This window comes from Primulina tabacum, chromosome 3 (assembly GCF_025594145.1).
Source record: "Primulina tabacum isolate GXHZ01 chromosome 3, ASM2559414v2, whole genome shotgun sequence".
Lineage (NCBI taxonomy): Eukaryota > Viridiplantae > Streptophyta > Magnoliopsida > Lamiales > Gesneriaceae > Primulina > Primulina tabacum.
In genome coordinates this window covers 47,551,253-47,623,341 of record NC_134552.1, presented here as the reverse complement: position 1 = coordinate 47,623,341, position 72,089 = coordinate 47,551,253, and the positions used below count along the sequence as shown (strand labels likewise).

The window sequence follows — 72,089 nt, the reverse complement described above, 5'->3', positions numbered from 1 at the left end:
TTCAGTCGAGAAGTCTGCTGATCAACTGAGCAATGATGCTATGTCATTGTTAATCAAAAAGTTTGGAAGGTTTATGAGGAAAAATCAAGGGAACTTCCAAAAGCATTATCAGAGAAACAATTCTAAAGAGGAATCAAATGCTTGCTACAACTGTGGCAAACCCGGTCACTTCATTGCTGACTGTCCCAAACCCAAGAAGGACAGTTAAGGCTCGACTGAAAGAAAGAAGAAGTCATATGAGCACAAAAGGAAATCCAAGAATGATAAGAAGTCTTTCAGGAAGAAGCATGAGGTGCTCTTAGCTGAAGAAATTAAATTTAAATGGGCAAAAACTGACAGCGAGGAGTCAGAGTCAGAAACCTCATGCAGTTCCAGTGATAGTGAAGAGGAAGTGAAGTGTCTAATGGCTGATGATACAGAAGTGGAGTCAAGCAGTCAACAGGTATTTGACTTTAGCTCAACTGATTTCACTAGAGATGAACTTATTTCAACTCTTCACGACATGGTTAATGAGTACCACAAGCTCGCCTTATCTTTTGAAAAGGCTGGAGCAAAGCAAACTGATCCCATAGACAATAAAACTAAAACTGATGAATCAGTTGATGTGTTGAGTCTAAAAAGGGAGATTGCTGAGCTCAATGCTGAAAGAAGCTGGAATCAATCAATGATTAAGAAGTTGATGCTTGAGAATTCAAAGCAAACTGAGCTTATTCAGGCTTAGAACAAATCATCTGTTGCATTAAATGAAATGCAGAACTCACAGAAATCAGTTACTGATAAAACTAGTTTAGGGTTCAACAACCAAGATGAAATGTCTTCCAATGATACTCGACCAAAACTGAATATGGATAAAGGGAAATACATTCACTTTGTCAAATCAGTTGTGGTACAAGAACAAACTGAGCCAAGTAAACTGGTTGAACAGCCTATTGAAAGTACGAACAAGGCTAGAAGATATGGTATTGGTTATAGCCCAAAATTTTTAAATGACTCACGCAGTCAGTCGTCAAAAAGATTCAGCAGGAATTATTCAAATGGCTACTCCAATTACTATAACAACAAGCCAGTTCAGAAAAGATATCGGCTGAACAATCAGTTGAACAAAGCTAAATCATATGTTGTCTCATCTGCACACTACACACCAAGCACACACAAATCGAGAAAGACCATCTGGAATACAGCAACTGGACAGTCAGTCAGACTAATCCAAGTCTGGATTCCTGAAGGACTAATCAGTTTAGGACCCAAATAGGAATTGGTACCAAAATTATATCTTGTGTGTGATTGCAGGTAATAGGTACAAGAAAGGAATCAATCTGGTACTTGGATAGTGGATGCTCACGACACATGACGGGAGACGCAAACTTGTTATCTCAATTGATCAAGTACACTGGACCAAACATCAGTTTCGGAGATAATTCCAAAGGTAAAACTATGGATAAGGGTAAGCTTATCTATGGTAACTTTATCATTAATGATTTCTTATTAGTTGAGAATCTCAAGTATAATCTGATTAGCATTATGCGATAATGGATTCTCAGTTCAATTTGACAAACATTCTTGTTCAGTCAGTGACTCAACTGATGAGGTCATCCTAACTGGCAAACAGTGTGGAAACACTTACAAAGTCAGTTGGAATGATCAACCTTATGCACCAGTATGTTTTATTGCTTCAAAATTTTCTAAAAACTGGTTGTGGCATAAGAGATTAAACCACCTGAACTTTAAATCTATTGCATATCTGAGTAATCACGATCTTGTCACTGGTTTGCCCAAAATGGATTTGACTAAAGATAAAATTTGTTCAGCATGTCAGTTTGGTAAACAAGTAAAATCTTCTTTTAAAAACAAGAGCCGTAAATCTTCTTCCCGATGCTTAGAGCTGTTACATATGGATCTATTTGATCCAATACCAGCCATGAGCTTAGGGGAAATGAAATACACCTTGGTGGTTGTGGATGATTTTTCAAGATTTACTTGGGTTATTTTTCTCAAATCTAAAGACCAAACTACTGCACAACTGATCAAGCTTTTCAAAAGACTATTAAATGAGAAATCAGTTGGAATTGATAGAATCAGATCCGATCGAGGAACTGAATTCATCAATCAAATTCTTTCAATTTTTTTAGAAAATGCTGGAATTAAGCATGAGCTCTCAGCAACGAGAACTACTCAGCAAAATGGTGTAGCTGAGAGGAGAAACCGGACCCTAAAAGAAGCTGCTAGAACAATGCTTGCTGATTCTGGTATTTCTCAATGGTTTTGGGCAGAAGCAGTAAACAATGCTTGTTATACTAAGAACAGATCCATGATTAATAAGAATCATTTGAAAACACCTTATGAGATCTGGCATGGACGAAAAAGTGTGGTTTTTTACTTCAAAATATTCGGCTGCAGATGTTTTATTCTTGACAATGGCAAAAGTCATTTAAAAGTCTTTGATGCTAAATCTGCAGAGTGAATATTTCCGGGATATTCTTCAGTCAGCAAAGCTTATAGAGTTTTTAACAAGAGCACACTAAATGTTGAAGAGTCTATACATGTTGTTTTGATGAAACTGTACTAACTGATAAGCCAACTGATCCAGTTGAGCTAGTTGATCGATTTACAGATATCAGTTTGGAGGATGATCATGAAGAAGAAAATCATATCAATCAAAACATCCTTCAAACACCTGAACCTGAAATTGTGGATAAATCAGTTGAACAAGAAGTAGTTCCTGAAAGTCAGTTGGTAGAGCAAACAAATGATATTCAGTTACCAACTGAAACTGCTCCAACTGAAACTGAAAACATTCAGTTGCCTACAGAAATAGTAGCTGATACAGAAGCAACAAACGCTGAACTCATATGGAAGAAATCACATCCTCCAGAATTGGTGATAGGTAATCCATCTGACCCGATAAGAACAAGAAATCAAATGTTCAATTTATTTATTCATTCAGCTTTCGTATCGCAATTGGAACCGAAGAAAACTGTTGAAGCTCTTGCTGATCCAAACTGGACAAATGCAATGCAAGAGGAGCTGAATCAGTTTACCCATAACAATGTCTGGAACATAGTTCCAAGACGAGTTTCAAAAACTGTTATAGGTACAAAATGGGTGTACAGGAATAAACTGAACGAAGATGGTTCAGTTGTGCGCAATAAGGCGAGACTGGTAGCACAAGGATACAGGAAAGAAGAAGGAATTGACTATGATGAAACATATGCACCAGTTGCAAGACTTGAAGCTATCAGAATATTCCTTGCCTATGCATCATTCAAGAATTTCAAAGTCTACCAGATGGACGTAAAGAGCGCATTCCTAAATGGTCAGTTGCAAGAAGAAGTCTATGTTGAACAACCTCCAGGTTTCATCAATCATCATTTTCCTGATCATGTCTATCATTTGAACAAAGCCTTATATGGTCTTAAACAAGCTCCAAGAGCTTGGTATGAAACTCTTTCAAAATTTCTAACTGATCAAGATTTTTCTGTTGGATCAGTTGATAAGACATTGTTCAAATTTTCAAAGAATGATCACATTTTACTCATTCAAATTTATGTTGATGACATTAAATTATGCGAGAAATTTGCTAAGTTGATGCATGATAAATTTGAAATGAGCATGATGAGTGAACTGACATTTTTTCTTGAACTACAAGTGAAGCAACTGTAGACAGGCATTTTTATCAGTCAGACTAAATACACGAAGAAGTTGCTGAAAAAATTTGACATGGAATCATGTTCAGCTGCAAGTACTCTCATGAGTTCATCAGTCAAACTAGACACTGATCAAGGGGGAATATCAGTTGAGGCGACACTTTACAGAGGTTTAATAGGTTCATTATTGTACCTAATTGCTAGTCGTCCTGATATTGTATTTGCTGTCTGTATGTGTGCTAGATTTCAAGCAAACCCTAAGAAATCACATTTTTCAGCTGCCAAACGTATTTTAAAATATCTAAAAGGCACTCAAAATGTTGGGTTATGGTATTCTAAAGACTCCTCTGTCAATCTAGTTGGATATTCAGATGCAGATTATGCAGGATGTAAGCTTGATCGTAAAAGTACAAGTGGATCATGTCAGTTTCTAGGAGACAGACTGATCTCTTGGTTCAGTAAGAAGCAGACATCCATTGCTACTTCCACAACTGAAGCAGAATATCTTGCTGCTGGGAGTTATTGTGCTCAACTGCTCTGGATTCAGCAACAACTGAAAGACTATGGAGTTATTGCCAAAGAATCGCCCATATTTTGTGACAATACAAGCACGATTGCTATTACCTACAACCCAGTTCTTCACTCAAGGACCAAGCACATAGATGTCAGGCATCACTTTATCAGAGATCATGCCTTGAAGAAGGACATAAGACTGGAATATGTCTCAACTGAACAACAAGCAGCTGACATCTTCACCAAACCATTGTCCGAGACTAAGTTTTCTCACTTTCGCAATATATTTGGATTAATTGATTTATCCTGATAAGTTTTACTGCTAATATATAAGTTGTTAATTAATTTGTGTCATATCAGTTTTTAATTTTTAATTGATGTCAGCTTGTCAGTTTATTATTTGTCAGCTATTATGTTCAGTTCGTGATTTACTTATCAAATGATGAGATTAACTCTTGCAGGAAGATAAAAGACAAAGATAAACTAGATAAACATTTTATTCATTTAAAAGTAATAAGCACGGAGTACAGTGAAATATTCTTCCTCAACAGCGGACCTCCACTTGGCCAACCAACCGGTTAAAACTCCGGTGGAAGTCTTAAGGAAGCTATCTGATTCAGCAATTTTTTCTAGGATCTTCCTTTCTTTCTGGAACATTAGTAGGTAGACACCTTCATCTGCGAAGATGTCCACATCATCAGCAATGTGCAAGCGCTGCCGATATTTCTTCATTTTTGTCACCAGTTTGGGGGTCGGTAGCCATTCCACACTCCTGGAGGAACTGAAGTTCTTGAAGCTCTTCCCAGTATCGGAGAATCTTGTGGAAGACCTCATCTTCCATAGCAGTCTTTCTTTTCTCCAGAGCTGAATTCATAAATGCTTCGGCCATATCAGGAGTCTTCGAGCTACTTGCACCTGACATTATAGCTTTTGTAATAATTATTTGCTAATATGATTGAGACTAACCAAACTATTCTCATTTATAGCCCAGGGTCAAGGAAGCTGAAAGGACGAAATCATTACGGCAGACGATTAACCTACTAAGCATCAGGGAGGGGCGCTCGAGGCTACTGTCTGGTGCGAGGCTTAATGCGCGCGGTCGGGGGCTGGTTAGGTCTGGGTACTGGGCGTGGTCCAGGGATGGTTAGGGTCAGGTGGGCTCGGTGGTGGCTCGGCTGGAAGGGTCCTAGTTCTCTAGGAGTCTTGGGCAAAAAGGGGTTCACGCGCAGATTTCTCTGTGGCTCGGTTGCAGGGTTTGTGAGCTAGCCAGGGCTAGGTTCAGGGGCTTGGGCTTGGCCAGGAGGGTTCCTAGATGGGTTGGCTAGGGTTTGGCTTGAGGTGGATCGGGTGTGGCTCGAGTAAATCGGGAGATGGCTCGGGTTGATCGGTTAAGGGTCAATTTTGAAAATTAAAGAACTAAAATTGAATCAATGGGTCCACGGGTGTGGCTCATGACTTGGAAGGGATAGAATAAATAATAAAAATGTTATTTTAAAATTTGTGATCAAAATAATGAGTTTTGGAATTATCCGGGATTTAATCACCGCACGAAACGTTAATTAAAGAATTAATTGAAACGCCTAGTTTTAAGCTTCATAAATTGTGGAAAATTATATTTAAGCTTAAATAATCATTTAGAATAACCGCATGTCTTTAAAAGTTAAAAAAAGATAAAATCGAGAATTTTTACGTCCAGAGGCAAAACGGTAATTTTACACCTAGAAAAATACGAAAACGATTGACAGCGTTCCGAAGGATCATAATGCTTATAAAATAATATTTTATGTTTTATAATGATGATTTTGATAATAATATGTTTTTTTATGATTTTTGGAAATATTGTGCAATTTATATTGTTTAAAATGATATTTTTGAAAAGTTGTATTATTTTATGATTTTTAAAGAAAAGAAAAAATATTTTTGAGGGATGTTAATTGACTGTGTCAAAAGATTTGATATATGATTTTGTGATGATGACGTGAGGGCCAAGGCCCTAGAGGGAACCCATATACAGGCCAAGGCCCAGAGGGACCTCGTGTATAGGAAAAAGCCTCAGAGAGACCCCGACGATCGTATTTTCACGGTGGAGCCTGGTGCACACCCCCATGGACCATGTGGAGTTGAACACTGATCAGTCGGCCAAATGATTAAAGCTAGTCACTTTCAAGGATCAAACTTCACCCACAATGTTATATAATTGAAATCTTATGATTAAAATGATTTTATGATATATGATTCATGATGATGATTAAAGCTATTTTTAAAATGATTTATTTATGCTAAATTTATTTATGCTTAACGTTATTTTAAAATGATTTTAAAATTTATGATTAATTATGCTAAAATGATTTTAAATGGTTTATTTATGTTCAAAAGATATTTTAAATAAAAAAATGATTTTAATGCATGTGAATGTATATTTATTATTTGCTATCCATGTTTAGAATGTGTTGAGTCTTTAGACTCACTAGGTTTGTATGATGAGGTTTGGATGATTTATGGGAGGTGCCGACGCTAAAGTGGATCGACTGCAGCAGTACACACCCGAGAACCTTTATGTTTCCGCACTAGCTAGATAGATTAAATATTTTAAGGATTTATGTTAATGATTTTTATTAGAGATATTTTTATGCTTAATGTTATTGTTAGCCGATCTTTTAAAGGTCGATTTAGGAATTTTGGTTAGTCGTTGATTTAGGATTTTATTTTATGCACTTGAGATTTCATATGTTAAGTTTATTTATTTGGTATTTTTGAGTTATGATTTATGCTTTAATATATATATATATATAAATCGAGGTCGTTTTAGTTTGTATCAGAGTCAGGTTTTCTCCAAAGGGTTGTGTACTGTCACTTCGAGAAACTCAAGAAGTCACGCCTCAAATATGTGAGTTTTTACTACTTTACATTTATATGCTTAAGATTCTTTAAAATACATTTATGATGCATGATATAAATGTTATTTGCATGATGCATGAAAAATGATTAAATACATGTTGGGTAGTGGAATTGATTGAAGAAATTAGATGATAATAGGGTGCATGCACTAGTTGAGCCGGAATTAGGAGTCAACTTTGGGAAATTTTTGGGTTAGAATTGCAATTGTCAAGATTTTGAGGACCTGAATCGAATAATAAGATTTAAGATAGAGGTTAACTTTGAGGTGGATAAAGAAATCTAAGCTTTGCAATCGTCAAGTCGAGGAAAATTTTGAGGATGAAATTCTATTTAAGGGGGAGAGAATTGCAACGTCCGAAAAATCAGTACTCGTAAACCGCATGCATGCAAAATTATTTTAGTTGATTAATTGTTTTATTTAATTGGTTTAAATGCTTGCATGATATTTATTATATGATTTAATGTATGATTGCATGATTAAATGATAATGTCACATGATTTCATGAAATAAAGGATTTTACCCGAATATTCGATAATAGACAGGGAAAAGGAGACCGGGGACGACCAAGACAAGAATATGTATTTTTATTTAAATAATGGCAAGACTTCCTAATAAGATTTAAAAATGATTTAATTTTTCTAAAAATGCTGGAGTTCGAATTTATTTTACAAGTCGAGCTCGATTTTTTCCCGGGAAGTCGGTTTTGGGCAAACAATGAGTTTTAAAAGATCAAAAATATTATTTTATCGAAAATAATTTTATAAACTTTTATTATTTAATTGATTCAGTCGGGCAAAGGATAAAAGCTAGTCACTTTCAAGGATCAAACTTCACCTAAAATGATATATGATTGAAAGCTTATGATTAAAATGATTTTATGATATATGATTCATGATGATGATTAAAGCTATTTTTAAAATGATTTATTTATGTTCAAAGCTTAATTTAAATGATTTTTAAAGGATTTATTTATGGTTAACGTTATTTTAAAATGATTTTATGATTTAATTATGCTAAAATGATTTTAAATGGTTTATTTATGTTCAAAAGATATTTTAAATAAAAATATGATTTAGTGCATGCGAATGTATATGTATTATTTGCTATCCATGTTTAGAACGTGTTAAGTCTTTAGACTCACTAGATTTGTATGATGCATGTTTGGATGATTTATGGGAGGTGCTGACGCTTGAGTGGATCGAGTGCAGCAGTACACACCCGAGGGCCTTAATGTTTCCGCACTAGCTAGATAGATTAAAATTTTAAGGATTTATGTTAATGATTTGTTAGACTCAAAATTAGTAGGAATAGCAATTACCAGAAGACAATGCAAAGCAGAAGCTATCGTTTCGCTTAAAAGCAGTACTTTAGCTTAGAAAAACAGAAGCAATATTAAGCAGAACTTGGCTTCACTAGAACAGTCCTTAACGACCTTTACTCGATTGCTTCAATCTTAAATGTTACCGTTACTTTATCAAGTATGAATATTAAATGCTTCATTAAATGATGAACAAAGTAATTTAATACAAATTACCTATTTTGGTATGAAACAAGACTGATTGTTTTGTAGTCTTTTTGCAAGAACCTTTTTAAGCATTAAAGCTGTTTCTATCACACGTCAAAGAAGCCGTTCTAATTATAGACGTTGGATTCAAGTTATCTATATATATGGATCAAACCCATTTAGAGAACAACGCTGATCATTTTATCAAGAAACATATTATTTATCCAACGTTACTTTGAGCAACTGTGAACCAATCGTTATTTTCCAAGCTCAATTTACAGAAAAGCAGTACACGCTTCATATCTTACATCTGATCTTTGGAGATCATTTTGTACTGCTGTTTCTTCACCTCTTCAAGCAAAACACTTTACGGTAATTTTCGAAGAAGAGTTTGTAATCTGGAAAAGAGTTTTTTCCAGAACCTTGTTGTATTGAATTATATTGTGTTGAGTTACTAAGAGTTTCAGTAGGCAAAAGATAAGTCCTGCTGAAGTGGGTATGTACAAGTGAGTACTTTAAAATCCAAAGTCTTTTAGTGATACCTTCTGGAAACAAAAGAAGGGGAGACGTAGAAGATTTTATCTTCGAACTTCCAGAAACAACTACTCTTCTACTGTCTACTGTTATTACTGTTTTTCACCTTACTCCATCGGATCGTTTCCGCACTTATATTTGTGATCTGCTGGATTTAAGCTTGAACAAGAACATTTACAATCTATAACAAGATTCTAGCACCCTTTGCAAAAACTATCGTCAAAGGAAAAAGTTTATTCACCCCCCTCTAAACTCTACATCGATCCCCAACAAGTGGTATCAGAGCAGATTTCTCTTGTTCTGAAAAATTTACAACAGTTATGGCACATTTTAGCAAGGTTCCCATGTTTTCAAAAGAAGACTTTGATGACTGGAAGATCCGGATGCAAGCTCACCTTGCAGCTCAAGATGATGACATGTGGTATGTCATCACAGATGTTCCATTAAAGATTTTAAAGTCTAATACAGCTATTGCTGTTACTGATGGTGCACCGCAAATGGTTGAAAAACCAAGAAGCGAATGGACTGGCGAAGATAAGAAGAAAGCCAATCTTGATAATGTTGCGAAGGACATTCTTTACAAAACCCTCGACAAAAATACCTTCAGCAAAATCAAGATGTGCTCTACCGCGAAAGAAATTTGAGAAAAGTTCATTCAAATATGTGAAGAAAATGAGCAGACGAAGGAAAATAAACTGTCTGTAGCAATGCAGAAGTTTGAAAATCTGAAAATGAAAGCTGGAGAAACTCTGAATGAGTTTGATGAACGGTTCAGCAGCCTGGTTAATGAACTAGCAGCTCTGGGTAAAGAGCATGGAAACAGAGAAATAGCACTCAAGGTGATGAGAGCTTTACCCAGGGAATGGCACGTCAAAACAATGGCTATGAAAGTTTCTAAAGATCTAAACAAATTGGAGCTACATGACTTGTTCGCTGACTTAAAGGCCTATGAGTTCGAACTGGAAGTAAGAAGTGGAGAAGAGCCCTCAACAAATCTGCCAACCAAGGCTCTTACTGCTATTGCTGCTACTACTTCTACTGCTACTGCTGCTGTAGTTGTTCCACAAGCAGTACCTGCTACCATCATTGAGAGCACTTCTGAAAAGACTGCTGAAAAGATCAGCAATGATGTTATGTCTCTCTTTGTGAAAAAGTTCACCAGGTTCATGAAAAAGAGTCACCGAGCTTACCAAAGCCCTAATCGGAACTTCAAGAAGGATTCACCACCTCGTGACATGGCGTGCTTTAACTGTGGAAAGATCGGTCACTTTATTGCTGATTGTCCAAAGCCCAAGAAGGATGACCAGAAGAAAAAGAATACAAGAGAATGACAAGAAATTCAGAAGAGACTGCAAAGCGATGATTGCTGAGGAAAGCAAGTCTAAATGGGCGGACTCTAGCTCTGAGTCTTCTGACTCAAAAAGTCATTCCAACGAAAGTGATGCAGAAGAGATCAAATGTCTCATGGCAGATATTGAACCAACCTCGACATCTGGAGAGGTACTAGACTTTGACTCTGACGAATTTACACGAACTGATTTAATTAAAGCACTGCATGACATGGTGGGAGAGTACTCGAGACTTTCTCAATCATTCGAGGAAGTTAAGATTGAAAATCTAAACTTAAAGGATCAAGTCAGGAAGTTCACTTGTTTACAAGAGAACATCTGCAATGATTTAAAGGTTGAGATGAGTAAGTTGAGAACTGAGAATGAAAGAGTAAATGCAGATTACCATACAATGAGATCTGAAAATCAGAACCTGTCTATTCTGGTAAATGCATGGAATAAGTCGTCTGTTTCTTTAGAGAAGATGCAAGAATTGCAGAAGCAATCCGGTGACAGAAGTGGTCTCAGATTCAGCAATAATGAAAGCACTTCTGAAACTAGTACCAAGCCAGAACTGGATAAAGAAAAGGGAAATTCATTTACTTTGTCAAATCCAGTGTGGTATATGAACCTGAAGTACCAACTGTTCGAGTTGAAAGGAATGCAAATAATATGAACAGAAGAAAGCATTATGATCTGGGTTATGTTGAACCTAAGAAGAGAGTTCACCAGAGTGCTGGATCCAGTAGAAGATTCAACTCAGGAGGACAACCCTCTATGAAGGTTAAAAACTACCAGTACTATAATTCTAGACCTGTTCAGAAGAGATACAGGCCAGACAACACAAACAGAAGGGAAGAACAACATTCCAAAATGCATATTGTTAGAAATAACAGACCTTCTGTTGCACACACCGCTTTGGATACCCAAAGTACAAGGTCACCAAGAATTGTACAAATGTGGGTCCCTAAAGGACTGATAAGGCTTGGACCCAAATAGATTTCGGTACCAGATACTAAAATTTGTGTTTGTAGGAACAACAGAAGAAAATCAAAATCAGCAGCTCCACATGGTATCTGGACAGTGGATGCTCCAGACACATGACTTGACAGAAAAATCTACTATCAGAAGTAATGAGTTGTACTGGACCAAAGATAACTTTTGGGGCAACTCAAAAGGTAAAACCGTGGGTAAGGGTAAGATTATCCATGGTAACATAACTATTAATGATGTACTACTGGTTGATAATCTCTGTTATAATTTGATTAGCATTAGTCAACTGTGTGATAATGGTTATTCTGTAGCTTTTCAGAAGCACACATGCACCGTTAAAGATTCTGTTGAGTCTACTATATTAACTGGAAAGAGAGAAGGCAACACCTACAAAGTTTCATGGAACTTAGATCATGCTGCTGTTCCTACATGTTCAGTTGCCTCTCTTACTGATAAGCATTAGCTCTGGCACAAGAGATTGAATCACCTGAATTTCAAGTCAATCAACAATCTCAAGAAGCAGAATTTAGTTGATGGTTTGCCTGATATTAACTTCGTTAAGAATCATGTTTGTTCTGCATGTCAACTTGGCAAGCAGGTGAGATCTAGCTTCAAGAACAAAGGTAGTAAATCAACTTCAAGGTGTTTGGAATTATTGCATATGGACTTGTTTGGTCCAATCCCTATCATGAGCTTAGGGGGAATGAAGTATACATTTGTTGTTGTTGATGACTTTTCTAGATTTACATGGGTAATATTTCTTACTGGAGAAGATCAAACCAGTAGCCTCCTGATCAAGCTTCTGAAAAAGATTCAAAATGAAAAATCAGAAGTGATCGGGGTACTGAGTTTACTAACAAGATTCTTGAGTTGTACTTAGATGAACAAGGTATTCATCATGAATATTCAGCTGCCAGAACGCCTCAACATAATGGAGTGGCTGAGAGGAGAAACAGAACTCTTAAGGAAGCTGCTAGAACAATGCTAGCAGATGCAGACATCTCTCAGCGCTTCTGGGCAGAAGCAATCAACACAGCATGCTACACACAAAACAGAACCATGATAAACAAAAGGCACAATCAGACTCCATACAAAATATGGAAAGGGAGTAAGCCTAATGTATCTTAATTTTCATGTATTTGGTTGTAGATGTTTTGTGCACAACAATGGTAAAAACTATTTGTCTGCATTTAACTAGAAATCAGATGCTGGATTAATTCTTGGTTATTCAACAGTAAGCAAATCTTTTAGAATTTTCAACAATAGAACTCTTAATGTTGAAGAATCTATTCATGTTGTCTTTGATGAAGATAGAAGTGCTCTTGGAATTTTTAACGTGTCAAATCTAAGTAATATGTTAGACATGATTCATCTAGAACTGGATAGTGAAGATGATGCAGAACCTAGTGTTAAAGATGCTCAAAATCCAGAACCATACATTCCTCTGGTAGAACCAATTGTTCAGACACAAGATTTTCCAGAACCAGAAGTGAACATTCCAAAACCGGCTACTGCTCCAGCTGAGCCTATTTCGAATACATCAAACCAGGAAGAAATATCTTTAAACCCTTTTGTTTGAAGAAAATCCCATCCTCCATCCTTGGTTATTGGTAATCATGCAACTCCATTAAGAACTAGAAGGCAAATGATTAATGAATATATGCATGCTGCCTTTATCTCCTAGGATGAACCAAAGAAAATTGAAGAAGCTCTTCTGAATCCTAGTTGGATCGAAGCTATGCAAGAAGAGCTGAATCAATTTAAGAGAAATGAAGTTTGGTTTCTTGTACCCAGACCATCTCATCAAGCCGTAATTGGAACTCGATGGGTATTCAGAAACAAACTAAATGAAGAAGGCACTGTGGTCAGAAATAAAGCAAGACTGATGGCCCAAGGTTTTAGACAAGAAGAAGGAATAGACTATGATGAAACCTTTGCATCAGTAGCAAGGCTTGAAGCTATTAGAATATTTTTGGTCTTTGCTGCTTTTAAGAATATCAAAGTTTATCAGATGGACGTGAAAAGCACAATCCTAAATGGTCTACTGCAAGAAGAGGTCTACGTTGAACAACCTCCATGTTTTTTCGACCATTTCTTACCTCATCATGTATTTAAATTACACAAAGCCCTGTATGGTTTAAAACAGGCACCTAGAGCATGGTACGACACCCTCTCACAATTCCTTGTTGATCATGATTTTACAATTGGACACAGTAGATAAGACTCTATTTACCTTAGTTAAGAATTAAGCACATTTTTTTAGTACATATTTATGTTGATGACATTATTTTTGGGTCAACTAACCACAAACTGTGTGCAGAGTTTGCTAAATTGATGCAGGATCAGTTTGAAATGAGCATGATGGGAGAATTAACATTCTTCCTAGGACTGCAGATCAAGCAATTTGATACTGGAATTTTCATAAATCAAGCTAAGTATACCAAGGAGCTACTGAAAAAGTTTGGCATGGAAGCATGCTCTGCTGCTTCCACTCCAATGAGCTCATCTACTAAACTTGATAATGATGATAGTGGAATTCCAGTAGAGGTAACTCAGTATCGTGATCTTATTGGTTCTCTGTTATATCTTACTGCCAGTAGACCTGATATTATGTTTGTTGTTTGCATTTGTGCAAGATTTCAATCTAACCCTAAGCAGTCACATTATATTGCTGCTAAACCTATTCTGAAGTACTTAAAGGGAACTCAAAATGTCGGCTTATGGTATCCCAATGATTCACCTTTCAATCTTATTGGATATTCAGATGCTGATTATGCAGGTTGCAAACTAGACAGAAAAAGCACAAGTGGTTTTTGTCAATTCCTTGGTGATAGGCTGATCTCTTGGTTTAGTAAAAAGCAGAATTCCATAGCTACGTCTACTGCAGAAACAGAATACCTTGCTGCTGGAAGCTGCTGCTCTCAAATACTATGGATGCAACAACAACTTAAAGACTATGGAGTTCAAGCCTCTGAATCACCTATCTTCTGTGACAATACCAGTGTCATTGCAATTACGCAAAATCCAGTACTTCATTCCAGAACGAAGCACATCGACATTAGACATCATTTTATTAGAGATCATGTACAGAAGAAGGACATTCATTTGGAATACGTTTCTACTGATTTACAGGCAGCAAACATCTTTACAAAACCTCTGCCTGAGAATAAGTTTTCTTATTTTCGTAACATACTCGGTTTAATTGATTTAACTTGATTATTTTGGTAAATATTATCAGTTATATGTTATTCGACTAACATTGATTCACTTGCAGAAGAGTAAAGAGACGACTTATGACAACTACTGTTATTTCATTTAGAATGTAATCGAAACCAGGTCACACAATCTAATTCATCTCTTACAGAATCTTGCCACTCAGAAATCCAGTTATTGAACTCATGACTCCTAATCCTTTTAAAGGACTCTGCACTGGAAATCTTTTCTAGCTGATGTCATTCCTTCCAGAGCATCACATGAAGCAGAACTCTATCAGTAGCAAGCTCAGAAACATGATCAACTTCAAACTCCCGTTTGTACTTCATTGCTGTTGCTCTTTGTGCTGCAGTAGAAGTCAAACCATTTTGTTGTATATTATGAAGATCTTGCACTTTGAACCATGAAGACATGACCTTTATCCAGATATATTCCTCAATGGTTTTCTTCAAAGCTTCCAAATGATGAAGTGTTTCTTGTGTTACCAAGAAATGAGTACTGCTACAGGCATCCGAATTACTTGAGTCCGACATATCAAATTGTTGTTTCTTTAACATCTGTTGTTATCTTATTTATAGACATGTTACATTTAATGCTGGAGAAGTTGAAGAGTCTCAAGTCAACCGAAACGTCTTCTGATTTATTCAGACTGAGTTTTTCTTATCCCTTATTTATTTACGCAATCAATAAAAGCAGTAGATAAACAAAGACATGACAAAATGAGATTTTTCATTCATAAAACCAGAATCATTACAAAACGTTTATCTACTACATTTGTTGATATCAGCAGGTGGAAGTACTTCGGTGCAAAGTACTTCAGCATGAACCTAACTAAGGACTGCTGGGAACCTCTCTCTTTGAATGATTGTGGTTGTGGAAGAAGTGATTCCACAGCCTAGTCCTAATAATTTTGTAACAATCTTACTGATTGTTCATATTATAAACTGAGGATTTTCTTCCAAGTCTTCATATCTTGAAAAAGGATGTCTTCAAACATCTTCTTACGAGACGCTGAAAATTACCTCTGGAACTCCTCTGCTGATTCAGACTCTGGAGAAGACTCCGAGAGATTACTTATTTTACCCATTTGATTTGATAAAAGTATAAATGACTTAGTTTGTGAACTTGCAGGCACTTATATAGAGTCTTAGAAAGCTGAAGAGACGGCTATCTGACTACACGAATACCTAGAATCATCTGTCTTTCCCTCAGATTTCGTATCTTCGCAGTTTATTAGTTGCATTAATTAAGGGGGAACAATATCGTTTTCAGACTGTTATTTTCTTGCTTTGTCAGAAGCAGAAAGGATGTTTGTCTTTTCGATAAAACAATCTGTCTACTAGGTTTTCATTAAAGTGCTGGAAATATTTCAGTTCTTTGTAATTTCCAGTAGATATTATCATAAAACGACAGTATCTCCTTCTGGCTATTTTCAGAAACCAATTGGACAGCCCGCTCTTTTCATCTCTTTTCAAAGTTTTAAAATCATTAGTCACTCTGACACCATCTGTTTAACTTTTCAAATACTCTACCGCAAATATATTGACACGTGTCCTTGTGTTTCACTGACGGCTGTACATTTTTTGAATATTAACCACTTCTCTCATTTCTTTTCATTTTTTTTACACTTCCAGACTTTTGCCTACTAGCTACTGATTTCTTTTGCTCACTTCTCTTACAGATCTTACTTCTAATTTATCTTGTTTACAGAAATGGCCGGAGCTTATACTTTGAACGCTTATCAAGTTAACTTTGCTTCCGTCCTAACTGTAAAGAATGAACATCTTGTCAAGATGTTTCAAGCTGTTAAGAAATCTGGTCTCAGAAAATTTTTGGAAGCACTTGCAGTCATTTACAAAATTGCTCTTTTGGATTTCTATACCAAGGCAACTGTACAAGAAGGAAAAATCATCTATTCTCAAGGAAACACATCTATTTCCATCGACGGTGCATTATTGGGATCTATTTCTTTCTGCCTTGTTCTGGTTTCTCTGAACTTTCTAGCATTTCTAAGGAGGAAATATCTACTGCCCTTCTTAATTTCTCAGCTTCAGGAGAGGAAAACTCTCTCCATCATGTTTCAAGAAGCTTTTGAAGATGGAATTTCAAGTGCTCGCTGACATTATCGCAAAAGCACTGTTGGTGAAAGCAAGAACGTTTGATCAGCTAACCAAAGAAAAAGTTCAGGTAATGATTGTCATCACTTCGGGGCATAAGTGGACTGGAGTCGATTTCCTTTCAAAATCATGACGGATATGATTGTTCGGAAGAGTTCTGGTTTTGCTGTTCAGATCAGCACAATGATCAAGGATGCTGGTTTTTCCTTTACTACTGAGTAGGATGCTTTTTACGTCACTATGGCTGATGCTGACAATGTGCTCGCCTTAATGCCATAGCCATCCGTTGCTGAGTTTAATTCCTTGAAAAAGGAGGTTGGAGATGCATAAACTGAGGCTCAAGAACCTCAGAAGAAAATAAAGAGAAAAAGAGTGGTTCTCTCCACTGATTCTGACAAAACGGTATCTGGGGAGTCTGCTGCTCCTACCAAAGTATCTCTACCAGCAACCCCTAGCAAGAATAAAGCTCGCACTGTTGTTCGCATCAAGAAAACAGTTGCAATCACTGATGTAGACACTGTCCCCTTGAGACAAGTGTTTCCAGAAGCCACCTCTTCTATGCCAGAATCAATCCCTGCTTCTAAACCAGCACTTACTTCTACTGCAACCACTTCATCTACTGCCCCAGTCTTCAGATCAACTTCTGTAATTGTCATTCGGGAGTCCTCCGCTGGGTCTTCTGCTTTTAGACCACTGATGCCTATATCATCCTCTGATAAAGGCAAAGGAAAACTCGTTGAAGAACCACAATCTCATGGGCACCAAATCATCTGTTTTAACTGGTGTGGATCTTCATATCGAGGAAATGGAGAGAGCTGCCTATGAAGGCATGACATTCTTCGACGAATAATAAGGTTCGGGTTTTTCATCCTCTCTCCTATTTCAGGACAAAAGTAACTTTTGGAAGATTGATGAAATACGAGGAAAAAGTTTTTGATCTTGCCAAGACTCAAAATGTAATTGAAGCTATGAGACGCCGAAGCTTCATTCTTGAGCAGCTTAAACGACAGAAGCTGGAATCTGTGTTGAAGACTCTTCAGTCAAATTTTGATGCATTGATTCCCACTGCTGCTCAAGATCAGAATGTGATCTTCATTCTAACTGCCCATTTGAAAATGATGAATGAGCAACTTCTTGCTCAGGAACAGACATTTGAAGACTCTCTACAGTATTAGTAGATTTCGTTCCGATCTTTATCAGACTAAGCCAGTTGAGGAACGGATTACGGCTTCACAAAAACCTAAGATCTCCAGTACTCCTACATCACCTACGCGACCTACTCAATCTTCGTCTCTTATTTCTGTTCGAGAATTGGCTTCGGTGGACGAAGTCATTGAATCCATTGTTATTTTTGCCTCCGCTACACCAGAAGCAGTTCAGGCTGAAAATGTGGTCCCACCAGCAGTCCAACCAACAGTTCAAACAGCAGATCAACCCTTGGCATATTCAGATGCATCTCGATCTCCATCATTGCCAAATCTAGAGATCTTCTCTACTGAACATCGAGTGGAAATGGAAGCTATTTTGAATGATCCATCTTCATCCATTCCAGACTCTGAACAACTGGAAGCCTTGGAAGCTACCAAACCACAAGAAATTGCAGCACCTGGATCATCTACTGCTGCTGAAGGAACCTCTTCTGAATAGCTCGTTGCAATTGCAACTGCTTCTACCGAATTTGTCCCTTCTACTGCTCTGGTTGTTCATCCTATTGACTCACCCTCTCAAATTGCTCATACTCTGCATCTTGCTGATATCAAAGAAAGAATGCTCGCCAGAAGCCCATCTCCAGAAGAAGAGCAATTCAATCTTGAGTTTGAGTTTGACACACTCAGATGGAGTGTTGAAAGAATCTCAGAGATCGTCAAGCAGTTATCTCATGAACATGCTGGTGAGGTCTATGCCACCACAAATTTCAGAGAACAAGTCACGAAGTATGTCATCAACACTGCAGAATCATTGGCAAAACTTGAGGTTGGATCCAACCTTTTCAGAACTAATATCCTGAAAAGCCACGCTGATCTCGTGCTTGGTCAATCTGATGTTCTTTCTAGAATCTATTCTCATGACGAGTCTCTTCTATAATGCCCGAGATTTTATTCTGTTAATCTGAGATTATTGATTATGAATTGATGTAATTATAGAAGGACCACTCCAAGACCAAATTTGGTATAGCGTGTGATATTGAGTTGTGCGAGGACAGAAGGTCTCACGCATAAGCGGGACATGAGCCGCGCATATGCGCGAGCATGGCAGAAGACCTCGCGCATATGCGCGAGAAGAGGGCGCGCATATGCGCGAGTATGTGCAATGAAGAAGTGCCGAGACAGTAGGTCTCGCGCATATGCGCGGGGATAGGGCGTGCATATGCGCAAGCTGATGAATACAGAATGCCGAGACTCGCGCATATGCGCCATTGAGGGTCGCGCATATGCGCGAGACGTGCAGCACAAAGAATAAGCCACTTGTCCTTTTCCAAGCAAGTGTATATGTAAATCTTCATTGCTCATTCAGATTCAGCAAGAAAACCGAAAACCCTAGGAGAGTTCTTGAGTTTCTTTCTTAGATTTAAGAAAGTTGATTTTGTGAGATCCGACCGTATGATTTTCGATCCGAGTTGAGTTCCGTGCTCCTCTAGACAAGAGCTTCAAGAATATGTAAGTTTTATTACTTTTCAGCATGGTTTGAAAATATGATATTGAAGGAATCATGATAGGACTGATGTTATCTGTTCCCGAGATTCTTGTAATCGTATAATCGAAATCAGATTAAAGAACGAATACCGTATGAAATTGTTATCATTTTCGGATTGAATTTGATTGAGATTATACCGATTTGAAAATATCAGATTGAGTGTGTTATCGATTATGAGTTATGATTTGTATGTGTTGATATTGTATTGCTGGGTATATCGAGATTGTGCTGTTATGCCGTCGAAACAAAATTAGATTGAGTTCTGATTATATCTAGTATTGGTTGGGTTGTTTATTGATATTGTACTCCTCAATAATGTCATTGCCAGATTGAGTGTTGACAGATTCGAATTCAAGACTTCGACGTCGTCAGATCTACAAGAGAAAGGTATAAATCAATGTTAAACCGGGAAGATACGACTCGAGTTAGATTCGACTTGAGTTTCCCAAAACCACAAACTTATTTGTTATTGCTTTTATATCTTTGTATTCTTTGAATGGTTATGCTTATTCTATTGATTTATAGAAAAGCAGAGAATAGAAGATAGATATCGAGAAAGAGTCTTGGGCAGATGCGCCTAGTCTTTTGCTGAGGTGCCAAGTCATTGGACATTTGGTTTATATCGATGTTGCTTAGGAGTAGATCGACTCCTATTGTAGAGATTCGATATGATATACCGAAGTCCGGGAACCGGGATCCCTAGATAAGAGTCGAGTCAGAGATTAAGAGTATCGAGTTTGATTTACAGTTTTATATTGATTTATGTTTCACAGATTGTGATACATGTTAGTTGATAACTGTTATATGCTTTTGTATATGATTTTATATGAAATGCATGTATGCATTATTTATACTGGGAATATATTTCTCACCGGAGTTATCCGGCTGTTGTTGTGTTTGTATGTGTGCATGACAACAGGTGGGACAGGATCAGGGTCGAAAAGAGGATGAGAGATCAAGATTAAAGTGGAGATCCGGACTTTGAAGTAGATTTGATTTTCAACACTTGATGTAGTTGTTGAACAATAGTTGGTTATGAATGTATCTTGTATAAGACTTGTACTTTGGATCATATTGTAGATATTTAACTTGATCTTGTGATATGAATGAGATGAGCCCTATTTTATTATAGACTTTGTACACTGGTTTATATAGTATTCAACATTTAAAAAAAATTATGACCTAATTTCATTAATTGATCCTAATATTGATTAAGAAGATGAGTTAGTGTCCGGGTCCCCATAACAGGTGGTATCAGAGCAGTAGGTTCCATTAGACTGACTTAGAAGAGAGTGAGCGGGGTAGATTGAGTTTTCTTTCCTTGCTCTTGTGATGACAACATGTTTTACTGCTTTAATACATGTTTACTTGATTATCTGATTTGATTGGAAACGTGTATTACTGAAGAATGAATCAGAACCGATTCTTGATCAGCAGTAAGATGATCAGAGGAGGACTGCAACAGATTTGTTATATGTGGTTGCTAACCATTTTGATAATTAGATATGCCTCCTCGAAGAATTCCAGAACAGGGTCGTAACTCTACTAATCCGATGGATGTTACAGCGACACCCATGGAAACACTGCTGAAGAGATTTCAGTCGTTCAAACCACTGACTCTGAAGGGCACTGAGACTTCTGTTGACTGTGAGAGTTGGCTTGATGACATTGAGATGTTGTTTGATTCCCTGGATTACACAAATGAAAGAAGAGTCAGACTGATTCGGCATCAATTGCATGACGTTGCGAAGAATTGGTGGCTCACGACTAAGAGATCGTTGGAGCATCGAGGTACAGTTATTACTTGGAAGATCTTTAAGACTGAGTTTTATCAACGATTCTTCCCAGTATCGTACAAGAAGGACAAAGGTGTAGAATTTGCTAATATGAGACATGGTCAGTTGAATATTGAAGAATATGTGTCCAAGTTCTCTACTTTGTTACGATTTGCTCCGCATGTTGCTGAGAATGATGAAGATGTTGCTGATCAGCTCATCAATGGATTGAATCCCGAGATCTTTACACTGGTAAATGCTGGGAGATCAAATAATTTTGCTGATGCCCTGAACAGAGCCAAAGGAGCAGAAGCGGGTTTGATTAGACAGAAGGGAGCTTCGTATGTCGCTCCAGCACCGAAACAGCCACAACCTTCAGTTCCATTCCACCAACCCCCTTCCAGATTTGACAGTGGTGGTAGCAGCAGTGGGAAGAAAGATCATTTGAAAGCCCGAGGAAAACAGTTCAAGAATTCTGGTAGTAGTTCATCTAGCTCCAGTGGTTCACGACAGAGCCAGAGTTATACCGGGGTCTATTGAAGAACTTGTGGAGGGAGACATCCCACAGAGCAATGCCAAGGAGTGTTTGGTAGTTGCAACATCTGCAGACAGTAGGATTACTTTTCCAGAGTCTGTCCACAGCGAGGTTCTCAACGATCCCAGGGAGCAAAATCATCTGGATCAGTGGCTCAGACTTATAGATGATCATCAACTGTTCACTCTTTCCCCACCACCTACTACTCAGTCACAGCCGAGGCCAAGAGGAAGCCAGACTTTTAGCCAGCCTCCGAGATAGCAGGCCAGAGTATTTGCATTGACTGAAGAATAGGCACATGAAGCACCTGATGATGTTGTTGCAGGTAACTGTTCTCTTTGTGGTTACTCTGCTTATGTATTTATTGATACGGGTGCATCCCATACGTTTATTTCTGAGCGAATTGCATTGATGCATGATTTTCCTATTGAGTCATTATCTGTTGTAGTATCTGTCTCTTCACCTTTGGGGAAAGGTCTTATATCAGTGAAGTCTGTTAAACATTGTATACTGCAGTATGATGGAAATGAGATTGAGTTAGATTGTATTGTACTCAGTTTGTCTGATTTTGACTGTATTATCGGTATTGATATGCTGACCAAGTACAGAGCTACCGTAGATTGTTTCCAGAAGATTGTGAGATTCAGACCTGAAATGGCTGATGAATGAAAATTTTACAGTAAAGGTTCTAGAGCTAGAATTCCTTTGATATCTGTGTTGTCTATGACTCGATTACTACAGAAAGGAGCAGAGGTATTCCTTGTGTATTCAGTAGATGTACTGAAATCGAGCCCGTCATTGGCAGATCTGCCAGTGGTATATGAGTTTGCTGATGTCTTTCCAGATGAGATTCCGGGTTTGCCTCCAATCCGAGAAATAGACTTCAGTATTGAATTGATATCAGGTACAGTTCCTATTTCTAAAACTCCATACAGAATGGCACCGATTGACTTGAAAGAATTGAAAGAGCAGTTAGAAGATTTATTGGCCACGGGCTACATCAGACCGATTGTTTATCCTTGGGATGCTCCAGTACTATTTGTTAGAAAGAAAGATGGTTCAATGAGACTCTGCATTGATTATCGACAACTGAACAAGGCTACGATAAAGAATAAATATCTTTTGCCTCGTATAGATGATTTATTTGATCAGTTGGAGGGTTCTTCTGTTTATTCCAAGATCGATCTGAGATCTGGATATCATCAGTTGAGAGTCAGAGATTCTGATATATCGAAGACAGCTTTCAGAACCAGGTATGGCAACTATAAGTTTATAGTCATGCCGTTTGATTTAACGAATGCTCCAGTTGTATTATGGGTTTGATGAACCGTATATTTCAGAAATATCTCGATGACTTTGTGATTATTTTTATTGATGATATTCTGATTTATTCCAAGAATATGATTGATCATGCTGAGCATCTTAGAACTGTATTGAAGATTCTGAGAACTGAGAAATTGTATGCTAACTGTCTAAATGTGAGTTTTGGCTGAAGCAAGTGATATTTTTGGGACACATTATATCTGGAGATGGTATTTCTGTTGATCTTAGTAAAGTTGAGGCAGTGATCAGTTGGCCTAGACCGACATCAGTGCCAGAGATACGCAGTTTTATGGGTTTAGCAGGATACTATCGTCGATTTATTAAAGATTTTTCTAGCATTGCTAAACCGATTACTTAGTTGACTCAAACGAATGCTCCTTTTGTTTGGTCAGAAGAATGTGAATCTAGCTTTTTAGAGTTGAAGAACAGATTGACCAGTGCTCCGATGTTGACTATCCCGTCAGGTACTAGTGATTTTGTTGTATATTGTGATGCTTCTCACAGAGGATTGTGTTGTGTTTTGATGCAGCGAGGACATGTTATTGCCTATGCCTCGAGACAATTGAAAAACCACATGAGACTCGCTATCCGATTCATGATATTTAATTGGCTGTCATCGTATTTGCATTGAAGATTTGGCGACACTACCTATACAATGAGAAATTTGAGATTTATTCTGATCACAAGAGTTTGAAGTATCTATTTTCACAGTCAGAACTGAATAAGAGACAACGAAGATGGCTTGAATTATTGAAAGATTTTGATTGTGAAATCAAATATAATCCGGGAAAGTCGAATGCAGCAGCTGATGCACTAAGTCGAAAGGTATGTTCTTTATCCTTATCGACGATTGGTGTTTCGAATTTGATTGAAGATTGTTGTTTGTCTGGATTAGTATTTGACACAGATTATCAACCTCTGAGATTATATGCTATTCAAGTTGAACCAGAGTTGATTCTTCGAATTAAAGAAGCACAGAAAGTTGATCAGAATGTTCAGAACTCGATATTGATGGTCAGATCAGGGCATCAATCAGAATATCAGATACGTGATGAGGTGTTATATGTGAATAATTGTCTTGTGGTGCCAGATGTTTCAGATTTGAAACAGCAGATTTTGACAGAAGCGCACTGTAGTCGTTTCAGTATTCATCCTGGTGGCAGAAAAATGTACAATGATCTGAAGAAACAGTTTTGGTGGAAACTGATGAAATCATACATTCCAGAGTTTGTATCTAAATGTTTGAATTGCCAACAGGTAAAAGCAGAAAAAAAGAAACCAGGAGGGCTGTTGCATAGCTTATCCATTCCAGAGTGGAAATGGGATCACATTTCTATGGATTTTGTGACGAAGCTACCACGATCCTCCCGAGGTTGTGATGCGATTTGGGTCGTTATTGACAGATTGACCAAATCAGCATGTTTTATTCCGTACAAGATGACGTACAGACATGACCAGATGGCAGAGATTTATGTCAGAGAAGTGGTCAGATTGCATGGAGTGCCGAAGTCTATTGTATCACATCGTGATCCTCGATTTACTTCACACTTCTGGAACAGTTTGCTACAAGCTCTAGGTATGAAATTACATTTGAGTACTGCATATCATCCTCAGACAGACTGACAGTCAGAGCGGACTATCCAGACACTGGAGGATATGCTGAGAGCTGTAGTGCTAGACTTTGGCACTAGTTGGCAAGATTCTTTGCATCTTTGTGAATTTTCATACAACAACAGCTATCAGACAAGTATAGAGATGGCTCCGTTTGAAGCGTTGTATGGCAAGAAATGCAGATCCCCTCTCTATTGGGATGAGATATCTGAGGTACCTGAACATGGACCTGATATGATTCGAGATATGACTGAGAAAGTGAAGCTGATTCAGAAGAGAATGAAGACAGCTCAGGATAGACAGGCCAAATATGCAGATATTCGACGTCGACCTTTGGAGTTTGAGCAGGGAGACAGAGTATTTTTGAAGATTTCTCCTTTCAGAGGCATTGTCAAATTTTGCAAGAAAGGAAAATTATCTCCACGCTATATTGGGCCGTATGATATTCTGGAGAAGATAGGTACTCGTGCCTATCGACTCGCTATTCCGCCTTCTCTATCTAGTATACATGATTTCTTTCATGTATCTATGCTGCGAAAATATCTTCCTGATGCTTCACATGTTCTTCAGCCAGACGAGGCTGAACTTGATGAAACTCTGAGTTATTTGAGAAACCGATCCAGATTCTTGATCGTTAAGAAAATCAACTCAGAACGAAGACTATTCCGCTTGTGAAAGTGCAGTGGAGTCGTCATGGCATTGAAGAAGCTACTTGCGAAACTGAATCAGATATGAAATAGAAGTTTCCAGAGTTATTTCATTGATGTGAGTTTTCTTATTTAGCTTCTGTATATCTCCTTCTTGTATATGATTTGATTGCCTATGATTTCGGGGACGAAATCAGATCTTAGAGGGGGAGAATTGTAATGCCCAAGATTTTATTCTGTTAATCTGAGATTATTTATTATGAATTGATGTAATTATAGAAGGACCGCTCCGAGACCAGATTTGGTATAGCGTGTGATATTGAGTTGTGCGAGGACAGAAGGTCTCACGCATATGCGCGACACGAGCCGTGCATATGCGCGAGCATGGCAAAAGACCTCGCGCATATGCGCGAGTATGTGCAATGAAGAAGTGCCGAGACAGTAGGTCTCGCGCATATGCGCGGGGATAGGGCGTGCATATGCGCAAGCTGATGAATACAGAATGCCGAGACCAGTAGGTCTCGCGCATATGCGCCATTGAGGGTCGCGCATATGCGCGAGACGTGCAGCACAAAGAATAAGCCACTTGTCCTTTTCCAAGCAAGTGTATATGTAAATCTTCATTGCTCATTCAGATTCAGCAAGAAAACCGAAAACCCCAGGAGAGTTCTTGAGTTTCTTTCTTAGATTTAAGAAAGTTGATTTTGTGAGATCCGACCGTATGATTTTCGATCCGAGTTGAGTTCCGTGCTCCTCTAGACAAGAGCTTCAAGAATATGTAAGTTTTATTACTTTTCAGCATGGTTTGAAAATATGATATTGAAGGAATCATGATAGGACTGATGTTATCTGTTCCCGAGATTGTTGTAATCGTATAATCGAAATCATATTAAAGAACGAATACCGTATGAAATTGTTATCATTTTCGGATTGAATTTGATTGAGATTATACCGATTTGAAAATATCATATTGAGTGTGTTATCGATTATGAGTTATGATTTGTATGTGTTGATATTGTATTGCTGGGTATATCGAGATTGTGCTGTTATGCCGTCGAAACAAAATTAGATTGAGTTCTGATTATATCCAGTATTGGTTGGGTTGTTTATTGATATTGTACTCCTCAATAATGTCATTGCCAGATTGAGTGTTGACAGATTCGAATTCAAGACTTCGACGTCGTCAGATCTACAAGAGAAAGGTATAAATCAATGTTAAACCGGGAAGATACGACTCGAGTTAGATTCGACTTGAGTTTCCCAAAACCACATACTTATTTGTTATTGCTTTTATATCTTTGTATTCTTTGAATGGTTATGCTTATTCTATTGATTTATAGAAAAGCAGAGAATAGAAGATAGATATCGAGAAAGAGTCTTGGGCAGATGCGCCTAGTCTTTTGCAGAGGTGCCAAGTCATTGGACATTTGGTTTATATCGATGTTGCTTAGGAGTAGATCGACTCCTATTGTAGAGATTCGATATGATATACCGAAGTCCGGGAACCGGGATCCCTAGATAAGAGTCGAGTCAGAGATTAAGAGTATCGAGTTTGATTTACAGTTTTATATTGATTTATGTTTCACAGATTGTGATACATGTTAGTTGATAACTGTTATATGCTTTTGTATATGATTTTATATGAAATGCATGTATGCATTATTTATACTGGGAATATATTTCTCACCGGAGTTATCCGGCTGTTGTTGTGTTTGTATGTGTGCATGACAACAAGTAGGACAGGATCATGGTCGAAAAGAGGATGAGAGATCAAGATTAGAGTGGAGATCCGGACTGTAGAACCCGTAAATCAGTAGACGTATAAGCCATGCATAATTCTAGATTTTTAAATTTAATTGACTTCATTGCATAATTATTTTAAATGCATTTATTTGAAGTTAATTATTCATTATTTCAGTTCAGTAGTTTGATTTTTAGCATTTCAGTTATTTCAGTGAGGCCGGACTGGAGTTGGAGTTTTGAGATAGAATTTAAGATTCGAGAAATATTTCCAGAAGTTAATTTAGCTAGCAAGTAAGTTCATTTAAGTTAGAAAGGGAGGTTTGAGGATTTAATTTAATTATTTGAGGTGATTAAGAAATGAGCTCATTTAAGTTACTTAATTAAGGGGTTAGCTCACTAAATTAATTAAAGGATTAGTAAGGCTTTTAAGGGTTATTAAATTACTAGATAATCAATTTCCCCCTACCACTTATCATGCATGTTTCGGCCACCCCTTGCCTAGACCACACATTTTCAACTCATCAACTTTGACCAATTCTTTGCATGTAACTAGTAGGATAATTCTAGGATTTTTGGGAGCACAATTTAATTAATTAATGGCACATCCTAGTCTAGATATCAAGGGAGGAAATCGGCCACTACCTCCTAGAAGCATCCACCAACTCATTTGATATCAAACCATAATTCAAAATTCAAATTTAGGAGACGTAGTCTTGATATCTTTCCTTATATCTTGCACCTATCCCCCTCACTCCCCTAACCATCATATCCCCTCCCTTAGCCACAAAATTCAGAGTGTTTTTGAGAGAGGAAAACCGTGGGACTCATAGCTAAGCGAAGGGAGAAAAATCGAGTAGAAGAGGAAAGGAAAGAAGCGCTCCATCTCCTCCGTGCCGCGTCGTCGTCGTTTCGTTCGTTTTCTTTCGAAACGAAACCAGGCATGTCTAGATTTCTTTCAAACCTCAATCAAGTCATATTATCAATTATTTTTCAGTATATGATCATGTTTATTCAAGCAAAAATCGAGATCCATGTCAAAACTTTTGAAAACAACACATGCAGAATTTTCGAATTTTCCTTGGCAAGCTTCACGGTTTCTTTTGGTTTGTGAGTTTCAGGTGATTGGTTCGACTCCAGGCTCCCAAGGCGACTTATATACATGTAATAGGATGCATTAGGACCACATTTGTCCATCGGTTTCAGCCCATGTTCGCTGGAAAGCAAGAAATGACAGCAACACCATTTGTGTCCCTTTTTGAGTTCGAAATTTTCAGTTTGGTTGCCAAGGGGTTGGATCTGATCTTGGCTGCCCTAAAGGCTCTTAGCCATGGTTGGATCAATCCCCTAGCACGTCTAAGACGTGACTAAGTCGCCCTTTTGGTGGCTTGGTCCATGGCTCATCGGTTTTTAAATAATCAACAAGAACAGCCCCTTTCCCCATTCGGCCCCTTCCATTTTTCAGCATATGGTTTCGTTTCTTTTGTTGCTTGGTATGGATCTTGGTTGGCCTATGGCCCTTAGCCACGGTTCATATCATGCTCCTAGATGTCTAGATCGTGCCATGGTAAATCAAATGGCCACTGGAACGACGCAAGACATCGATCTAAGCAAAACACTACACACGCATGCACGTTGGCTCTCGGTTGGACCCTTCGGTTGAGTTATGGTGTGATGCGGATTGTGGCTAGCCTAGGGCCCTTAGCCATGGTTCAAATCATTCCTTGGGATGTTGGTAAGAGTCTCTGGTTGGTGGTTCACGCCCCAATGGCCGGTAGTTTCGAAAACAACACAAGTTACACGGGTGTGCAGCTGCTGGAAATTTACAGCAAGTTGCTGTGTCGTTTAGAAGGCTCGTTTGAGTTCTTGGTTGGCTTTTAGCCCATGGCCTTGGACTGGACAGTGCCTCATTGAGTTGGGAAGGTCATGTTTTTGACCGTTCGTGATTCGGATCATTTTTGAGGTCGTACGAGAATTTACGGTGCAATGTGCCAAATTGACTCTCGAAAGAGCGTTTCGTGTTTTGGCCTCCATTCCACCTAGATTTCGACCCTATCATTTTAGGAGCATTATTTTATGATTTTTCAGCGTATTTTAATCATGACTATACGTCGGTTCGGTGTCGGTTCAGGTTGGCTCGGAGTCATGATTTAAATGCGAAGTCAATAGGCGTCATAGTCGCATCTTTTGAACGTAAATTGCATAGTTGGTCAAGTTTAAGCTATTGCATATTTTTCATGGCACAGTTAGGTTGCAGCGAGCCTGGGGACGATCCAATCCAATCCAGTTTGTAAAATTACAGGATTTTTCATTATGCCAGTTAATTATTTTACGTGCATTAAATAGAAAATGATTATTTTTGAGATTTATGCGATATGGCTTGTGGTTCATTCACTATGTGAGAGTGTTATTTTATACGGTCGCCAGTGACCGATCAGTTCAGTATGGTACCACCCGGTCGCCAGTGACCGGCCAGCTCAGTTCAGTTTCAGCCTCCCCGGTAGCCAGTTACCGATCAGTTCAGCTTAGTGCAGGGGCCACAGGCGTAAAACATAATCTCAACAGAAAATTTTACCAGTTATTTCAGTACAGGCTCCAAGGAGCAAATATTTTTATACAGTGATTTTCAGTTCAGTTATGCACGTATTATAATTGCTCAGCACAGATTATTTGCAGCATGCCTCATGACAGGATATGTTAACTCATGCATATTTTGATTCAAATTTTTACTCGTTACCTGCGATTTATGCATGCTGAGTCTTTAGGCTCACTAGACTTGATTGTTGTAGGTACTGATGAGGCCAGGGCCGAGGGCGGGGACCAGTGAGCCAGCTTGGGTCGGCAGTAGTGGCACCCGAGGACCTCAGAGCAGCAGTTGTTATTTTATTCCGCAAACATTTTTATCAGTCGTTGGATTATTTTTAAATTGTGATTTTTGGCAAACTTTATTTTCTTCCGCTGCAGTATTTTGAAATATTGAACTTGTTTCACCAGTGATTTTATGAATGAGGCCACTTAAGTTCTTTTAAAAAGAAAATTTTTAATTTCCGCAAATTTTCAAGCAAGAAGTTCTAGGGCTTTTACAATTGGTATCAGAGCGGTGGTTCTGTATAGGGTTTCACTACTACTGACCGCGAGAAGCTCACGAAGCCACGTCTTCGGTCTGTAAGTTTTTCAGTTCAGCATTTTGTTCAGCATTTTAGTTAAAGCATGAATTATTTTGTAAGCATTACTTCCAGATTTTCAGTATTTCAGTGTTCATTTAAAATAAATTATGGAATTATGCATGTTAGTTACGTATGGGTTATGTTGGAACAGTATGCCCCCTAGACGCATTTTAGAGCGCAACAGAGAGGAAGAGCCTCGCCGAGAGGACAGGGAGGAGCGTAGACCGGAGGGAGACCTACCACCTCCTCCACCACCCCCACCGGACATGAGTGCCCAGATGTTAGCTGGGATGGCACAGTTCTTCGCACAGTTTGCGGGGAACAATGCCGCAGCCGTAGCCGCAGCCGCAGCCAGGCCGACAGGGCCCGAGGCTGTTTATGAGCGATTCATGAAGATGCGCCCGAAGGAATTCTCTGGGACATCTGACCCCATGGTTGCCGAGGGATGGATCAAATCCCTCGAGGTTATCTTCGAGTTCATGGAGCTGGGAGATGCAGACAGAGTCCGTTGTGCCACCTATCTGTTTAGTGGAGATGCCCGCTTATGGTGGGAAGGAGCGTCAGTAGCCTTGACTTTGGCTACACTTTCATGGACCCGCTTTACGGAAGTTTTCTACTCCAAGTATTTTTCTGAGGAGGTTCGCACCAGGCTGACCACCGAGTTCATGAGTCTGAGACAGGGGGATATGACGGTTACGGAGTTTATACGTAAGTTCGAGAGGGGCTGTCAATTTGTGCCCCTGATCGCGAATGATGCCAGAGCCAAGATGATGCACTTCCTGGTGGGTTTACGGCCGATCTTGAGCCGGGATTTTAGGGTATCTGACCCTGCTACTTATGAGATTGCCGTCTCCAAGGTCTTAGCCGCAGAGCAGGATCTGCGGGATATCGAGAGGGATCGCCAGGACAAGTGCCGAGTCCAGGCACCGCACCGCCCTCCTCCTCATCAGAATCAGCAGCAGAATAAGAGGCCTTTTCATGGACCGCCCAGGAACCGAGGCCAGCAGCAGCAGCAGCGGGGACGCCCAGCCCCGAGGACTCAGGAGCACCCAGTCTGTCCCAGGTGCTCACGTCGCCATCCTGGAGCATGTATGGCTGGCTCAGGAAAATGTTTTAAGTGTGGCAGTCCAGACCACATGTTGCTGCAATGTCCTCAGAGGAATCTGCCTACCCAAGGCAGAGTTTTTGCTCTCCATGCCGCGGAAACCAACCCGGAGACTATGTTGTTGACAGGTACCTTTAAACTTTAAGTTATTATTTGAATTTCCGTGTTTTGGGAATCGGGATTTAGATTTGAACTTAGAACTGTTATAGGATTGCATGCTCTACTCAGATTTATTTTGGGGGAAATTAAGCTAGAAGAACCTTGACCTTTGCATGTCTATAAGTTTAGTTCTTGTAACTACTGGATTCAACTTAGAGCTCCGCTCTTTCAGGGAGAATTTTTATATCTGGTTCCGCTACCAAGGCCTTGATAGATTCAGGGGCCACTCACTCGTTTATTTCGGAGGTCTTTGCAAACTTTCTCAAGATCCAGACCATTGGGCTAGATACAGCCTTTTCAGTAGTGTTGCCGTCAGGCGAGGAGATGGCAGCTACCAACGTTATCCGAGATATAGACCTTGAGTTGCACGGTAAACTTGTTTATGCGGATCTGATTGTGCTACCGATGCCAGAATTTGACATCATCCTAGGGATGGACTGGCTATTGAGGAACAGAGTGTTGATAGACTTCCAGCGGAGATCCGTTCTTGTCCGACCGCCTGGAATGGAGCAGTTCTTATTTGAGCCGGACAGGTACTTTCCTTTACTGCGCATTATTCCTTATGTTCAGGCCAGGAAACTCATGCATAGAGGGTGTCGGGCATTTCTAGCGACCTTTTTATCTGTCCCCGAGGAACCCAGCCAGTCAGCCTCAGATGTTCCGATTGTCAGAGATTTCTTAGACGTTTTTCCCGAAGACGTCTCTGGTATGCCACCCGAGAGAGAGGTGGAGTTTTCCATTGAGCTTATGCCAGGTACGGCTCCGATATCCAAAGCGCCGTACCGATTAGCACCGACAGAGATGGCAGAGCTTAAGAAGCAGATTCAGGAACTTCTCGACAAGGAGTTCATTCGCCCGAGCTTTTCTCCATGGGGCGCGCCAGTCTTATTTGTGAAAAAGAAGGATGGCACGATGAGGCTTTGCATTGACTACCGGGAGTTGAACAGGGTTACAGTGAAGAATAAATACCCACTGCCGAGGATTGAGGATCTGTTTGACCAGTTGCAGGGAGCTTCGATTTTCTCCAAGATAGATCTGCGTTCCGGTTATCACCAGTTGAGGGTGAGAGATGCTGATGTTTCGAAGACAGCTTTCAGGACTCGTTATGGTCACTACGAGTTCCTTGTGATGCCGTTCAGTCTGACGAATGCGCCAGCGATCTTCATGGATCTAATGAATCTCGTATTTCAGCCGTACCTCGACCAGTTTGTGATAGTGTTCATAGATGACATTCTCGTCTACTCCAAGAGTCGGGAGGAGCACAGCAGGCATCTGACCACAGTGTTGCAGACATTGCAGAAGCACAAACTATTCGCAAAGTTCAGTAAGTGCGAATTCTGGTTAGAAAAGGTGGCGTTCTTGGGCCACATTGTTTCTAGCAGTGGCATTGAGGTAGACCCGGCGAAAGTCGCTGCAGTCAGAGATTTGGGTTGTGCCTCAGAATGCATCCGAGATCCGCAGTTTTCTTGGGTTGGCAGGATATTACAGGAAGTTCATTCAGGGATTCTCATCCATTGCCATTCCACTCACAGCACTGACCAAGTAAAATGTGAAATTTGTGTGGAGCGAGGAGTGTCAGAAGAGCTTCGATACTTTGAAGCAAGCTCTTATCTCAGCACCCGTTTTGGCTGTACCGTCAGGATCCGGTGAGTTTGTTCTGTATACCGATGCTTCGAAGCTTGGTTTAGGTGCAGTTTTGATGCAGCATGGGAGAGTGATAGCGTATGCTTCTCGACAGCTGAAAATCCATGAGAAGAATTACCCTACCCATGATCTGGAGTTAGCGGCCGTAGTTTTTGCCTTGAAGATTTGGAGGCATTATCTGTATGGAGAGAAGTGCCAGATCTTTACCGACCACAAGAGCCTCAAGTATTTCTTTACGCAGAAGGAGCTAAACATGCGTCAGAGGCGTTGGTTAGAGCTTGTGAAAGACTACGATTTTGACATTAGCTACCACCCGGGTAAAGCTAATGTAGTTGCGGATGCTTTGAGCAGAAAAGTCGCAGTGATGGCTCATTTGACGATTCAGAAACCTCTTCAGATTGAGATGCAGAGGTTTGATCTTGAGACTTACCCTCGAGGTAGAGTTCCTCGTCTATCTACCTTGACCATTCAGTCTTCCCTTTTTGACCGTATTCGCAGTGGTCAGGCCGCAGATGAGCAGTTGGCACAGTGAAAGAAGAGAGATGAAGCCAAGGGCAGTGTTTTGTATTCAGTCAGCGACGGTATTGTGAGATACCGAGATAGGATATGGGTTCCTAGCAGTGATTCTATCCGAGCAGACATCTTATCAGAGGCCCATACGTCCCCGTACTCCATTCACCCTGGGAGTACGAAGATGTACAAAGATCTGCAGCTATTGTATTGGTGGCCAGGGATGAAGAAGGACATCAGGCGTTTTGTATCCGAGTGCCTGACTTGCCAGTTAGTGAAGGCCGAGCATCAGAGACCAGCAGGTTTGCTCAAGCCTCTTCCTATTCCTGAGTGGAAGTGGGAGAACATTACCATGGATTTTGTGACCGGATTGCCGAAGTCAGCCAGGGGATCGAATGCTATTTGGGTGATTGTAGATCGTCTTACCAAATCAGCGCACTTCTTGCCTATTAAGACGACTTTCACCATGATTCAGTATGCAGAGCTGTATATCCGAGAGATAGTACGACTCCATGGTATTCCAGTTTCGATCGTATCTGACAGAGATCCCAGATTTACTTCCTCATTTTGGAAGAGTTTGCATTCGACTTTGGGTACGAAGTTGCTGTTTAGCACAGCTTTCCATCCGCAGACAGATGGGCAGTCAGAGCGAGTTATTCAGATCTTAGAGGATCTTCTCCGTGCTTGCGTCATTGATTTCTCCGGGAGTTGGGAGTCGAACTTACCATTGGTAGAGTTCACCTATAACAACAGTTTCCAGTCGTCTATAGGTATGGCTTCGTATGAAGCGCTGTATGGACGCAAGTGTAGATCTCCTGTTCATTGGGATGAAGTAGGAGAGAGAGCAGAGTTGGGTCCAGAGATTGTTCAGCAGGCAGCAGATGTAGTAGTCAAGATCCGTGATAGGATGAGGACTGCTCAGAGCCGATAGAAGAGTTATGCCGATCAGCGGAGGAGAGAGTTAGAGTTTGCAGTGGGCGATCATGTCTTTGTGAAAGTAGCACCTATGAAGGGTGTCATGAGATTTGGAAAGAAAGGAAAGCTCAGTCCGAGATTCATTGGACCGTTTGAGATCCTTGACAGAGTTGGGACGCTTGTTTATCGTGTGGCTCTTCCGCCGAATCTTGCCGGAGTACACAATGTCTTTCACGTCTCCATGCTGAGAAAGTACATGAAGAACCCTTCGCATGTGCTGAACTTTGAGCCGTTGCAACTTACTCCGAACCTGTCTTATGAGGAGAGACCAGTTCAGATCCTAGATAGACAGGAGAAGAAACTTCGGAACAAGCTTGTTAAGCGAGTCAAAGTCAAATGGCTCAACCATTCTGAGGAGGAAGCTACTTGGGAGTCTGAGCCGGAGATAAGAAGTCGATACCCTGAGTTATTCGGTGAGTTCTAATTTCGAGGACGAAATTTATTTTAAGGGGGGAAGGATTGTAGAACCCGTAAATCAGTAGACGTATAAGCCATGCATAATTCTAGATTTTTAAATTTAATTGACTTCATTGCATAATTATTTTAAATGCATTTATTTGAAGTTAATTATTCATTATTTCAGTTCAGTAGTTTGATTTTTAGCATTTCAGTTATTTCAGTGAGGCCGGACTGGAGTTGGAGTTTTGAGATAGAATTTAAGATTCGAGAAATATTTCCAGAAGTTAATTTAGCTAGCAAGTAAGTTCATTTAAGTTAGAAAGGGAGGTTTGAGGATTTAATTTAATTATTTGAGGTGATTAAGAAATGAGCTCATTTAAGTTACTTAATTAAGGGGTTAGCTCACTAAATTAATTAAAGGATTAGTAAGGCTTTTAAGGGTTATTAAATTACTAGATAATCAATTTCCCCCTACCATTTATCATGCATGTTTCGGCCACCCCTTGCCTAGACCACACATTTCCAACTCATCAACTTTGACCAATTCTTTGCATGTAACTAGTAGGATAATTCTAGGATTTTTGGGAGCACAATTTAATTAATTAATGGGCACATCCTAGTCTAGATATCAAGGGAGGAAATCGGCCACTACCTCCTAGAAGCATCCACCAACTCATTTGATATCAAACCATAATTCAAAATTCAAATTTAGGAGACTTAGTCTTGATATCTTTCCTTATATCTTGCACCTATCCCCCTCACTCCCCTAACCATCATATCCCCTCCCTTAGCCACAAAATTCAGAGTGTTTTTGAGAGAGGAAAACCGTGGGACTCATAGCTAAGCGAAGGGAGAAAAATCGAGTAGAAGAGGAAAGGAAAGAAGCGCTCCATCTCCTCCGTGCCGCGTCGTCGTCGTTTCGTTCGTTTTCTTTCGAAACGAAACCAGGCATGTCTAGATTTCTTTCAAACCTCAATCAAGTCATATTATCAATTATTTTTCAGTATATGATCATGTTTATTCAAGCAAAAATCGAGATCCATGTCAAAACTTTTGAAAACAACACATGCAGAATTTTCGAATTTTCCTTGGCAAGCTTCACGGTTTCTTTTGGTTTGTGAGTTTCAGGTGATTGGTTCGACTCCAGGCTCCCAAGGCGACTTATATACATGTAATAGGATGCATTAGGACCACATTTGTCCATCGGTTTCAGCCCATGTTCGCTGGAAAGCAAGAAATGACAGCAACACCATTTGTGTCCCTTTTTGAGTTCGAAATTTTCAGTTTGGTTGCCAAGGGGTTGGATCTGATCTTGGCTGCCCTAAAGGCTCTTAGCCATGGTTGGATCAATCCCCTAGCACGTCTAAGACGTGACTAAGTCGCCCTTTTGGTGGCTTGGTCCATGGCTCATCGGTTTTTAAATAATCAACAAGAACAGCCCCTTTCCCCATTCGGCCCCTTCCATTTTTCAGCATATGGTTTCGTTTCTTTTGTTGCTTGGTATGGATCTTGGTTGGCCTATGGCCCTTAGCCACGGTTCATATCATGCTCCTAGATGTCTAGATCGTGCCATGGTAAATCAAATGGCCACTGGAACGACGCAAGACATCGATCTAAGCAAAACACTACACAAGCATGCACGTTGGCTCTCGGTTGGACCCTTCGGTTGAGTTATGGTGTGATGCGGATTGTGGCTGGCCTAGGGCCCTTAGCCATGGTTCAAATCATTCCTTGGGATGTTGGTAAGAGTCTCTGGTCGGTGGTTCACGCCCCAATGGCCGGTAGTCTCGAAAACAACACAAGTTACACGGGTGTGCAGCTGCTGGAAATTTACAGCAAGTTGCTTGTGTCGTTTAGAAGGCTCGTTTGAGTTCTTGGTTGGCTTTCAGCCCATGGCCTTGGACTGGACAGTGCCTCATTGAGTTGGGAAGGTCATGTTTTTGACCGTTCATGATTCGGATCATTTTTGAGGTCGTACGAGAATTTACGGTGCAATGTGCCAAATTGACTCTCGAAAAAGCGTTTCGTGTGTTGGCCTCCATTCCACCTAGATTTCGACCCTATCATTTTAGGAGCATTATTTTATGATTTTTCAGCGTATTTTAATCATGACTATACGTCGGTTCGGTGTCGGTTCAGGTTGGCTCGGAGTCATGATTTAAATGCGAAGTCAATAGGCGTCATAGTCGCATCTTTTGAACGTAAATTGCATAGTTGGTCAAGTTTAAGCTATTGCATATTTTTCATGGCACAGTTAGGTTGCAGCGAGCCTGGGGACGATCCAATCCAATCCAGTTGGTAAAATTACAGGATTTTTCATTATGCCAGTTAATTATTTTACGTGCATTAAATAGAAAATGATTATTTTTAAGATTTATGCGATATGGCTTGTGGTTCATTCACTATGTGGGAGTGTTATTTTATACGGTCGCCAGTGACCGATCAGTTCAGTATGGTACCACCCGATCGCCAGTGACCGGCCAGCTCAGTTCAGTTTCAGCCTCCCCGGTAGCCAGTTATCGATCAGTTCAGCTTAGTGCAGGGGCCACAGGCGTAAAACATAATCTCAACAGAAAATTTTACCAGTTATTTCAGTACAGGCTCCAAGGAGCAAATATTTTTTTACAGTGATTTTCAGTTCAGTTATGCACGTATTATAATTGCTCAGCACAGATTATTTGCAGCATGCCTCAGGACAGGATATGTTAACTCATGCATATTTTGATTCAGATTTTTACTCGTTACCTGCGATTTATGCATGCTGAGTCTTTAGGCTCACTAGACTTGACTGTTGTAGGTACTGATGAGGCCAGGGCCGAGGGCGGGGACCAGTGAGCCAGCTTGGGTCGGCAGTAGTGGCACCCGAGGACCTCAGAGCAGCAGTTGTTATTTTATTCCGCAAATATTTTTATCAGTCGTTGGATTATTTTTAAATTGTGATTTTTGGCAAACTTTATTTTCTTCCGCTGCAATATTTTGAAATATTGAACTTGTTTCACCAGTGATTTTATGAATGAGGCCACTTAAGTTCTTTTAAAAAGAAAATTTTTAATTTTCCGCAAATTTTCAAGCAAGAAGTTCTAGGGCTTTTACACGGACTTTGAAGTAGATTTGATTTTCAACACTTGATGTAGTTGTTGAACAATAGTTGGTTATGAATGTATCTTGTATAAGACTTGTACTTTGGATCATGTTTTAGATATTTAACTTGATCTTGTGATATGAATGAGATGGGCCCTCTTTTATTATAGACTTTGTACACTGGTTTATGTAGTGTACAACATTTTTTAAAAAAAAATTTATGACCCAATTTCATTAATTGATCCTAATATTGATTAAGAAGATGAGTTAGCGTCCGGGTCCCCGCATCTTCACTCCGTATCTACCAAAGTTGAATCAATGGACTCCAGACTCGGAACTATCAACACTCAGATTGAGTTCCAATCTCAATCAATTCAGGCTCTAAATGAACAAGTTTCGAGTCACACACCACTTCTGGAGATACTGAATAATGGCATTGCTTCTCTTAGTGGACGAGTCAATCTCTTACTCACTCGAGTGCAGGTTACTGATGCCAAAAAGGGAGAAACAAAAAACAGAACAGAACCAGAAGGAAGAACTGGAGGACATCAAGCTGAATCATCCTTCAGAAATCTAGATCCTCCTCAGGATGAGGATACTATGTTCCGGGACATTGGAACATATGACTAGAATTTCTTACTGTTTTATGAACCTTGTTCCACTGTTTATTTACTTATTAATCATCTAGTTTTAATTGATATTTGCTTTATTATTCATCGCTACTAACTTCTAGGTTTTGGCATCACCACAAAGGGGGAAATTGATAGACTTAATTTAGTTGTGGTGATGAGAATCAAAATCAGTATGAATAGCAATTACCAGAAGACAATGCAAAGCAGATGCTATTGTTTCGCTTAAAAGCAGTACTTTAGCTTAGAAAAACAGAAGCAGTAATAAGCAGAATTTGGCTTCACTAGAGCAGTACTTAACGACCTTTATTCGATTGTTTCAATCTTAAATATTACCGTTACTTTATCAAGTACAAATATTAAATGCTTCATTAAATTATGAACAAAGTCATTTAATACGCATTACCTATTTTGGTATGAAACAAGACTGATTGTTTTGTAGTTTTTTTGCAGGAACCTTTTTAATCATTAAAGTTGTTTCTATCACAGGTCAAAGAAGCCGTTCTAATTATAGACGTTGGATTCAAGTTATCTATATATGGATCAAACTTATTTAGAGAACAACGCTGATCATTTTATCAAGAAACATATTATATATCCAACGTTACTTTGAGCAACTGTGAACCAATCGTTATCTTCCAAGCTCAATTTGCAGAAAAGCACTACACGCTTCATATCTTACATCTGATCTTTGGAGATCATTTTGTACTGCTGTTTCTTCACCTCTTCAAGCAAAACACTTTACGATAATTTTCGAAGAAGAGTTTGTAATCTGGAAAAGAGTCTTTTCCTGAACCTAGTTGTATTGAATTTTATTGTGTTGAGTTATTAAGAGTTTCAGTAGGCAAAAGATAAGTCCTGCTGAAGTGGGTGTGTACAAGTGAGTAATGTATAATCCAAAGTCTTTTAGTGATACCTTCTGGAAACAGAAAAAGGGGAGACGTAGAAGATTTTATCTTCGAACTTCCAGAAACAACTACTCTTCTACTGTCTACTGTTATTACTGTTTTTCACCTTACTCCATCGGATCGTTTCCGCACTTATGTTTGTGATCTGCTGTATTTACGCTTGAACAAGAACAGCTACAATCTCTAACAGGATTCTAGCATCCTTTGCAAATACTATCGTCAAAGGAAAGAGTTTATTCACCCCCCCCCTCTAAACTCTATATCGATCCCCAACAAGATTTTTATTAGAGATATTTTTATGCTTAATGTTATTGTTAACCGATCTTTTTAAAGGTCGATTTAGGAATTTTGGTTCGTCGATGATTTAGGATTTTATTTTATGCACTTGAGATTTCATATGTTAAGTTTATTTATTTGTTATTTTTTAGTTATGATTTATGCTTTAGTATAAAAAAAATCGAAGTCGTTTCATAAAGTCTATAAATGAGTTTATAAGTTGATTCTAAAATATGGAAGAAATGTAAGTTAGCTTAATTGCTAATTGAAAAAGGAGAGTGAAGCAAGCTGCCTGTTTCGGTAAAAGATTTCACAAAACTAGCAGCTGCCAAATATGAACAATGAAAATTTTGAACGTCGAAACTTTTAGTTTTTATTATATGAACAAGATCTATATACTTGACACATCGGCGCTGTCAGATCGTCGATCGGGATTATAATGAGTTCACACGTATTTATTTAGTTAATTTGTAATTTATTAATTAAATAATAGTACTAATAGTAGTAACTACTAATGTGTACAAAATTCTCATAAATTATTTTAGAGAGCTCTAGAATTAATTAACTAATAATTTAATTAAAGAAAATTAAATAATAATTATTTGATTTTAATTAATATGACAATACATATATTGTATGTGCATGTGTGGATATTATATATATGTATATGTGTGTGTGTGTGTGTGTGTGTGTGCCGCTACCCAGAAAGTTTAAATAAATTTTTTTAAATTCTGCACAGATTGGTAGAAGGCTGCCTGGTGGGCAGCGGGGCGATCGGGTAGCCTTGTCTAATATCTCGGGCAGTCCTATCCAATATCGGCTCGAATAGTTTCGGCCCAGGACGATTTTCTAAGTTTTCGAAATTTTTGGTTAAATTGATATTTTGTGAAAATACGAACGAATTTACCCCTAGAACGAATTTCTGATGAAATTAAGAATTTTTCTAATAAAATAAATTATTAAAATTGAATTTTAATTATTTATAGTAAAATGTGTTTAACGAGAAATTTAATTAATTAAACTTAAATAAAAATCTTTATTTAACTTATTAATTATGACAGTTAGTGATAATTTACAAGATACATGGTTCGAAGATAATATGTGATATTATTGAATTGATATAATATTTGATATTATATGGTTAATGGTGATCTAAAGCCATGACCAATTTTCTAGGTGCATGTTAAGATACTTTACATGTTAATTTTTTATTATTTCATAATTAAGAGTGAAACTGGTTTATGGCCCATCTCCTAAATTTGTATCTCAATGTGCCATGAAAATTTAATGTAATTATTATATTTAGTGGGAGATCAAGATTTGAAAATATTAGGACTAAATCCTCGAAAGGAATTCAAACTGGTCAATCAGAGCATCATCCTGTCCAACTGGTTGGTCAAACATTTCAGGTTTTTGGGATTGAAGTGTTCTTTTGTTGATATGAACTTCATCCTCACTTTCACCCTCTAAATTGATTTCTTCAAATCTATTGTTTAGTTCACTGGATCAGTTCACTTGTCAGTTGACTTTGTTTCATAAAAAACGATGTGCACGGATTCCTCAACATTTAGAGTTCTTTTGTTAAATACTCGATAAGCTTTGCTAACTAAAGAATATCCAAGAAATATACCTTCATCTGACTTAGCATCAAATACAGTTAGATGATTTTTACCATTGTTGTGGATAAAGCATTAGTAACCAAAAATTTTGAAGTAGGATACCACAGGTTGCTGGCCATTTCAGATCTTATATGGTGTCTTGCAATGTGTCTTCTTAATCATTGATCTGTTCTGGGTATAGTATGCAGTGTTCACTACTTCAGCCCAAAATCTCTAGGGTAATTTCAGAATCAGCGAGAATTGTTTTAGCAGCCTCTTTAAGGGTCATATTTATTCTCAATAATTCCATTTTGTTGAAGTGTTCTAAGTGCTTAGAACTCATGTCTGATTCCACGATCTTTATAAGCACATGACTAGGATATGACCAAAAAAGTCAATGTGCAACAATTTTAATATTATGTTTGATGGGTTAAACCCTTTGTTTTTAAAATATGACCTAATTTGCTTCTCAAACTGACGAGCTGAATAGAATGTCTTTAAAAAATTCAATTTTGGGCAGACCAGTAACCAAAGCATTCTTGATCTGATTTACAATGGCTATGAAATTTAAATGATTTAACATCTTGCGCTACAACTAGTTCCTTGGTAAGTTGGAAGGAATGAATCACACTAGTTCACTCGATTGAGTAGTCCAACTGATTTTGTGTGTATTGCCACATATGTCACCTGTCATTACAATGCATCTAGAAGTATATTTGACATTAAATATATTCTTATTATGCTCAACTGTATAATCATGATCACACAATTGACTTATGTTAATTAAATTATAATTAAGATTTTCAACAAGTAATATGTTTTCAATGATAATGTTACCGTAGATAAACTTATCATTACCCATTTTTATTCCTTGCAAATCATCTCCAAATTTGACATTAGGTCCAGTAAACTGAGTCAATTTAGATAGCAGTTTAGCTCCACCAGTCATGTGTCTTGAACATTTACTGCCCAAGTACCAGACTAACTTCTTGATTAGTTCAGTTTGCCCTGCAATCACAAATGAAGAATACTATTAGTACCCATACCTACTTGGTTCCAGACGGGATTAGTTTTTTTAGAACCCAAACTTGTATCAGTTTAACTGACCGTCCACTTGCTATGTTCCAAATAGGTTGGACATATGCATGTGTGCGGCGTATTCTTTGTGTAGTAGAAACCATATATTGTTTACGCTTTCCAACTTCGTTGTTCAGCCTATATATTTGTGAACAGGCTTGATATTAAAGTATCAGTTAGACTTGACTTTCATCGAGTTAAGCCTAGCTAAATTGGTTTGGATAGGATTCTAGTCTGGCTGAGTATTGGAACTCTCAGACATGTAACCAACACCAAACTTTCTACCTTTAATCATATTTTCAGCTTGTTTACCAACTTGAGGGATGGGTTCTTGATATTCATATACCATACTGGATTCAAAATATGAATGTATTTCTCATGTGCACATATCCAGTTTTGTTCGAGTACTCGTGTCAGGAATGCTTTCATTGTTGTTGAAATCGAGCCCAATTTTGTCTCCAATAGGTTTCTGCAACTCTTGCATTTCAGTTAGAGTAACTGAAGACTTGTTCCAGGATGAAACTAGCTTAGTTAGCTTCTTATTCTAAGATTTTAACATCTGGTTTTCATCCCGTAATATTTCATTGTCAGTTTTTAGTTTAGCAATATCTGACTTTACACTCATTACTTTCACTAGACTATTCTTAGTTAGTTCAGTTTGATGTCTAGCGGGTTAGTTTGTTTTGATTTAACTTCCTCGAATGATTGAGTAAATCTTTTTTCCATTGGCCATGTCATAAAGTGCATTGACAAGTCCTCTCGTAAAAAATCAGTTGATTTAAAATCAAATATCTGCTCACTAGTAGATTCCAGCTCAACATCATTGGCCATCAAGCATTTCGCTTCTTCATCTTCACTGGAATTAGTCGACTCTTTTGATTCAGATCCACTTTGACTTGGTTTCCTCGCCAGCACTTTCTGGTCATGTTTCTTTTTGAAGGGTTTTTTCTCATCCTTGGATCTTATTCAGTCAAAAGATATATTGTCCTTCTCAGATAACCTCTTATCATCCTTCCTTGCTTTATGGCAGTCTAATATTAAGTTACCAGTCTTGCCATAGTTGAAACGGTTATTGAAGTTATTAGTTGACTCCATCTTTTAGTAAGATCTTCGGTTGGATCCTTGATTTTTCCTTGGAAATTTTCTAAATTTTTTTATAAACAATAAAATGGAATCACTGCTCCATTGTTCATCTGATTTTTCATGTGAACCTGATGGTTCCAATTTCACATCAATTAGAACCTTAGTCAATTGAGAGATATTCTTATTATCTTATCTAGTTTGCAATTTGAATTCATAAGCTTTTAAGTCAACAAACAAGTCATGAAGTTTCATCTTGCTCAAATATTTGGATTCACGCTTTGTTATAGTATTGACATCTCATTCTTTCGAGAGTGTTCTCATTACCTTCAAGATCACTTCTCGGTTGTTGTACACTTTTCAAAGTGCATTGATTTTCAATCAAGATTCCACTAACTCTCTCATCAAAGTCATTGATTCTCCGAGTTTCATCTTGTAATTGTCAAATTTAGCAATCGTCATAGAGAGTTTGTTTTCTTAGGTCTATTCATTACCTTTGTACAGCTAAATCAAATTTTCTCAAATTTTTTTTGCGGTCTTACAAATTTTAATTTTGCAAAATGTGTTCTTATCAAGAGTTTTGTACAGAATTTCTTTAGCCTCATTATCAAGAATGACTTTCTTCTGGTTATAATTCGTCCATTCACTCCTTGTTTTTTCTAACATTTGAGGAGCACTGCCAGTGATGACTATGGATTTGTTGGCTTTTAATATCTTCAATTGTCTATCTGTGATAGCAAACCACGTATCATCATCCTGAGCAACTAAATGAGCATGCTTTCTTATCTTCGAGTCATCAAAATCTTTCTTGGAGAATATCTGAATTTTTCTAAATGAATCCATTTGAAAATAAATGTTCAGATTCAAGAATAAGCCTGGCTTTGATACCATTTTCATAGGATCGGTTGAAGTTTTTAAAAGTGGGGATTGAATAAACACTTGAGACAAATTTCTTTTTTTAAAAAAATTAATCCATTCGGGTTGACAACTAACTTGTGTATTCTCGATTGTCAATGTCAGTTGGCTAAAAAATATGAGCGGAAGAAAGCCAAACTGACATACTAGAACAAATCAAATAAGTGTTTGGCTATGTAAACTGAACGGTAAACTGAAAACAATAAGCATGCAAGTTTTTTTTTGAATGTTCATAGAACTCAAGCTCCTACGTCATCTTCTTTTTGGGAAGGTCACACTAGAATACTATGGATAGTAAAAGCAATTTACAAAATTTCAATTCAGTTTGGACTTAAATACTGTCAAACTAAAACACCTAGTTCAACTCAAATGAATGAATACCAATATATAAACTGTTATCAAATACAATGAATTATGATTATACTATATTCTAGCACTTAATGATCCTCAATGATTAAATACGATTCTTTGTAAAATGTGCTCGACTGATTGAGTTTAGTTCAAATACTAGAAATCTTGAATGCTTAAATCTCTGTGAAGGTCTTAGATATTTAATAAACTGAACTCATTCTGTATTTATAGACTCTGAATCAAACGCCCTCAAGTTAAAAAAAAGAATGTCAATTGGCTTGTCTTTTGTCCAAGACATCATCCCTTACATCCGTAAAAGTGTAATGCTGTTGATACTAGCTGTGTGAGTAGGGTACAAAAAAACTTATCCAAAAGATCAATTTAGTCATCTGGTATAAACTGATGTCCTTGAAACTGAACGAAGATATCTCGTAAATTGATAAGATTGTTAAGATTCATTTTAGTTTAGGTCAGAGTCAGTTCTTCTCAACTTAGTTCAATTTAAATAATTCAGTTTAGTATGTGAACTTGGTTATTTCAAATTTGCATTGCTCAGTTCTATCTTAAAATGTATTTATTACCAAAAATTTAACTGATCCAACCGATACAATTAGATCGTTGCCCTGATGTAACACCCAACTCTCCAGATTCCATATTCAAAGTCAAATCAAAGTTTTATTTTTGGTTTATATATATTATATAATAATATTCATTGTGCCTGGCACGATCAAGCCGGCTAGTTATACTAACCACTGAGATGTTGACAATTTACAAAATAAATTATTTTATATAATTTTAGTAATATTAAAAAAATAAATAAGATTTCAAATTTTGATTTTTTTAATATTCGATATATTATATTATTCTATACTAATCTTATACAATATAATTTTTGGGATGATGCAGATCTAGGCAAAAACTTGTGTGAGACGGTCTCACAGGTTGTATTTTTTGAGACATATCTCTTATTTAGGTTATCATGAAAAAATATTACTTTTTATGCTAAGAGTATTATTTTTTATTGTGAATATCAGTAGGGTTGACCCGTCTCACAGATGAAAATTCGTGAGACTGTCTCACAAGAGACTTAGCTACATATCTATTATTCCATGGGTGTAGTATTTCGTTTTGTTTTTTTATAGTACAATATAATATAATTTATTTAAAATATAGTCTAGAAATTGAATTCAAAAACCCATGGATCATGTCTTTCCACATGCTTTCGCTAGACTTTATTACAAATTCAAATAGACATTTGAAAAAGTCCAAATCAAAATAAAAACCAAACACCTCCTTCACACTTCATTTAATTTTTTTGAAGTAAAATAAATTGTAGACATTGTCATCCAATTCTACGACAAGTGGCGACCATGTACCAACTTTTTTTGTATTTAATATCTTGATTTATCCCACTGATTTTTTTTTTCTCTCTCCATGCAAATAATTTGTTTTTTTTTTCTCGAATATGAGATTCATATTAAATACATGATTTTAATATCATATTAGCTATAAATATCGACATTTTGATTGATCTTTTTTTATATTAATTTCATTTTTCTCAAACAAATATTAATTTCATTTTCTTTAGACTGGATTTCAACAAAAGTATGTCTAATTTTACAAATTTCTTTTATGCTAGAAATTTCATATTTCTTCTTGATTTTACAAATTTCGAACTTTAATTGTCCTCTTTTATGCGCTCAATTTTGCAAATATTGTACGCAATATTTAGGGTTTGGTACCTCTTTACAGTTATGACTATACTTTAATCACTTAAAAACCGGAATCTCTAAGCATACAAGGTATCGTGTTGGGATACATTTTTTAGCATTCAAGACGTCACGGAAGTATTAAAATTTTATTTTCGAGTTCGAAACATTTCTTAGGTGCCATATGTTATTTAAACATCAAAATGGTGTTTAGATTGTATACATGTGCTTTTAAACGCTGGACTCCAAACCAATATGAGATTAACGGATATGACTTTCTTGTATCTCACTTCGAACGGATCTCTGTCTTTTGATCGTCAAATTAGGTCAACGATCAGATACTATGTTCCTTGTTTGGATTGCATTAGTAGTCACAAAAATTTGTGCATTGAGACTGAAAAGTCTGAATTTAAAAAATCCAGAGTCCGGTGTAACATTAGAGGGATGCGGCGGTGATGGAATAGCTTGGCCGAAATTTTCTCCTAATTTCATTGGGATGGCCGAGACTTTGCTTGGAAGGGGGGAGGATTTTTGTAAGCATTAGTGCTTTTATTGTGTTCAAAAGCTCTGTTATGTCTTGTGTCCCCTCATGATGTATTTATAGAACGTCATTCCTGATCTCATTAGGAGTCCATCTCCATCAGAATTTTTTATTTTCATTAATTAAAATTAACAAACTTTTGATAATGTATTATATAACAATATTATATACTCATATCTTTATATCTCCAAATAAAGTATATATATATATATATATATATATATATAAACATTAATATATTTACACACGCACATATAATACACGCATAGATATATTAATTAAATTAAATAAATATTATTTAATTTATTTAATTAACCTATTAATTAATTAATTATAGACCACTATAAAATATTTAATGAGAATTTTATACACATTAGTAGTCATTACTAGTAGTACTATTATTTAATTAGTAAATTCCAAATCCGCTAACTAATTAATTCTGAACTCATTATAACTTGATCGATGATATGACATCGCCGATGTATCAAGGATACAAATTTCGTTCATATAATGAAAATTGAAAATTTCAAAGATCAAAATTTTCACTGTCCATATTTGGCAGCTGCCAGTTTTGTGAACTCTTTAATCAAAACAAGCAGTTTCACTCTTCTTCCTTAATTAGCAATTAAGATAACTTCTATTTCTTCTATCTTATGGAATCAACTTATAAACTCCTTTATAAGCTTTCTGTTTGATCTCTATCAAACTACAGTCGTCAAATTCAAGTCCTTGAACTTTGACTATCTCAACGAGAACACAAAGTTCGATACTTGTGTGACCCTTAATAGTTCAGGGATACAGCTAGCTGTGAGTTCACATCTTTATGTGATTCAGAATAATATTTATTCTTATTCGGGCTTACCCTAATTAGCTTCATTCTTTTCATCATCTCCTTGATCAAGAATGTCATAACTCATTTCTGATTTCACCCATCAGATCATGGTAAGAGCGTCTTGTAGCATCGTTTCATGATCCTCTAGGTATCGCTGATAATGCCTGGAAGAACCTTAAGTTATGGTTAGCATACAGTATGGTCCCTTCAACTCTTATATCCCGATCGAATCTGCAACCATTGGTATATCGAGAGTTACATATGAATCCCATATGATGTGATGTATCTTTGAGTAATAATAGTGTCATGATATGTGTAACAAGGAAAACACTTTTCCTTAAAAAATATTTCTTGCTCTGGCAAGAGACTTCTTGCACTATTAACTCATCAGATGACATAGGATATCTTCACCCGTAGACAAATGGTGAATCTCTGACTACAATGTATTTGTTCCTACGTATTTCGAAACTAACCCAACATCACTATCTGACGTTCCTCAATGGAGTTGGTAAGCGGATCAAAGTGCATGCTAGTATGTAGAGCCTCTACATTGTCTCGGCTCAAATGACTAATGATGTACAACCATAACCGCAGACTATTTCAATCGATATATGAGAACCACTTAAACAGTCTGAAGGAGGGTTGTTCAATGAATCATCAAATGATCGCTCATCTGTATGTATTGACATCTTCATGCTCTTACTAATAAAACATAGCGTATACATCGCATATGCTAGTCTCGAGCTCAAGCCACCTTTATTCTTATTTTAGCCGGCTGATTCGACCAGGAACATGTTTAGAATACATGATACACTTCCTAATTAGTTTCATGATATTACGTTGCAATGCAGATCTCATGGTACCTATTATATATTCAAAGACTTTATCTATGCAGTTTGCATGAATAAACAGATAAAGTAAATGTCATAATTCGATAAAACAATAAAATAATATTAAAATAGAAATCGTTTTTACATCAGAGTCAATAAACCCAAACCACAAGTTATTTCATTGTACATCTACTCTAACATACCCGACAATGTGAGGTGCCATAGTTTTGGCATGTAAAACTCAAATAAATCAAAATCACAAAAATACATAAATAGAACATACCGATTCACGCGGGTTGTCTTCTAAGTATATAGCTTTTCTAAAAATATTCATGTAATAGATGGACAAATATACATAAACATAATTTGTATTAATTAAATTAAAAATAACAAAATATGCACATACGTTTCTCCTAAATTATCTTATTCACGTAAATTACATAAACTGGAGACAAAGTGAAAGAGTAATGATTATGATTAAAAATAAAAATAAAAAAGGGAAAGATTGAGAGTAAATTCTAAACCCTCTTCTTTCTATGAATCTTAGCTTGTTTAGCTCTTAGACCACAAGTATATATACATGTGGATAACTGCATTACAAAGAAGCCAAAGTGACTATGAAAAATACTGAAAGAGATCCGAAGATGGTGGCGGCGGAAATGGGAATAAAGAAAATTACGAAGTAGTAAAGGGCAAGAAGTTTGTCCGAATGGTGAATGAGCTGTTTGATGAAGACAAATAATTAAATATATAATGAGGATTGATGAATAACTTTTGAAGGCAATTTACTGATATTTCAAACACTGCCACATGTTTTTTTTTTTTTTTAAATATAAATTAATTAATCTTTCTACAAAATTCTCAATGCCACATCACTATCCGCCATTAAATTTTAATAAACAAATTCTTAAATTTTAATAAACAAATTCTTACTTTGAAATTATCGTCCTCTTTAACTCATGAGTCATCACATCTTCCATCCACAACTCCTATTTAATAAATATGGACTAAATAGATTAGACAATTTAATGATTTAGGGGTATATCAAGATTTTTTTATCAAATTTTTCTTTTAAAAAATTAGTGATATATGGATAGAAAAAATTTTTTTAAAGAGATTCTAAATAATCCATTTCAAGATATTTAACTACTGGATTTCAATTTTATTTCTTCCTTATATTTGGAATCATTTTTAAAATAAATAAATGACTAGGTCTCTTGTGAGATGGTCTCACGAATATTTATCTGTGAGACGGATCAACCCTATCGATATTTACAATAAAAAGTAATACTCTTAGCATAAAAAATAATATTTTTTCATGGTGACCCAAATGAGAGATTCGTCATACAAAATACGACCCGTAAGACCGTCTCACACAAATTTTTACCAAAATTATATTTGAGATAGTTCGCTTAATTATATTTGAGATAGGTCGCTTAGAGTGAAAATAATACCAAATTAATTATATTTTTACCAAATTTTTACCAAAATTATATTTGAGATAGGTCGCTTAGAGTGAAAATAATACCATCGGTAGAAATACATAGAGAAAGTTAGACCACGACATCACTATTTACCTTGTTAGTATTCAACAACCCTTTTCGTTTGATATGGTTGTCTCATTTGCTAACACCAACTCCATTTTCCTGCAACAAATCAAACGAGCAAGAATTAGAATACTCGATTAAAACTTGGAAATCAAGAAAATGTCAATCCTAGGCAGCAGCAACATGAACAAACCTCTGTTCCACGAGTTCAAGAAACAGGCTTCTTTCTATCTCAAGGAGAAGATCAAGACTGCCCGATTGGCGTTGACCGATGTCACACCAGCCCAACTGTAATCTCCCTGATTGATTTATTAGTTTTAACTTTTCTGCGCAAGAAAATCTGTATCAGGAACATTTTACTTGCTTCCATGTGATATTTCTTTGTTAAAGTTTGAAACTTTTCATAATGGAAGTGAAGGGCAACCAGAGGTATCGGGAAGAAGCCATGCGCTGGTATAAAATTCTTCATCCAATATTTCTTGTTCTGAGAAAAGAAATAAAGAGCCAACCAGAAAATTTGACGGGGATAGGAAAAAAAATAGCAGAGATTTCTTTATTTACGGCACTAAAAGTCAATAAGTTTGAAACTAAAAGAACTGATGAGATTCTTTTGTTTTTGTCTGAAGGCTGATGGAAGAAGCTACAAATGGGGATCCGGGCGCGCCTGATGCCCGAACCCTGAAGATGATTTCCAGATCAGCTTTTGAAGTTGATGATTATTGGAGAATTGTGGAGATTCTGCACAAGAGGTTCGTTTGGATTGTGTGCATGAATATTTTCTAATTAATGTTTGGTGCAACTTTTTTTAATTTAGTCTTTGAATTTTTTTTATGTGCTTCAGGTTGGTGAGATTTGAGAGGAGATTTTGGAGGGAATCATACAAAGCTGTGGTTGTGTTAGAATATTTGATGACTCATGGTCCTGAAAGCGTTGCAGAAGAGTTTCAAACAGACAGAAATGTTATTAAAGAAATGGAGAGCTTTCAACATATTGATGAGAAAGGGTATCATTCATTTCATGCAAATTATTTGCCAATTTTTTTTTTTGTGCATTGGTTTGACAAACGTTACAGACATAATTATCAATGTAAGAGATAATAACTACAGAAAAACTACAAGTATGCTGCATCTGGAAGTATGAGTTGAATTATTAAATTTCTTAAAAAAAAAAAATTTCTTTTTCTTGGATATCATACACTGAAAAATTGTTTGTCTGTGTAGTTTTAATTGGGGCCTAACAGTGAGGAAGAAAGCTGAAAGGGTATTGAAGCTTCTTGAAAAACGGCCTCTTCTCAAAGAAGAAAGAGCCAGGGCAAGAAAGATTTCAAGAGGTATTCAAGGGTTTGGTAGCTTTTGCCACAGAACCTCATCAGGACAAGGAACCCTGCAAGAATCATCATCACTAAAAACATTTGATAGATGCAATTCCCAGTACAATGATCATGCCAGTCAAGAGGATTTCTTTCACGAAGAAGCAGAAACAGAAGGAAAACCAGAGCAGCCGCGAGTCAATCCAAGAGTAGAGAGTTTCACCTCAGAAAACATCCCCACCAGAGGGGATTTGAAAGAGAATATGGCTCCAGATCAGGGAATACTTTTGAGGGAACTGAGTGAAGAGAGCTGGTTTCTCAAAGGGGAGTTGAATCCACTTTTAGATGACAAAAAAGATGAATCCAGGTCAAATGTGTTGATGCAGGATCATCACCCCTTTGATGATGCAGAGCATCCAACAACTGTGTCTTTGTTATAAAGTAAAGACTCAAGGAAAGAATATGAAAAGATGTTGGAGATATACTTCGTGTGGAGCTCGGAAGATGTCAGATGCCACGTCTATTGCTGTTGTTCTACAATACCCTCGTGCGATAGCCTATATGTTTCAATCTTCATATGGTAAATACTGTTGGGTTGTAGGATTTATAGTAGAAATACATTCTATTCGATCCATATATAAACAACACGTGCCCTGTATTGTCAGTTACTTTGTAGAGAGGACTAAACTTAATGTTCAGCCTCTTGTGTATTCCCATTTGGTATTTCTTCATGCTCCTGTCACTGAAAAAAATAAATGAAATCTTGCTCGGACGTTTCGACTTTTATGCGTCAAACCCTGTATCAGATTTTCATTTCCTCAAATTTAAATCCTTGATCCAAACAAAAAGTAATTAACCAAATGAAACATGTTCGTGTATTGCAGCAAATCAAAGTACAACAGAATCTCTTCACTTCGACCTCTTTCACTTAGTTGCATTAGTAGCCAATTTCAAATATACCTTAACATTTACAAGGTTAGATGGATACATTAGAAGGTGATTTCAAGATTTGCGGAGCCAATCTTGGATAGCAAGCTTCAGTGCGTAGTTGGGAGTAAGATTTAGGTGACTTAACTTCAAATTGGTCATTGGAGATGTTTCATGCCCGTTACCCAACCATCCTCGCAAGGCGTCTCCCTCATACGTAAACCCATCCGCTGCTACCTGAGGGTTGTGCATTATTTCCTGTAAGAAAACCAACCAACATAACTTTAGAATGGATCAAGAATGGTAAAAATAAGGAACTAAAAAACTAGAAAAGCATATCTTTATGTTGATCTGATTCGAGTGATTTAACTATTTGTGAAAAAAATTTACCTACCTGAAGAATCGGGCATAAGAAAAAAGATGGTACGGTTTGCTCTTCCAAGATACACAACCGATCCAGCTCCTCAACAAGAGATGGAGTCATCTCGGGTCTATCCCTACCACTTGATCCACAACATTGCAATCCCAATTCCACCAACCTCCTAGCTATATAGCCACACCAATCACCAGCAGATAAATCCAAAACTGATGCCACTTTCCCATCGGATACTGCCCTGCGCACCTGAGCAACTAATCCTCCCAGCATTTTTCCAGTGACTAGCTGAAGTATGATTAAACCAAATGAATACATATCAGACTTGTGGGTGAGCATTCCGGTTCTATGAAATTCAGGATCTGTATATCCAAAATCACAGCTTGATCCAGTACAATGTCGAAAACTTGGGCAGCGGAGAGTTTGACTCGCTACTAGCATATGATCTCCATAGTCGCCTAGTTTGCACCTGTACACGGAATCGAGGAGTATATTCCCGGGATTCAAATTTCCATGTACGATCTTTTCCGGTTCGAAGGAGTGTAAGAATAGAAGACCAGTTGCAATATCAGCAATCATTCGTGTTCTGACCTTCCAGTTAAGGTGGCAAATGTTATTGTTAAAAAGGTGATTCTTGAGGCTACCACAGGGTAAATACTCGTAAACGAGTGACAAGGATCCCGGACATACTCCGATCAAGTCAACCACTCGAGGATTGCGTATTTTAGCGAAAACTTGTGCCTTCATTCCCAAAGAAAAATATGGTTAGTGTTTTTAATTCTTAACGGTAGCAGACTAACAGGCAACACAGCCAAGAGTTTAGGTGGTTCCACCATATAGGCCAAAATACATGAAGTAGCACTCAAGTGGATACAACTTTATTAGTCTCTCATAGTTTCTATGGTATCACTGTAATTAAATCATATCAAAGATACATCTTAATCTTAGTATCATCAAATTTATCGCACATTATTATTTGATCGTGAAGTTAAAATTGAAAATTGATGAGAGTCATAGAAGAGAGACAGTATTTACTATTTTGTGGAACTCTGTCTGCCTCTGCATATTGTAGGAATGCAACTTCTTCACAGCAACAGTCTTACCCACCAGTTCCCCTTTGTATACTGTGCCGTAACTTCCCTTGCCAACACGGAAACTCTCGGAGAAATTACAGGTAGCAATCTCAAGATCAGATAACGAAAATTCAGGTAATCTAGAAGCAACTGCCGCAAATCCGGTCTGTATTATCTGGTTTGAGTCGTCATTTGGTTTGTCTCCTATCCATCTATCAACAAATTTCATTTCCTCATTCTTCTGTCTCCTAAGTTTTTGCTTCTCCTGCCGTACTGAAGCAATGGAAGCCTGCATAAGCTTCAATTCTCCCGAAACTTCTTCACATCTAAGATTTGTTTCCCGAGCACGACTTTCCAAAAGAGAGATACTCTGCACAGTCTTCTGCAATTGGCAAGTCATTTTCTCTCTTTCTTTTAGCAGCTTTTCTTGTTCTTGTATTACAGGTGCATTCTCAGAATCTGCATGAAGTTTAACTTCACCAGAATGAGCATCTTCCAATGACTTAACCTATTCAGAATGAGCAAATATCATTTAAAACTCAATTAATATCATAATCACTCGCCCCTTTTCAAGTCACGAACACAAAATGCTTGATGAACCAAAATGATTACAGAACAAAATTATTACCTTACTTATCCCTTCAATTGCTTCAGCTCCCAATTTCTCACTCTGTACGAGCTCAAGATTTGCTTCATCGCTCAGCTCATTAACATCCATTTTTAACTCCGCATGCTCAAACAATAAGCTTTCCTCCACAAACTTGGCTCTTGAAACAGAATATGCAGGTTCATCAGAAGTGGTGCATCCAGAGAAAGAGCTCGTACTTTTCGAAGAAGTGGTGCATTCCGAGAAAGTGATCCTGTTTCTTGAAGACGCACTTTCGGAATAGAGAGGATCCCACAAGTTTTCAACACTAAGCAAACCAGCTGATGGGGTCATGCCAGCCGCAGATGTGTCAGCCTGTGCACATTATTTTTTCTCCCGAGTTGGCTTAGATTGAAACAGACCATAAAAAAAATGACAAAAGGTGCAAAAGACCACCTCATTCCTGTCAGAATTCGGTAGGGTAGAAATTGAGCTTTCAGTAGCTTGCCTAGTGCAAATCAATTTTCCTTTGTTTACGAACCACATCTCACAGTAAGAAGGGGCATGTTTTGCAGCATAACTTGCCTTATGAGACCTCTTTTTCCGTTTCATGTAACTGTAAGGAATTTATTAAAGCTGATACTTGAAAATGTTCTTTATAAATGTACTGAAAATAAGTAAGAGCATTTCTCAACAGCGATGGAACTAGAAGAGGGTAGTTACAGGCAATTGCCCCTACTCCCTCTTAAATTTCCTATAATCATATAAAGTTATGTGCATTATATTACACAAAAATATAGTTCTGCCCCTCCTCCCAAAAATTAAGGAGTGTAGTGAATTGCATACTTGGGAATGGATCCAATAACAAGTTTTTTAATAGCATGACGAACAACTAAATGTACAATTCCCTTATGAATCTCATCAGCTTCAATTGTGATAACACTTGCTTTAACCTGCAATATAGTAACACATCTCATAAATTACCATGAAATGGTTACCCCAGGGAATTTGATATCAAAATGATCAAATGTATTTTATATATTTATTTTACTCAATACTCACTATAATTATATGAACTGCGATGTGCTAGATAGTAGTTTACAATTTAGAATCACACAAGAATTTGATATAAGAAGATATAAAAATATTTAATGAAATATACCCCTGCTCTGCTGCATATCATCAGGTAATTTGACAACAGCTTCATTGCTTCTCGCCTCTCCTGATTTATAAATGCAGCCACTGTTTCAGGATTCGCTTGACTTTTGGGCAATTTTCCCACTGTATGACAGATTAGAAACAAAACAAGTCATTAATAGCAATGCTAATTACAGATGAATAGATAATTTTATCAAGTGCTCTGTTAGCGGGTGATACACATAATACGATTACAAATGAAACATCACCGTCGGTTTTGTCTCTTGGATACCCCAGAAAACAATACAGCAAGGATTTGGGATATTAACAAATAAAAGTTTCCCATCAAGAATTTGAGAGATTCATAAATATGGAATCGTTATTAAAGAAATATGGAATTATTAGATAAAGAAATCCGAATGCTAGAAAATATCAATTTCATCTTCCGAAAACCAAATGTGGTCATAGAGTTGCTTGAACGATAATGATTAGAATGCAAACGAATCAAGCTTGTGTGTTTTTCGAGATTTCTGTAATATTAGTCAATTTAAATTTGATATTATGGAACTCGAACATATTTAAATATCTTCGGGGCCAAATTCGAGCCCAAATTCCTTGACTGATCTTGTGAGCTTTAGTATATAAATATATTTAAAAATAAACAAAAACAAAAATTCTAGATTTTATCAACAGAAATTGATATTTAAGGTTGAAGCAAATGACTCGATTTCGTACTCAAACTCCAAGTCTAGTTGAACTTAAGCCAATAAGCGTTTCGAGGAGCTTAGCTTACGGACATTAATTTCGTACTCAAAACTCCAAGTCTAATCTTATCCTGCTGGTTGGCACAACCATTAAAGCTAGTTGACCCCAATTGAATACAAAACTAATCTTGTTCTAGGAAGGTAATAAACACCAAAACATCAAATCAAATACTAATTCCATCACTAAAATTGAGGGGTAAAAATGAAACTTACAGAGAGTTGGAATGAGAGGAGAAGGCCTATGAACGTGAAGAAGGCAAATTTCGTGTCCCTGAAAAGTGTTAAAACTCCATTGCAGCAGAGCAACAGCCTTTTCCACCGACTTCCCCACTGCCACGTGTACTGCTCCGCTACCTCCCCCCAGGAGCTGAGCACTCATTGTTTGGCCAAACCCTTGGCAGAAATCCCCCTCCGGCGAAGACCCAGATAGGAAATCTTGCACAGCATCATGAGAGAAGCTCAGAAGCTCCGCCATTCTGCATCGACTCACCAAAGATGGTGGCTTTCCGGTAAAATATTTGGTAAGAATATTACCTTTCGGAATCGGAATCGGAATCGGAATCGGAATCGTAATCGTTGTTTATCAAGATTTGAAGACTTTTTATCTGGTGAGGTGGGTGTGTCATGTGGGATGAAAATGGATTGAAATTTCCAATTTATTATCGAAGTGCTTTACCGGGGACCAAAATTGTCCCGGCTTTGGATTTAGATGGTTCTAAAAAAAATACAAAAAAAAGCTTATGAGGTCATGGTCAATTTTGTGATATGTTTTCACCTTATCTAATATATGAAAAAAATATATTATACTTTATGTTAAAAATATAGTGATTCAAATCTCGCTATGTAATCATACAACAACTGGTGTAATATACATAAAAAATTTCTTTCGGCTACACAATAATATAATGCATATGCGACCAAAATAGTACAGTCAACACACTATTTACATCAGTATATAAGAAATAATATAATAATACACAAAACATGACTCGAATACGACAATAAATTATATTGTCTCTATTCACTATTAATTGTAGGACTTCTTTGACTAGACATGCTTAGCCCTTCACTATTATCATTTCTCTGCATAGTCTTGTAACATGTTCAACAAAATTAGCTTCTAAAGTGTGAGCATACACAACAAATATCATTGTAACACATAACAATTATATTAACAACACAAGTATAATTGAAATCATAGCAGATATACTTTCTTCGTTGTTTTTGGACTACTATACAACCAACAATATCAATAAATGTCGCTCCCTTACTACTGCGACAACTATAATACGTCGCTCCCCAACTACTGCAACAAACAACAATACACCGCTCCTCTGCTACTTCGACAAACAACGATATCACTGACCAATAACCAACAACCAACAATATCAACAATAATAAACAACAACATTTATAATATCAAACCACTCATTACCAATGATTTACCATCGTTTGACACAATATTATTCATAAATACTAAACAATAACAACATATACTTGTATGTCAACTCGTACCTGATAATCAAGTACATATAAAATCTGGTTATTTCTTTTATCCCGATACTTGTGACATATCTAGATAAATCAACAATAATTATCATATCATTTTCATCATATCAACACAATTATAACGGCCTTAATGTAAAACATCAATTAGTCAAACAACAATTAGTTCAACAAAAATATAAAACTCAATTATAAATATTCATCGTTCAATAATTAAATTATGGTGTATTTAGTCCACGATACTAATATCAAATACACCCTAAACAATTAACTTCAATTAATAGATATATCAAAACATCCACTAAACTACGAAAAATTCATATCAAATGATAAAATATAACTTGTAGACTCCAAATATATAATTTGATATAACAACCAAAACAACGTCCTAATTTCAATTTAACAGTTTAATTTTCTCATTATAATAACTTGAGCTTAATTCAAAATAACACAATTACAATCTTGTATTCGTTGTTAAAATCATATGCTGTCAAAAATCTTCAATTTGGGTATGATTTAAAAATTTATTAAAAAATTGACGAATTACAAACATAACCAAAAATATGCAATTTATACATCAAATCGAAGACTTCATATCAATTATATCAAAACTGAAATCGGCTCGTCAATTGGATAAATAAATAAGTCGCAAGATCGAATTAAAAAAATGAAACTCTATTTGTTTCATTTTCCATCATTTTTGACGTAACCTTCTGTCATGTCAACTTACTTTTACAAATTTATATTTTTTAGAAAAACTATTATATTATATTTATAATATAATATATACAATATTTAATATTTTCAACATCAATATATTCATTTGCACAAGTCAAATTGTAAGGTCCAGGAAATTTAATTTACGTAACCTGAATGCATTCAATCTAGGATTTAATTAAATTATGTGTTTATTTATTTTTATGCATTCAATGCATAATTATTGCATGATAGGATTCATTTCAAGATTATTTTAAAAGTTCACGCATTAGGGTTTCTAAATGCATTTCGCGCTCGATCGAGAAACGAAGACCGGAGAATTACCAGAAAAAATATTTTATTACATATTTAATTTCTAATAAGTAATACAAGGTGTTTTAAGTGTGTTTTTCAAGAAATGAGCTTTGTTGGGTATTTTTACCCGTCAGAGAATATTTTTAATCGATACGCAAATTTTATCGAAACAGATGACTTTTTGAGGGTTCAGACAATATTTTCAAAAACTTACCAAAAAAAAATATTTTTCGAGAATGTATTGGGCTTGATGGGCCTAATTTTAAGCTTAGTGGGCTCAAGATCTTTTTTTTTTAAACTTTTAAAATATAATTAAGGGCCCATTAACATGTGATTTTCTATTTAAATGCTACACTATTATACCCTAAACCTAATCACCTCCCATCAGCCGCACACCCTGTAAGGCCCGAGAACTTTATCCTATTAATCTGAAATGATTTGGGGATAATTGATATGATTATAGACGAAAAGGATCGGACCGGAAAAGACAAGATAATGCATGAAAATGTGCGAGGAACAGTAGCCCTCGCGCATATGCGCGGCACAGATGCGCGCATATGCGCGACATGGGCAGAGGACCTCGCGCATATGCGCGAGCCTGTACAAGCGAAAGATCCTTCGCGAGGACAGAAAACCTCGCGCATATGCGCGAGGCAAGTATGTGGGGTGATTGGCGAGACAGTAAGTCTCGCGCATATGCACGAGACATGACGCGCATATGCGCGAGCAGATGTATTCAGGAATGCCGAGTCCAGAGAGTTGGGCGCATATGCGCGGAAATGTGTCGCGCATATGCGCCAGCAGTTGGGAAGACACGCGCCGAGACTTAAGGTCTCGCGCATATGCGCCGGTTGATGTCGCGCATATGCGCCAGCAGTTGGGAAGACACGCGCCGAGACTTAAGGTCTCGCGCATATGCGCCGGTTGATGTCGCGCATATGCGCGAGACGTGTTTTATGAAGGAGTGAGCCACTTGCCTTGCATGCACGAAATATGTATGTATATATATAAACATACAAACGTTAATCCTCAGAAGGAAAAAGAAAGAAAGGAACGGAAGAAGCAGCTTCTGATTTTGATCGAGATTTACGAAAAATCCGTCCGTCTGTTTTTGAATCCGACTTCAGTACTGTGTTCCTATTGACGCAGGCTACAACTGGACATTGATATGGATAGACTTGACTTCGAGACTTCGTCTTCATCCGAGCGTGAAGAGAAAGGTATAAATAAATGTTGATTCGGGATTGCACAACTCGAGTTAGGTTCGACTTGAGTTTCCCAAAATCACATACTTTACTTTATTGCATTGATATTTGCAGATTATCAGATTGATATGTTTAGTCTATTGAATTATAGCAGAGCCAGAGTTTGAGTTTAGGGCAGATAAGCCTAGCTAGGGCAGAATCGCCGAGTCTTTGTCAGAACCGCGTAGACTCTAGACTTTCGGTGTATCGATGAGCTTAGATGTAGATTGACGTCTATTGTAGACATTCGATACAGCATACCAAAGTCTAAATTAGACCGGGATCCCTAGATTAGAATGAGAGATGAGTCGAGTCTTAGATATCGAGACTAGAACTTGATTTACAGATTTGTATTGATTTATGTTTCGTAGATTACGATTCAGACATTATTTACAGATTGGTATTGATACATGTTGTTTGATTATGCTACATGTGATAAGATATAATTCATGCTTTTATGTTAATTCAGTTAACTGCATGTATACATTATTTATACTGGGATTTATTCTCACCGGAGTTATCCGGCTGTTGTCTTGTTTTGTATGTGTGCATGACAACAGGTGGGACATGATCGAGGTCAAGAAGATGATGAGAGAAGACGAGTTTAGAGTGGTGATTCCGAACTTATTGTAGACTTGATTTAATACTTGAAATTTAGTAGTTAAACCTTAGACTAGTTTGAATAATTGTTGTACATTATTGTACTTATATACTGAGATGTATATTAGTTACATTCCATTACGCTCCGCACTTGCATTTTAAAAAGAAAAATTTTTAGACCCTGATTATCTGAATTGATAATTAATTCCCAAAGATGATTAAGAAGATGATTAGCGTCCGGGTCCCCACACACCCCTTCTTCAGCAACTCTTTTTACGTAATCTTCAGCAGCTAGGGTCTTCAACTCTCGGCCATTGCTAAGTCCTTTAATAAAAGATTCACCCCACCTCTCCGGTTCGCGTTTCGCGCATCATTCTTCGACTTTCAATCACGTTTTTGGTTAAGGCACGCTATGTACTTTCTTTTATGCATCATTCACGTCATTATTGTGCTGTCATGTGTGAGTTGTATATGATTTGATCGGTTTTTGCATGGTCAAGCGTTTATGGTTTCTGTTTTCATTGTCCACGCATAAATCTTTTAACGCCTCACGCTTTCATGTATTTCGTGCAAGGGACTGTTGGTTGTCAAGATAAAGGGGCTGTGTATGATGGAAAAAGAGTAGTTGTAAGGAAGGAAGTCGAGGGTGTGCTCGGTCTTGTGTTGAAGGACGAGAGGTTGTAGGGTCGGCAGCTAGGGTTCTAGTGATCTCTGAGCATTTGGGCGTGCATAGAGCGTTGGTGGGCTTAGGGTAGTCCATTGAGGGTCCAATGTGTTCGGTCATGGCCCTGGGGTGGCTAGCTAGGGTTTGGTCTTGGTGGGTTGAGGCTTGAGTCGAAGGGTTAGCGGGTAAGGCTCGGGTAGGGCGAATGGAACTTGTGCAGTAAAATTCCAGAAGCTTTAGGGATGATTTTTGTGAGTCTTAGGTGGCTTGGAATTGTGAATTTAGGGGATGGTTTAGTAAATTTAAGACATGAATTGAGTTGGGAAAATTTTGATATTGTTTCGGGTTGATTCGGGTTAAAACCGGGACCCCAGTCCAAGTTTTAAAACGAATCGATTAAGTTTCGAAACAGGCTCGAGTTTACGTCTAATAATGCTTAAAAATATGTTTTGGGATGTTTTAGGGATTTTGGTAAGTTTTGGGTCGAAATTTTGAGGTCCAGGGTATAAAATGGTCATTTTGGGTTTCAAGGGGCAAAATGATCATTTTGGGTTTCAAGGGGCAAGTTTTAGTCCTGGCAGTGCCCCGAGCATATATTTATCTTGTTTGTGCATTATGTTTATAATTTTACATAATTAAGAAAAATACGGTGCATGCTTGGTTTCAAGGAAAATTTACGTATATGCAAGTTTTTATTAAATGGTGAATATGATGACACGTTTTGAAGAATGTGATTTGGTTGGGACTAACACGATTATATGAGATTATTAGCTGAGGCCAAGGCTCAGTGGAAGGATAATGCTGTCGCCGATGTCCCTGCCGTCGGGTACCATGGTTTATAGATGGATCTATCGAATAGAGCTGATACGAAAGTCACAACTAATGAACTGAATTCAATTAAAAGAAAACGTATACGTATATGACGATATGTTGGGACATGTTTTGACAGGTTATGATTTTATCGACACATTTACGTTCATGCTTTTAAGTTCATTAAATGTATGTTGATTACAGTATTTTCACTGCTGTGTGCTACGTATATGTACTTGCTATTAACGGTGCAGGTATGTTGAGCTTTAGACTCACTAGGCAGTGTTTGATGCAGATGAGCATTTAGATGAGGGGACTGGAGGTGCCGAACTTTGAGTAGACAGAGCTGGATGTGCGCGCACGACCCGATGACAACACTTTTCCGCACATCACGTTTTTATGAGTTTCGAGTAGACATGATCAGTTTTACATGTTTTTATGACACGCTGTTGATTTTCAGGATTTTTACTGGTTTGTTTTATTCATGCATGATTGAGGACCGAGTTGGCAATTTTTTTATATTACAATATTTTTCTTTGTCGATTGTTTACGAGGCATACTTCTCAGCAGGGTTGCATGCATGCAAAATATTTAGATATTTATTTTAAAAAATGTGAGCTTTTTATTAAAAAAAATTTCGGCATTTAATTCAGTAGACGTCTCAGTTGGTATCAGAGCAAGGGTCCTGTGTAGGGTTGTGTCACCGCCAGCTACTGTCGCTCAGTCTTCAAGCCTCAAGTCTGTAAACTTTTATGATTTAAATGTTTTAAATGATTTACAGCTATCATCTTCATGATTACATGAGTTATGATTTACATTACATGTTTAAATGCTTTCACGATTTAATGATTTTTGTTTTAAAAACTAGATTAAATTGCATGATGGGTTACATTTAAAATTGGACTCTATTCAAATATCATACCTCCCAGATGTGCCCCCAATGCAGATAGACAAGACGATATTCCTGGAGGCGGCGGAGGCCTCCACCACCACCACCACCACCGCCATCGCCATCGCCTATGGATGCAGCCACCCGTGTTCTGGAGGGTATGGCTAGGCTACTGGAGCAGCTACAGCAGGCTCTTAGGCCTCAGAGGGATGTTTACAAGCAGTTTAGGCACTTAACTCGAAGGAGTTCGGGGACACTACTGATCCATTCTTGGCAGAAGGATGGATTCAATCACTGGAGTTGCATTTCGAGTACCTGTAGATGAGAGATGGCGACGGGCCAGGTGCGCCATTTACATGCTGAGGGATGATGCATCCCTTTGGTGGGTGGGAAGCCGTTCATGCAGTGGACTTGACTACTCTCACCTGGGATAGATTCAAGGAGATGTTCTATGGGAAGTACTTTCTAGCTAACGTCAGGGGCCAGCCTGACTGAGGAAGTCCATGAGTCTCCGATAGGAGGACTTATCTGTGGCGGATTTTATCCGCAAGTTTGACAGGAGCTGCCATTTTGTGCCCATGATAGCTAGAGATGCTGCCCAAAAGCTGAGGCATTTCTTGGATGGACTGAGACCCACCCTTCGTCGGGACATCATGCTGATGAGGCCGACGGGTTATGATGAGGCCACCGCATGCGATTTTCAGGCGGAGCAGGCTCTGCAAGACATAGACTTTGAGATGCAGAGGAAGCAACATCATACTCAGTCCAGCTTCTAGCCACAGAAGAAACAGAATTCAGGACCACCGAGGCAACAGGGGTAGCAGAAGCTCCGAGGACAGTTTAGGAGGCCCCAGCATCAGAGACCTCCTCAGGCGCTAGGGCCACCTAAGACAGAGGACGGACAATCTTGCAGTCAATGCAACATGTTCCATTTCAGTGAGTGCAGGTGGGGGATCTTTAAATGCTTCATTTGCGGACACGGAGGGCCATAAAGCAACAGACTGCCCTAGGAACAAGTGTCCAACTAGTGGCCGAGCATATGTGATGCACGCCTAGGAGGCCGAGGCAGAGCCAGACTCAACGCTGATTACTGGTAATCCTTGTGTTTAAGATTTTAAATTATCGCTCGATGGCATGGGTTATATGTTTGTTATGATTATTTGTTGGAATTGATAACATAGAAGGAATTAGAGTGCATGCTCTACCTAGTTGGGATTAAGAATTTAATTGGTTAATTTGAGAATTTTATGGACCCAATTGCAACAACCAATAATTTGAGGACCTAATTGCTAAAAATCGAGATTTCATGATACTCTTTTCGAAAACTTCAGGATTTTGGGAGATTTAATTCTAAATTCTCGGGGATTATACGATTGTTTTGGGGTTAAAATTCGAAATTTTTACGGGGTCATTTTGCAAATTTTCAAAGCTTTAAGGACTAATATGCAAATTCCAAATTTTTGAGGAATACTTGGGTTAATTCAGTAATTTTGTGAGGATTTTGGGATAGTTTCCGGTAAGGAATTACTTAAGTTTCAACACGATTAGATTTGATCGTATGTTTTGTCGCAGGGAAGATATACATTTCAAGTGTAGCCACGCATGCATTGCTAGATTCAGGGGCTACACATTCGTTTATATCCGAATCTTTTGTCAAGCGACTAGGAATCATACCAGTGGCGATGGATTCAGGGTTCAGAGTATCGATCCCATCCGAGGATCAGATGTTCACTTCGCAGATAATGAAGAGATTGGAGCTTCGGTTACAGAAATATACGGTGCAGGCAGTTTTGATAGTGTTACCTTGCCGGATTTTGACATTATTCTGGGTATGGACTGGCTTTCTTTGAACGGGGCAGTTATAGACTTTCGACAGAGGTCAGTGTCTGTCCGACCACCTAGAGGGAAGCCGTTTATTTTTTAGGCAGCCAGACACCAGCAGATGCCGCACGTCATTTTCTGTTTGTGTGCGAGAAAGCTTATGAAAAGAGGCTGTCAGGCATTCTTAGCCAGCATTGTATTAGTGACAAAGCCAGTCAGTCAGAGGCTTGAGAACGTGGATGTGGTCAGTGATTTCTCGAGTGTTTTCCCTGACGATGTTTCAGGCATTCTACAGACAGAGAGGTGGACTTCTCTATTGAACTCATGCCAGGTACGGTGCCGATCTCTAAGGCACCCTACCGTCTAGCACCTGCAGAGATGAAAGAATTGAAATATCAGATACAAGAATTGCTAGATAAGGGTTTTATTTGCCCTAACTTTTCTCCATGTGGCGCACTAGTTCTGTTTTCAAGAAGAAGGATGACAGCATGCGACTGTGCATTGACTACTGAGAGCTGAACAGGGTCACAGTCAAGAACAAGTATCCGTTGCCGAGGATCGAGGATTTGTTTGATCAGCTAGCATCAGTGTTCTCGAAGATAGACCTCCGATCTGGATACCATCAGCTGAAGGTGAGAGAGTCTGACGTGCATAAGACAACTTTCCGGACGCGTTATGGACACTATGAGTTTATGGTGATGCCCTTCAGTTTGACAAACGTGCCAGCGATCTTCATGGATCTCATGAATCGCGTGTTTCAGCCATATTTGGATCACTTCAACATCGTTTTCATTGACGATATCCTCATCTATTCGAGGTGCAGAGAGGAGCATATCCAGCACCTGAGGACCGTACTACAGACATTACAGGACAGACGGCTGTACGCTAAGTTCAGTAAGTGCGAGTTCTGGATTGACAGAGTGGCATTCTTGGTCCACATTGTATCTTGGGATGGTATTGAGGTCGACCCCAGTAAGGTCGAGGCATTTATAGATTGGCCAGCACCTAAGAGCATGACAGAGCTTTGTAGCTTCTTGGGATTAGCTAGGTACTACCGAAAATTCATTTAGGGCTTCTCTTCTATCACGGTGCCTATGACCGCCTTGACGAAGAAGAATGCCAAGTTTATCTGAGGATCTGAGTGTCAGGAGAGCTTTGACAGGATAAATCTAGCATTGACCACAACATCAATTTTAGCTATGACATCAGGGCAGGGAGAGTTTGTGTTTTACACTGATGCATCGAAGCTCGAATTGGGCAAGGTTCTGATGCAGCAGGACAAAGTTATAGAATACGTGTCCAGACAGCTAAAGATTAATGAGAAGAATTATTCGACTCATGACCTCGAGCTAGCAGCAGTGGTATTTGCCCTGAAGATTTGGAGACACAATCTATATGGGGAGAAGTGCAGGATTTTTACTGATCACAAGAGTCTGAAGTACTTCTTCACACATAAAGAGCTGAATATGAGACAAAGGAGATGGCTAGAGCTACTGAAGGATTACGATTGTGACATTAGCTACCATCCCTTCTTTTTATCCTTCCGAATCACCAGGATTTCCTGACCCAACAAGTTATAGCTAACTATATTTGAAGAAGAACTCCTATCTTTATGACATGTTTGAGGAAGATAGGGTAAGGCTAATGTGGTTGCAGCGCTATGAACAAGAAGCACGCGGTGATTGCTCATTTGTCGGTACAGAGACCGCTGCAGGCGGAGATTCAGAGATTTGAGCTTGTGGTTTATGCCAGAGGCGATGCACCAAATCTTGCTACTATGACAGTACAACTGACATTGAGAGACATAATTAGAGCAGGGCAGGCTTCTGACGAGCAGTTGCAGAAGTGGAGACAGAGGGATGAGGCTAAGGGCCAGAAACTGTATACAGTTGTGGACGGCATAGTCAGATATATGGACTGTCTATGGGTTCCTGATCGTGATTCCCTGAGAGCAGATATCTTGAGCGAGACCCACAACACCCCGTACTCCATCCATCCAAGGAGTACGAAAATGTACAAAGGCCTTCAGACTCTATATTGGTGGCCGGGCATGAAGCGGGATATTTAGTGATTCGTTTCCGAGTGTTTGACTTGTCAGCAAGTCAAGGCAGAGTATCAAAGACCTGTAGAGACCACTCGCTATTCCCGAGTAGAAATGTGAGAACATCACCATGGACTTTTTGACAGCGCTTCCGAGGACTACTGGAGATTATAATGCCATCTGGGTGATTGTTGATCGGCTAACTAAATCAGCTCACTTCCTACCGATGAAGAAAACTTTCACCATGACTCAGTATGCAGAGCTGTACATTAGAGAGGTAGTCAAACTTCACGGGATCCCAGTGTCCATCGCATCAGACAGGGATCTGAGGTTCACGTCTACGTCTTGGAAGAGTCTCCATCAGGCGTTGGGTACTAAGCTGCTATTCAGTACTGCCTTCCATCCTCAGACAGACGGACAGTCAGAGAGGGTGATTCAGATTCTGAAAGACCTACTCCGAGCTTGCATTATCGACTTCCAGGGCAGCTGGGAGCCGAAGTTACCTCTTGTGGAGTTCTCATACAACAACAGTTATCAGGCATCGATTGGCATGGCTCCATACGAGGCACTGTACGGGAGGAAGTGTAGGTCGCCAGTGTATTGGGACGAAGTAGGAGAGAGAGCAGAGTTGGGTCCGAATATAGTCAGGCAGATAGCATAGTTAGTGGGAAGGATTCGAGACAGGATGAGGACCGCTCAAAGCCATCAAAAGAGTTATGCAGATCAGAGGCGCAGAGATCTTGAGTTCACAGTAGGGGATCATGTTTTCATGAAGGTCGCACCGATGAAGGGTGTGATGAGGTTCGGGAAGAAAGAAAAGCTTAGCCCTAGATTCATCGGACCATTCGATATCCTAGAGAGAGTTGGGACACTCGCATACAGAGTTGCATTACCGCCGAATTTGTGGGAGTTCATAACGTGTTCCACGTCTCTATGCTGCGGAATTACATGTAGAATCCTTCGTATGTGCTGAACTATGAGCCACTTCAGCTGACACCGCACCTGTCATTCGAGGAGAGGCCCACTCAGATCTTAGACAGACAGGAGAGGAGGCTTCGGAACAAGGTGATCCACATGGTCAAAGTCAAGTGGCTGAATCATTCCAAGGAGGAGGCTACTTGGGATACAGAGACCGAGATGAGGAGTCGCTACCCGGAGTTATTCGGTACGTTCTAAATTTCGAGGACAAAATTTTATTTATGGGGGGGGGGGGAGTTGTAAGGTCTAGGAAATTTAATTTACGTAACCTGAAATCATGCAATCTAGGATTTTATTTAAATTACGTGTTTATTTATTTTTAAGCATTTAGTTCATAATTATTGCATGATATGATTTATTTCACGCTTATTTTAAAAGTTCACGCATTAGGGTTTCTAAATCCATTTCGCGCTCGATCGAGGAACGAAGACCGAGGAATTACCAGGAAAATTACTTTATTACATCTTTAATTTTTATTAAGTAATACGAGGTGTTTTAAGTGTATTTTTCATTAAATGGGCTTTGTTGGGTATATTTACCCGCCGTAGCATATTTTTAATCGGTATGCAAATTTATCGAACCGGAGGACTTTTTGAGGGTTCGGACAATATTTTCAAAAACTTACTAAAACAAAATATTTTTCGAGAGTGTTTGGGCTTGATGGGCCTACTTTTAAGCTTAGTGGGCTCAATACCTTTTTTTAAACTTTTTAAAATATAATTAAGGGCCCATTAACATGTAATTTTCTATTTAAATGCTACACTAATTATACCCTAAACCTAATCACCTCCCATCAGCCGCCCACACCTTCTTCAGAAACTCTTTTCACGTAATCTTCAGCAGTTAGGGTCTGCAACTCTCGGCCATTGCTAAGTCCTTCAAGAAAATATTCACCCCGCCTCTCCGGCTCGTGTTCCGCGCATCATTCTTCGAGTTTCAATCAATTTTTTTAAGGCACGCTATGTACTTTCTTTTACGCATCATTCACGTCATGTGTGAGTTTTATATGCTTTGATCAGTTTTTTCATGGCCAAGCGTTTATGGTTTCGATTTTCATTGTTCACGCATAAATCTTTTAATGCCTCACGCTTTCATGTATTTCGTGCAAGGGGTTGTCGAGATAAAGGGGCTGTGTATGATGGAAAAAGAGTCCTTGTAAGGAAGTAAGTCGAGGGTGTGCTCGGCCTTGTGTGGAAGGCCGAGAGGTTGTAGGGTCGGCAGCTAGGTTCTTGTGAACTCCGAGCATTTGGGCGTGCATAGAACGTCGGTGGGCTTAGGGTAGTCTAGTGAAGGTCCAATTTGTTCGGTCATAGCCCTGGGGTGGCTATCTAGGGTTTGGCTATGGTGGTGTGAGGCTTGAGTTGAAGGTTTAGCGGGTAAGGCTCGGGTAGGGCGAAGGGAACTTGTGCAGTAAAATTCCAGCAGCTTTAGGGCTGATTTTCTTGAGTCTTAGGTGGCCAGGAATTGTGAATTTAGGGGCTGGTCTAGTAAATTTAAGGCATGAATTGAGTTGGGAAAATTTTGGTATTGTATCGGGTTAAAACCGAGAACTCGGTATAAGTTTTAAAACGAATCGGTTAAGTTTCGAAACGAGCTCGAGTTTATGTTAAACATGCTTACAAATATGTTTTGGGATGTTTTGGGGAGTTTGGTAAGCTTCGGGTCGAAATTTAGAGGTATAGGGGTAAAACGGTCATTTTGGGTTTCCGGGGGCAAAATGGTCACTTGGCACCTGGAGTGAGTTTTAGTCATGGCAGCGCCCTGAGCATATATTTATCATGTTTTTAAATGTTTATGCATTATGTTTATAATTTTTTTGTAATTAAGAAAAATCCGGTGCATGCTTGTTTTCAAGGAAAATTTACGTGTATGCATGTTTTTATTAAGGTTGGTGAATATGATGACACGTTTTGAAGGATGAGATTTGGTTGTGACTAACATGATTATTTGAGATATTATGAGATGAGGCCAAGGCTCAGTGGATGGGTAATGATGTTGCTGATATCCCCGCCGCCAGGTACCACGATTTATAGATGGATCCATCGAATAGAGCTGATACGAGAGTCACAACTAATGAACTGAATTCAATTAAAATAAAATGTATAAATATATGACAATATGTTGAGACATGTTTTGACAGGTTATGATTTTATACGACACGTTTACATTCATGTTTTTAAGTTCATGAAATGTATATTGATTACAGTATTTTCACTGCTGTGTGCTACGTATATGTAATTACTATTAACGGTGCAGGTGTGTTGAGTCTTTAGACTCACTAGGCGTGTTTGATATAGGTGAGCATTTAGACGAGGGGACTGGAGGTGCCGAACTCTGAGTAGGCAAGGCCATATGTGTGCGCACGACCCGAGGACCACGCTTTTCCGCACATCACGTTTTTATGAGCTTTGAGTAGACATGATCAGTTTTGCACGTTTTTATGACACGTTGTTGATTTTCAGGATTTTTACTTGTTTGTTTTATTCATGCATGATTGAGGGCTGAGTTGGCAAATTTTTTATATTACAGTATTTTTCTTTGTCGATTGTTTAGGATTAATTTTTAAATGGCATACTTCTCAGCAGGATTGGATGCATGCAAAATATTTAGATGTTTATTTTCGAAAATGTGAGTTTTTTATAAAAAATATATATATTTCCGCATTTTAATTTAGTAGACGTCTCACAAATGATAAAATTTATTAAAATATAAAACATGAAACTTCTATATTTTTGAGTTTTCTACGTCATCTCCAAATTTCAAAAATTTGGACTTCATTTGATGAAGATATGAAATATTTCGTTATTTTAACATCGTTAATTATTCAGTAATATCACATTACTAAATCAACAAATTGTGATATTTATTTCAGACATTACATTTCTATCCCTTAAATAAATTTCAATCATGAAATTAATTAAGTAACAATAATAAAAACATTCATAAATAAAGATATGTCATACTATTAGAAAAAGTGAGGGTAGTGCTCTCACATATGTCACTCAGTCTCCTGAGTGGTCTCTTTGACACCCCTATGTTCTTATTGAACTTTCACCATCGGTATGAACTAACTACAAAGCTTCCATTCAGATCAATACATGATTCAAACTGGTCTCTCAACATAATACACATAATGATCTAACTGAACCTCATAAATATTTAGCACGTCAAGGATTTGACTCATACTTCATCAACATCGACACATAGAATACATCGTGAATACCATTTAAAGATGATGGTAGAGTTGATCAATAAGCCAAAGTGCATATCCACTGCAGTATCTCATGTGGACTGACATACCTCGCTGCCAACTTTTCTTTCATACCAAATCGCATTGTGCCACGAAAATGAGACATTTTCAAAAATATTCGATCCCCATGCTGAAACTCTAAGGGTCTTCGTATTTCATTTGTATAGGCGAATTGTCTATCCTGAGCTTCTTTCAACCATTGTTATATCGACTTTACTTTCTGTTTCATCTCCTGAATCATGTTAGGACCAGTAACTACAGCTCTATCAACATCATCCCAATATAACGGAGATCTACAATGTCTATCATAAAAAAGCCTCAAATGGAGCCATCTAAATACTACTCTGATAACTATTATTATATTCAAAATCCACCAATGGAATAGATAAAGGCAAAAAAAGATTTAAAATCCATAACATAGGCACACAACATATCCTCCGACGTCTGAATAGTACGCTTAGTATGATCATCTGTCTGGGGATGATAAGTCGTACTCAATCTCAACTTTGTCATCATCGAAGGATACAATCTTTCCCAAAATGAGAAATAAATCTAGGATCTCTATAAAAAAAATAAGACAGTGGAATCCATGCAATCGTACAATCCCTTGCACATATCACTGTGACATCGTCAAGTACGTAATATTCATGATATAGAATATAAAATTTGCAACTTTTATCAATCGATCAACAATCACCCAAAT

General features: G+C 38.0%; 2 protein-coding genes across 3 annotated transcripts; one reads left to right on the top strand and one right to left on the bottom strand.

The window, feature by feature from the left end:
• The first annotated feature begins 50,431 nt into the window (after positions 1-50,431).
• LOC142541117 (ENTH domain-containing protein C794.11c) lies at positions 50,432-52,498 on the top strand. 2 transcript variants are annotated; one of them, XM_075647704.1, is made up of 4 exons: positions 50,432-50,693; positions 51,030-51,152; positions 51,245-51,406; positions 51,624-52,498. In XM_075647704.1, exons 1-4 carry the CDS (start codon positions 50,563-50,565, stop codon positions 52,150-52,152), a joined length of 945 nt encoding a protein of 314 aa, XP_075503819.1. In that variant the 5' UTR covers positions 50,432-50,562; the 3' UTR covers positions 52,153-52,498. The 2 variants fall into 2 exon arrangements, with proteins under 2 accessions (XP_075503819.1, XP_075503820.1); XM_075647705.1 differs by lacking the exon at positions 50,432-50,693 and adding an exon at positions 50,700-50,856.
• A 66-nt stretch (positions 52,499-52,564) lies between these two features.
• LOC142541116 (U-box domain-containing protein 33-like) lies at positions 52,565-57,230 on the bottom strand. Its single transcript, XM_075647702.1, is given in 9 exon segments — positions 52,565-52,725; positions 52,727-52,897; positions 53,034-53,753; positions 54,048-54,593; positions 54,714-55,046; positions 55,128-55,287; positions 55,518-55,624; positions 55,834-55,952; positions 56,786-57,230. Coding segments are annotated over 9 exon segments (2,442 nt in total). The 5' UTR covers positions 57,048-57,230; the 3' UTR covers positions 52,565-52,701.
• Positions 57,231-72,089: the final 14,859 nt, after the last annotated feature.

Excerpts from the sequence above, each read along its gene's own strand:
- LOC142541117 (XM_075647704.1), top strand. The coding sequence starts at position 50,563 with ATGTCAATCCTAGGCAGCAGCAACATGAACAAACCTCTGTTCCACGAG. Across the intron at positions 50,694-51,029 it reads GATGTCACACCAGCCCAACT|GCTGATGGAAGAAGCTACAA; the intron begins GTAATCTCCCTG and ends TTTTGTCTGAAG. Across the intron at positions 51,153-51,244 it reads GTGGAGATTCTGCACAAGAG|GTTGGTGAGATTTGAGAGGA; the intron begins GTTCGTTTGGAT and ends TATGTGCTTCAG.